This window comes from Rhyacophila brunnea, unplaced genomic scaffold, assembly GCF_057557595.1.
Source record: "Rhyacophila brunnea isolate RB1 unplaced genomic scaffold, BYU_Rbru_1.0 scaffold_188, whole genome shotgun sequence".
NCBI classification, from domain to species: Eukaryota; Metazoa; Arthropoda; class Insecta; order Trichoptera; family Rhyacophilidae; genus Rhyacophila; species Rhyacophila brunnea.
Window position 1 is genome coordinate 153 of NW_028232846.1, and position 72089 is coordinate 72241.

General features: G+C 32.1%; 3 protein-coding genes and 5 pseudogenes across 3 annotated transcripts; 3 read left to right on the forward strand and 5 right to left on the reverse strand.

Annotated features, from left to right (window-relative positions):
- The first annotated feature begins 5110 nt into the window (after positions 1-5110).
- On the forward strand, positions 5111-5230 carry LOC147073002 (5S ribosomal RNA; annotated as a pseudogene).
- An 8088-nt stretch (positions 5231-13318) lies between these two features.
- LOC147073003 (5S ribosomal RNA) lies at positions 13319-13438 on the forward strand (annotated as a pseudogene).
- Positions 13439-17687: 4249 nt separating this feature from the next.
- LOC147073004 (uncharacterized) lies at positions 17688-18472 on the forward strand. The gene is made up of 2 exons (XM_085945676.1): positions 17688-17781; positions 17961-18472. Exons 1-2 carry the CDS (start codon positions 17688-17690, stop codon positions 18470-18472), a joined length of 606 nt encoding a protein of 201 aa, XP_085801802.1.
- Positions 18473-18779: 307 nt separating this feature from the next.
- LOC147073005 (S-adenosylmethionine synthase pseudogene) lies at positions 18780-19931 on the reverse strand (annotated as a pseudogene).
- A 10536-nt stretch (positions 19932-30467) lies between these two features.
- Positions 30468-32945, reverse strand: LOC147073006 (uncharacterized). Its single transcript, XM_085945677.1, has one exon. It carries the CDS (start codon positions 32943-32945, stop codon positions 30468-30470), a length of 2478 nt encoding a protein of 825 aa, XP_085801803.1.
- A 19232-nt stretch (positions 32946-52177) lies between these two features.
- LOC147073007 (uncharacterized) lies at positions 52178-52966 on the reverse strand. The gene has a single exon (XM_085945678.1). It carries the CDS (start codon positions 52964-52966, stop codon positions 52178-52180), a length of 789 nt encoding a protein of 262 aa, XP_085801804.1.
- A 512-nt stretch (positions 52967-53478) lies between these two features.
- LOC147073008 (uncharacterized) lies at positions 53479-54732 on the reverse strand (annotated as a pseudogene).
- A 6596-nt stretch (positions 54733-61328) lies between these two features.
- LOC147073009 (uncharacterized) lies at positions 61329-63011 on the reverse strand (annotated as a pseudogene).
- Positions 63012-72089: the final 9078 nt, after the last annotated feature.

Genomic DNA, 72089 nt, shown 5'->3' on the forward strand with positions numbered 1-72089 from the left:
CTTCTCCAACAAGTTTTTATCTTCATCATTACTAATTCAAGAACATCCATTTATAGATCTATACTATCCAATATTTCCTTAATACCTTTCCTCCCTCCTCATCAAATAAACCCCTAAGTATTTCTATTTGTTTCTCATTGTCCCCAACTCTTTCTTTTCCCACTATATGTTACACTATTTGTCATCTTATCTTCAATATTCTTCCAAATTGCTTTTTTAATAATTGAATTTCGACTGATGTCCCGCTACTAAAAATTGTATGAACGAGATATCCATCACATTTCATATCACTCCCAAATCATCAGAGGGATATTTTATCCATATAAGAAATTCTGTATAGGTACAGTCATAAGACTCCAATTTATTCCTCCATTATTCGAATAATATATAATCCAAAAATCATTTACCACATTGTAATATTTTATTCAACTCCATATTAACTCTCCATCAATGAGTACTATTATAAACTCCCTATCTTTCAATTTTGACACACACTTCCTTTCCCTTAAGTTGGCTTAACAACTCTCTACTATCTCTACCCATCAATTCAAAATCTCTGTATGAAATTATTAATTTCTTCAAACTAGAGAGTTTCAAAATCGATCTAATTATTATACTCCAATCTGAATTATTAAATCCTACTCGTTTTATATCCAAATGTACCAATGATCTAAGTCCAATTACAAACTCCTGAATCTTTTCTGTTCTTCTCCTATCTAAAACAGTTGATTCGTTCATATCTCTTCCCAACTGATTATCCGATAGATTTAAGTCCTCAATCAACTTGTTATTTTCAATAATTTCGGTTATTACTTCCAAATCATCCAATTTTAGCTTATTTCCCCCTAGATCTATATTCTTTAGACTTTTTATTCCATCTAAAATAGCTCTAATACTCTTTGAATCTAATTCACACCATCCAAGATTCAGAACTTTCAAATCTGGCATATTCTTCAATAATTTATTAATTTCTTGAATATCTCCACCATTAAATCCACACCTTGAGATTTCAAATGACTCTATTTTGAAATTACCTGCAATAACCTCACTATCATCGTGGTTAAAACTACAATCTCCGATGTTCACATCAACTACGTTTTCATACTTATGAATCATATTAAAGAACTCTGTAATTGTCTCCAATTTCATTTTATTTTTCTCCAAATTTATACCTTTCAAGTTGGGAAACCATTTTTGTATATCTCCAACTTCTTTAACAGATTTATAGGATAACTTATTGTCTCTCAGCCCTAAAAATTCTATTTTTTCCCAAGGCACGAGAGTACTGTGATCTCCTCCATCATCGTTGGCCTCTTCTGACGTCTGTTGATATATCTCAAATATGGATAGCACATCATTTTGATTTAGGCCATTTTCACCCAAATAGAGTGTCTTCAATTCCGGCATCTTTAATAATAATTCCGAAAAGACCAATGCTGCTCCATCTTCATTCAACTTATTTGAAGAATAATCTAAGCTTTCAATATTTAGTTTAGTTATTGATTTTGCAAATGTTTTGGTTCCTTCCAATTCAAGTCCATTCTCACTAATATTTAGTTTTTTCAGTGGTTCTATTTCCTCTATGGCTTTGAACAGTTGTGGCAGATAAGATGAATTATTAAACCTATTTCCAATCCTATTGCTACTAATATCAAATGATTCAAGATTTTGACAGTTTTTTAATTCCTGAGTGAATGGCAAGATCCATTTAGTATTATGAATATAAAACTTCAGCTTAATATGCCTCAATGCTTGAATGTTCTTCAACGATTCTACAACAAGATTCAGATCTTTATCATTTACATCTATATCCAATTCCAAATCTTTTAAATTCGTAGCTTTCTCAAACAACTCTACTATAAATGATACTTCTTTATCCTCTGTAATTGAAATCTTCAATACTTCCAATGTATTATATGGTATATATTCTAATATTTCCTCAAATATATTTCTATAATTATATAACTCTGTTATAACAATCAACTTAAGCTCGGATATCTCTTTCTTCCAATACTCTTTCAAACTACTGGATTTTAATTGGTATGCCTCCATAAACACATCAAATTCATTATATCCTATATATAATGAATTGAGCACAAATGGTGAGAACATTCTTTGTGTGGCTGGGTCTGTTAACTCTACTGTTTCCAATATTTGTTCTGTAATTTTCTTTGAGTATTCTCCAAATTCTTCATTATCCTTCTGTTCAAACAAATAAGTGAGTACTTCTATTTTGTCTTCATTGCTGTTGATCATTCTATTATACATATTTGTGAAAAAATCATTGGATGTGGCAAAGTTGAATTTCTTTTCACAGAGCATTAAGTACTTCATAGTCAATGAAATAGGAAATGGTCGTGTATTACCTTCATACCCACTAAAAGTAAGTGTATTAACAAATTGTGATAATTCATTTTCTTGAATTGTATCTGAGATAAAGTTCATTGAAGAGTGGTCCATAATATCATCAATTTCTAATTCCATTTTTATTTCACTTGAACTGGCTCCATTTACAAAAGTAAACATTATATTCCCACTAAAATCTGTTGTATTATTCCTTATAAACTCTCCGATTGACTTAAATTCACATTCAACTTTACAATTGGGATGTTTTAACTTATCAATCAATATCTCAAATTTCTCTTCTATATTCTCTTGGCTAATATCCTTCAAAAATTCTTCTGTATTTATTGAAGGTATTGCAATTATTATGGCTACATTCATCAAATTTATCATTCCTGATTTTACTTCGTTTCTCACTTTTTTTTTCATATATACAATCTTATTTATTGGATATTTACTTTCGTTAGTAAATGTAAAATCTTCCAAATCTTGTACTACTCGAGACCATTCTTTTCTGATCTCATTTGTGATTGTAAATTGTTGAAAATTAACTTTTTTGTAGAATTTCTTCAATGGTGAATCTTCACTTAATTCTAAATGTTCTAGTGAATAACACTTTCCTTCTATATCCCAGAACAAGCAGTTACAAAGATGAAGAAGTACTATTTCAGCACAATCTGAGAATGCTTTATTTTCATCAAAAGTATTCTCACTTCTTATATATATTGGAATTGAAGCATTCGAAACGGGTGTATTCACCCCAGAATATGGAAATGATGAATTAACACTCTTATAAAACTCACTAAATGTTCTTGTGAAATTATTACACATATTATACACATCTATTCTATATGATTTTTTTTTAATTTTCTCTATTATTGTGCTGAGATATAATTCTAGATCTTTTTCGGAATCCAATACTTTGATCATAAATCCATGAATCAAGAGAAGTTTAAGATCTTTGTCTTTGAATATCTTCGATTCCTTTATGGAATTGGTTTTGATTCGATTAACTGTAGATTTAATGTTCTGTTTTTTAGATAACTTGGCTGTATCTGTTTTATCTTCTGTCAAGATTTTGACAAATATATCTGCTATTATTTCTATACCCTCATGTTTAATTTTCTCATCAGTTTTAAAGAAATAATGATTTGCAAAATTACTTCTTATTCTTAGAAGTGGAGATAATATCCCATCTACTGAAGGAAACAAATCTATTATAAGACTTGTAAAAGCATCATCACTTATATCTTTTCCAAAATTTCTTTTACCATTATTCTCATATGTAATTCTTATTTCTGGATTATACCTTCGTAAGTTGGGAAGACAATTCATCAGATAAATATATCCAAATATTGGATTCACTATTGTTTTTTCAACATTTTTATATTCTGTTGTCTCAAATAATTCAGCTATCTGATCCATCGATATGTCTGCAAATACATGATGTAGAAACAATAAGTTGTATAATAGTTGATAATTATATTTCATGGGTATGATATTAATTTTCCATATATATACTTATCTACTCCTTTATTTGTGGTAATTAACTAAAAGAAGGGTCATAGATTCTAATTTATCATTTTATATTACATAGATTAAAATATTCAAAGATATTTATAAATTAGGAAGTGAATTGATGAATTTCTGAAATATGATACATTAATACTTTGTGATTTGACACATTATTTACATCTTGGAATACATCTTTATCCTATTAATAAATCCAATTCTCCATCCTTACTCTAATTATCACATAGAATAATTTATTCAATTAAATTATACTGCATCTTTCCATACTCAATCACCATAAGTATTCAATAATATGTTCATATCAATACCATATTTTAGTAAATTCTATCAATTAATTCTTTTGGGAAATATATATAATTTCAACACTTTATTGGGGTTAAAATGCTAACAGTTCCACTATTCTTAACTGCATTAGTATTTTGTGAAGAACCATCGATACCTCCTGTAGAATGTAGCATAGATCAATCTCCTTTATATCATAAGAATACGAGTGGTCCAGCACATAAAGAAAATGAAGTGAGTGGGATCAATAATAAGTATCAATCCAATGGAATGAATAATAGAACTCAACAATCAGCACTAATCATCAAAACATCCGACTCATCTCAGGACTATGATAATCCTGGTCTATTGTTTCTAGGTCTTGTTTTCTTTTGCCCATTTATTATACCAGCCATTATTGTGTATATGGTCGTCCCAAAACCTCAAGGAATTAATATGCTACGTAAGTTAGTTAATATTGGCATTATATCCACAATATGTATAGCATGCTTTGCTTTAGTTGGACTTTTTCCACTTGTACTATTAGTAATATTTATTCAAGCTGTTCTTAGTATCCTTGAGTTAGTTAAGGCATTAGTAACTCCTACATCAACAGTTGAAAATGGTACTATAAAACACATAAGTAGTGATGGAACAACTGTTATATACGTTTGACATTTTAATAAAGTTTTCATCTCCAAATATCATGGATTTATTTTTTGTAATTGACAGATACTCAATAAAGCAATTGCTTTTGAAAATAGTAGGGGATATAGTTATATTTCAATTATATATTCAATAGTTGACCACTGACTTCTTATCTAAATTTATAAGTCCTATCTCACTCCATGAAGTCTGAGTCATCTATATCATATTTATAATTTGTGTAGCAAAAATAATGGGAACTCATATCCCATTATTATTCTTATCCACTGTGGTATATGTGCACTTATCCTACTATGGTCTTAATTTTAACTACGGTCATATCTTCAGTAAAATACCCGATCCCTTCAGAACTCGGTAGTCAAGCCTGTGTGAGCCATTGTAAGTACTTAGTTGAGAGATCACTCGGGAACACATGGTACTGTAGTTTTTGTTCTTTACAATAAAAAAAGGTAAGTAGTTCATCACACTTTCCCAACATACTTTAGAAGGATCTTATGTTAGTTTACTCCAATCCTTGACATAAAATTCATAACCATGAAATTTATATCACAAGTCTGCAAGGTATGAATGGGACATGTAATAGATCGTCATAATAATATATTTGTAATCTGTTTTCACTATATTGATTCATGACTTCCACCATATGCTGTTAATTGAAAAATTAATTTGCTGTATAAAATATTTATAATGGATTCAAAATATCTTTTCTAAAATGGTTTGTTAATTCATTGATTTTCCATTTAAAGATATTGGATGTTCAGATACTTAAATAATTAAGAGAAACAGTACTCAATATTTTAGTATTTTTCATTGGTGTTGATTTTTGTTTGGAAATAATAACTATTACCCAATATGAATCGCTGGAAAAAATGAGCTGGAGGAACTTCGGAAATCAGCGGAAGGAATTGGGAAATTTCTGAAGGAAACTAGGAAACTAAACAAGCTGCACTGATCGATTTGCCAAAGAATTTAACACTTGAAAATTCATAAATTTAATAAATAGACTTCTATTTTTTTGATTCGTGATAGACACTATCACAACATGCTATATGAGTTAAATTAATTCTTTTATCGATTCTAATTACCTGAAAAATACTTTTTTATCAATATGTCTTGTAATTCCAGTAATTTCGTTTTAAAATTATTATGAAATCTCCCTTAATTTAATTACAATCCCTTACTGTAGTGTTGTATTCACTATGGTATATAAGTAGAATAAAAATCATAATATTATTTAGTATCTTTTCACAAAGAAGCAACAATCATCTAATTAAACACTGTCTCATGGTATGTCTGTTCATAATAGATTAGTTGTTAAGCATCTTAAAAAATTTAAAGTACGAAAATATTATCAATTTATTACAGGTAATTCATACAGTAGAATACTTGACTATGGTTATGGAGTTTGTTGAGTATGATTTACTGACGTACTTAAGCTCATTTGATGATCAAACATATTGCCTGATAAATCAGTTAATTAGTGGTGTTCATCATCTTCATATTAACAAAATTGTTCATAGAGATTTAAAACCTGGAAATATTCTTGTTACAAAAGATGGGGTATTGAAAATTGCAGATTTTGGATTGGCTCGAGTTATAATAAACTAGTTTACATATTTATTGTAAATAGCATATTGTATGATCAAAATCCTAAAAACGCTGGATACATATTGTACAATGGTACTGACTCTAATGTTGCATCAGTAATGTATAAAATTTGTTTTATTTTGAAATAGAACTATTACTTGATATCATTCAAACATTAACTACACTCAAAATTATTGCTATAATAATGTAAAATACATCTAAAGCCAACTAATTTTATACATAGATTATACTTATTTCTATTGTAATTAAAAAATGGTTGGAATGTAAAATTTACTTTTTTATCAACTAACTTAGTTTATAATTTATATAATTAGTGAAAATTATTTTTGTTTTGAGAAAATTGTCGCTAAAATCAATCTCCATGACCTTAAGTGCTACACAAAGTCCAAAATGGATATTATCAAATGGCAAATATCATATTGTTTATCTGGATAGTTGTCCATTTACACCAGGTACGACTATAATAGAGACAAAGAAAGATAAATGTGCAAGCATATTTCAATTGCCAATAGAAGACTATAACAAAATGTTCTTGGTGGCTAAAAAATGGGCAAAGCTACTATCTGAAAGGTTGCAAGTTGAAAGGTGTGCTATGATTACAGTACCAACAGACAACCATGCACAAATAAAATTGATGCCACTACATGGCTTGGGTACTGACTGGAAGCCAATTCTGGCTGAACATCTTGAATTTCACGAACAATACCCTGGGTATTGTACATCAAAAAATGGACCGAGGGCAACTGATAACAATCTTAAATTGATACAGGATCGAGTAAGAACTAAACTACAAACACAGGAGCAGAGTTTTGACTTCCATGGGGACCATAACGACAATAATTTATTTGCCAAAATAGTGACAGGGCAAATTGAACAGTGGCGAGTATGGGAAGATAACGAGCATGTTGCCTTTTTGACACCATTTCCAAATGTACCAGGGTTCACTGTGCTCGTGCCCAGAAAACATTTATCGAGCGATATATTTAGTTTGAAGCAAGGAGAGTACTTGAAAATTCTAAGAGCTAGCCACACGATCAATACCTTGCTCAAACAAGCTATGAATGCTGATGATTGTGCAATGGTTTTCGAAGGTTATGAGGTTGATTATGCACATACCAAGATCATTCCAGTAATAATGTCAAATGTTACTCCAAGAAATATAGATGCAACTGATTATTGTACAGAATATAAGGGTTATGTTACTTCTATGAATGGACCAAGAGCGAGTGATCAGGATTTGGACAAATTGTATAGCATTATAAAAGGTTAATTTGCCGTAATAAAAATACAAAATTTTGTATGCTTATTTTTTAAATATTTGTTTTAATACAGTATATGGTAAGATGTATAGCCATTATTAAATACAAGTGATACTTTAATGTCATTTACTTCATATTTGTCTTATTATAATTAATAGTTCTAGTATTATTGCCAATATATTCTAAAGAATACTACAGTATGTGTGGATACTAATAATGATGAAGTTATCGATCCATTGATGACATTCACAAATATTAAGTTACCAGATGATATGATGATTTCTCAATCAATCAAAATCTACTCACTAGTTTGACATTTAACACTAGTCTGCAGGATATCCTTATTGGATACAGGCAGATTATTAACGAATTATAAATTGCTCACAATAAATAATTAAATTTTAGTTGAATACAACATAAGGTCAAAACAAGGCATTTCTAAATAGAATTTGTTCCAAGCTTTTTAGTCCACATGGGGTTAAAAATATTCTGCTGGATATATAAGAAAGTTGGACTGAAAAAATCTTGTTCTGGAAATCAATTAATTAATTAAATATATTAATTTTATACAACATGGATTATAACTACTAGATACAGTATAAAATGGCTCAAGCAATAATCCCTTGATTAAGAAGCCTTAAATATTAATAAGACAAATGGTTAACTACTACTACAATACTCAAAAATATCTTCATTACAATCTAAATCTCCATTGGATTAGGAATTTACTTATGTTCATCCATCATCACTATCACTATCATCGTCATCATTATTGTTATTATCACTATCATCATCATACGATAGTGTAATATCGACACATACTCCTTCTTTGTCTTTATTGTCCTTAAGCTGTTTCAATACCTCTTTAGTATACCTGTCCATTGATTCAAAATCATCATAAGAAACTTTAAATTTCTTCAAATTAGGCACTTTTAAAATCGATCTAATAATTATACTCCAATCTGAACTATTAAACTCGGTATGTCCCATATCTAAATCCACTAAGCATTCTAATAATTCAAGTGCTGTTGCAAAGTTTTGAACCACTTCTGATCTCATTTCAGGTACCATGGTTGCTCCATTTTCATTTCCCAGTTCATTATTCGATAGATCTAATGTTTCAATTGACTTGTTATTTCCAATAATCTCTGTTACTGTTGGTAAATCATTCAATTTTAAACTGTTTCTTTTCAAGTTTATACTATTCAATTTCTTTAGACTTTCAATTCCATCCAAAATGTCCATAAGACTTTCTGAGTTTAATGTACAAAAAGTAAACTTCAGAATTTTCAATTCTGGCATATTTTTCAATGCTTTACCGATTAGCTGAGTATTTTCATCATGAAAGTAAATGTATGAGATATCAAGTGACTTTATTCTAAATTGTTCATCAATAAGTTTTCCATCCCCTATTTGGTTAAAACTCCACCCTCTGATTTTCACATCAACTATACTTTCACTATTATGGATCATATTAAAGAACTCTACAATATCCATAGAATAACATGTATTATTATTTAACTCCAAGCTTATTAACTTAGGAGGCCATTTTAACTTATCTTCAATCACTCTTATAGATTCATAAGATAACTTATTACATCCTAAACTTAAATGTTCCATATTTTTGTATGCTTTACTAGTTTCAGATGAGGAAGCCATATAATCTTTGGAATCAACATGACCCGTATGCTCTGATCCGCCAACTTGCTGTCTTTCCTTAAATATGGACAATATATGATCTTTGTCTAACCGATTATTCTCCAAGCGAAGTGTCTTTAACTTTGGCATCTTTGATAATAGTTCTGAAAAAAATGATGTTGCTTTTTTCTTATAAAGCTTATTTGAGGAATAGTCTAAACTCTCTATATTTAGTCCTGTTATTGAATCCACAAACATTCTAGTTCCTTCTAATCCAAGTTCATTCCCACTAATGTTTAGTTTTGTCAGTGATTTCATTTTCCCTATAGCTTCGAATAATTGTGAATAATAAGATAAAGTATCATGCTTATATCCAATATTATTGTTACTAATATCAAGTGATTCAAGATTATATCCAATATTATTGTTACTAATATCAAGTGATTCAAGATTTTGACAATTATTCAATGCTTGAGAGAGTGGTAAGATCCAACAACTTGTAGTAGGGAAATCAACCCATAATTTAAAATGTTTCAAAGTTGGAATATTTTTCAACGATTCTACAACAAGATTCAGATGTTTATGATTTATATGCAATTCCAAATCTTTTAAATTCGTAGCTTTCTCAAACAACTCTATTATAAATGATACTTCTTTATTATTAATAATTGAAATCTTCAATACTTCCAAATTATCATATGGCATATATTCTAATATTTCCTCAAATATGTTTCTATACTTATATGACTCTGTTATTAAGTCAATTAACTCAAGTTTAGACATCTCTTCTTTCCAATACTCTTTCAAGCTATTGCATTTTAATTGGCATGCTTCCATAAACACATCAAATGTATTATACCCTATATATAATGAATTGAGCACAAATGGTGAGAACATTCTTTGTGTGGCTGGGTCTGTTAACTCTACTGTTTCCAATATTTGTTCTGTAATTTTCTTTGAGTATTCTCCAAATTCTTCATTATCCTTCTGTTCAAACAAATAAGTGAGTACTTCTATTTTGTCTTCATTGTTGTTGATTATTCTATTATACACATTTGTGAAAAAATCATTGGGCATGGCAAAGTTGAATTTCTTTCCACAGAGCATCAAGTACTTCATGGTCAGTGAAATAGGAAATGGTCGTGTATTACCCTTATATCCACTGAAAGTAAGTGTGTTAACAAAATGTGATAATTTATCCTCTTTATTATCTGAGATAAAGTGCATTGCAGAATGTCCACTAGTAATTTCTAGTTTCATTTGTGTTTTACTTGAACTGGCTCTATTTCCAAAAGTAAACATTATATTACCACTAAAATCTGTTCTATTTTCATTTGTAAACTCTCCGATTGATTTAAATTCACATTCAACTTTACAATTAGATTGTTTTAACTTATCAATCAAATATGTAAATTTCTCTTTTACATTCTTTTGACCAATATCCTTCCAAAACTCTTTTATATTTATTGAAGGTATTGCAATTGTCATCAGTACATTCATCATATTTATCAATCCTGTATCTATTTCATTTCTCGCTTCTTTTACATATACAATCTTATTTATTGAATATTCACCTTCGTTAGTAAATTTAAAATCTTCCAAATCTTGTACTACTCGAGACCATTCTTTTCTGATCTCATTTGTGATTGTGAATTGTTGAAAATTAACTTTTTTGTAGAATTTCATCAATGGTGAATCTTCACTTAATTCTAAATGTTCTAGTAAATAACATTTTCTTTCTATGTCCCAGAACAAGCAGTTACAAACATGAAGAAGTGCCATTTCAACACAATCCGAGAATGTTTTAGTTTCATCAAATGTATTTTTACTTCTTATGTATATTGGAACTGAAGCATTCGAAACTGGTCTATTTACTCTGGAATATGGAAATGATGAATTAATACTCTTATAAAATTCACTAAATGTTCCTGTGAAATCATCACATATGTTATACTCATCTATTGTATATGATTTTTCTTTAATTTTCTTTAATATTGTGCTGAGATATAACTCTAGATCTTTTTTGGAATCCAATACTTTGATCATAAATCCATGGATCAAGAGGAGCTTAAGATCTTTGTCTTTGAATATCTTCGATTCCTTTATGGAATTGTCCATTATTCGATTAATAGTAGAATTGATTTTGTGTTGTCTAGATAACTTGGCTGTATCTGTTTTATCTTCTGTCAAGATTCTGGAAAATATATCTGCCATTACTTCTATACCCTTCTTCTTACGTTTAATTTTGTCATCTTTCTTGTCATTAGTTTTAAAAAAATGATAATATCCAAAATTACTTTCCATATTTCTAACTGGACACAATATACCAGTTGGAGATGGGAATAAATCTATTATAAGACTTGTAAAAGCATCATCACTTATATCTTTTCCAAAATTTCTTTTACCATTATTCTCATATGTAATTCCTATTTCTGGATTATACATTCGTAGGTTGGGAAGACAATTCATTAGATAAATATATCCAAATATTGGATTCACTATTGTTTTTTCAATATGTTTATATTCTGTTATATTAAATATATCAGCTATCGGATCTATTGATATTTCTGCAAATACATGATGTAGAAACAATAAGTTGTATAATAGTTGATAATTGTATTTCATGGGTATGATATGAATTTTCCATATATATACTTATCTACTCCTTAATTTGTGATTAATTAAAATATTAATTAATTATGTTTCATTTCTCCTTTAAATATTGATGAAATGGCACCCTTTACTGTATCGATTGGTATATTACTACCTCATACTTTTGATTCGATCCAAAATTAATTAAAAAAAGGGTCATATATCTTAATTTATCATCTTTATATTACATATATAAAAATACTAAAAAATATTTATGAACTACCAAATCAATTCTAAAGCATAGTATATTAATATTGTTAATTAAACTTTGTGATTTGACTGACCTATTATTTACATTCTTATCCTATTAATAAAATCCAATTCTCCATCCTTACTCTAATTATCACATGGAATAATTTATTCAATTAAATTATACTGCATCTTTCCATACTCACCCACCATAAGTGTTCAATAATATTTTTATATCAATACCATATTCTAGTAATTTCTATCAATTAATTACTTTGGAATATATATATAATATTCAACACTTCATTGGGGTTAAAATGCTAACAGTTCCACTATTCTTAACTGCATTAGTATTTTGTGAAGAACCATCGATACCTCCTGTAGAATGTAGCATAGATCAATCTCCTTTATATCATGGGAATATAAGTGGCCCAGCACATAAAAAAGTGGATGAAACAAATAATGAATATCCATCCAATCTATTTAACCAAATGAATGCTAATTATGCATCCAATCAAGTTAACAAAATGAATAGCACAGCCCAACAACAAGAAAAGTCTGATTCCTTTCAATCTTATGATGATCTTAGTGAAATTTTATTGGCTATATTTGTTTTGTTCGTTTATCCAATTGTAACACTGGCTATTTGCAAAGAATCAAATATTTAATTAAGAAAGCTATCCACTTTATCATATCTTTTACTTTAAAATATTTGTATTCTTGTTGGTGGGTATATACTACAACTTCCTCCTTCATTGAATTTAGTATTCATCACACAGAATTCTTTAGTATTGGTATTATGCTGCTTATATTACTATCTTTTTTCTAAAATATCTGCTGCATCAATGATATGAATGTTATATATATCTAATACTTTAATAAATTTTTCATCTTCAAAGATCATGGATTTATTTTTTGTAATTGACGGATACTCAATAAAGCAATTGCTTTTGAAAATAGTAGGAGATATAGTTATGTTTCAATTATATATTCAATAGTTGACTATTAATTTCTTATTTAGATTTATAAATCATATCCCACTCCATGAAGTCTGAGTCATCTATATCATATTTATAATTTGTGTAGCAAAAATAATGGGAACTCATATCCCATTATTATTCTTATCCACTGTGGTATATGTGCACTTATCCTACTATGGTCTTAATTTTAACTACGGTCATATCTTCAGTAAAATACCCGATCCCTTCAGAACTCGGTAGTCAAGCCTGTGTGAGCCATTGTAAGTACTTAGTTGAGAGATCACTCGGGAACACATGGTACTGTAGTTTTTGTTCTTTACAATAAAAAAAGGTAAGTAGTTCATCACACTTCCACAACATACTTTAGAAGGATCTTATGTTAGTTTACTCCAATCCTTGGCATAAAATTCATAACTATGAAATTTTATATCATAAGTCTGCAAATTATGAATGATACACATAATAAATCATCATAACAATGGACTTTTAATCCGTTTTTATTACTATAGTTATATTGGTTTATGAATATGAATTTCACCATATATAGTTAATTGAAAATCTAATTTGCTGTATAAGATATTTATAATTCCCTGATTCTTTTAATTGATTCAAAATATCATCACTAACAATTAGTGGTTCTAAACATATTTTCTAAATTTAATATACTTTGAAGAAAGTTTTCTATAGCTCAAGTTTTTTATGAAAATTTAATATCAGAATTTATGATTTTAATTTTTTAAGAGAAAAATCAACCTTAAGAACATGCTAGCAAAGTATCTGATTGTTATATGTAATTTTTGTTTTGCTGAAGATAATAGTGAAAGATTTCCATCTGATCACGTTTCATTCTTACAAGCTAAACATACTCCACAAATTAGTGCAGAAAGTAATACTTTCTCGATGTCTTTAGCTGAAAAATCTGCGCATTGTGAAAATATTGGGAAAGTAGACGGAGAAATTCAACTTGATTGTGAGATACTTTGTAAACACCATAACTATAATCATCTAAATATAAGTCCTAATGGCTATATTTCATCTACCTGGAAGATGCTATCCATCTGTTTAAAGGTGGAATGGACACTATATCATTGGATAGTTTTCTCAGCTATTGTTTTTTTAATTATCTTTTTAATTATCCGTTGTTACCTTTATTTCATCATAATTCCTCGTATTTTCCCTGCTTCAGTTCTTGCCATTTTACTATTGGTCCAATCCCCTGTTATATTACAATGTCTTGTTATATTATTTGATTGAATAATAAATTATTACTATTAATTTTTTAATTAAAAGATCTTCAATAGGATGTGAGTTAAATCTTTACAAAGAAATATTTCTTCTTCATCGATATAGCTTTCGTCATAGTTATTAACTTTTCATTATATATTTTTAATGTTGATCTATCAAAATATCAATTAATGAAATATATTCCATATTAATCAAGGACTTTAGAGTGATTATATTAATCTATAATTAAATACATTATTCTAACTTCTTTATGTTATCTAATACCAACTTTTATCTATTTTTTGAATTTTACATACAAATTTATCATTACTGTTATATTTGAAGTTTATAGAATTAATTCTTATCTGAACATCAAATGATATTATGATTTAACAATAATATATGGATAAATGTATATAGCATGAATCTAATACCAAGTGTCTGTTATAAAGAACTCATCCTCCATAGATTATAATGATATATTCATCATAATTGTAGGAAATTGTTTCATTAGCTCAAGAATATTTAAATCCATTATACAAATCCAAAATATTTTAAGCACATCCTTTTCATGAAAGACACAAGAATCCAAATAATGATGAACAGTTTACTTGGAAACAATGTGGATACTCACAATATAGTTATTGATAAATATGACAATAATATGCTGAACTTGGCTATCAAAAGTGAAATGGAAGTGAATATAGAGCAAACTACAAAATTAACTGATACAAAAGATGAACTGGATATTTTGACCCAACCACCATCAATATATGATGCTGACAATACATACAAATAAATTACCAATTGTCCTTCTATTCTAAAGAATATTACAGTATGTGTAGATACCAATGATGAAGTTATCGATCCATTGATGACATTCACAAATATTAAGTTACCAGATGACATGATGATTTCAATCAGTCAAACTCTACCCACTAGTTTGACATTTAACACCACTCTGCGGGATATATAAGAAAGTTTGGACTGAAAAAATCTTGTTCTGGAAATCAATTAATTTTATACAACATGGATTATAACTTGCTAGATACAGTATAAAATGAGCCACCCATAGTGATAATGCCTTGAATTGAGAAGCTTACAGACATTAGTAAGACAAATGGTTAATTACTATAGCAATATCCAAAAATATCTTCATTACAATTTAAATCACCATTGGCTTAAGAATTTACTTATGTTCATCATCCTGTAATATTGACAGATACTCCTTTATCTTTAAGTTTACTCAACAATTTTTTATTTCCTTTATTCATCAATTCACAATCTTTACTAGAAATTGTGAACTTCTTCAAATTAGGGAGCTTTACAATCGATCTAATAATTATGCTCCAATCCGAATTATCAAAAGGTTTTTTATTATTATAAAGACTATACCCCAAAATTAATGAATATTCTCTAACATGTGACTTACAAGAGGCAACATTCAGAGCTTTTAATTTTGTCATTTTTTTTAATACTCTACCAATTGTTTTAATACCGTTATTATTAAGTGAACATCCTGAGATATCCAATGACTCTATGTTGAATTCACTGGCTGGAAGTTTTTCAATTAAATCTTTATATCTTGGTTGGTCAATTCCACAGCCTCCAATGCTTAAATCAGTTATGCGGTCATGTGTATGAATCATATTAAAGAACTCTATAATTGTTGTTTTCATATTGTTTCCCTTTAAATTTAAACCTTTTAAATTCGGAAACAATTTCAGCATATTGTTTATTTGTTCTATAGACGGTTTCTTAGGTGGTGGCTTATTATTGGAATTATTATCAGCCAAACTTAAAAATTCCACATTTTCCCAGGGCCGGAAATCTCTATTAAGAATAGATTGTATATTCTTTCTAGTTAATAATCTATTGGTGTCCAAGCAAAGTATCTTTAACTTTGGCATCTTTGATAATAATTCTGAAAAAACGAAGTTTCCATCTCCATAAATATAATTACCAGAATAGTCTAAACTCTCAATATTTAGTTCTTCAGTTATTAATTCTGCAAATCTCTTAGCTCCTTTTAACCCAAGTTCATTTCCACGAATATTTAGTTTTTTCAGTGATTTCATTTTCTCTGGATCTTCGAAAAATTCTTCCAAACGTAACTTATTATGCTCTTTAAGTTTAGTATGCGACGCATAGGAACAAATATCAAGAATCAAATTAATATCAAGTGAGTTTTCCCCCTGCCAATACTTTTCCAAGGCAGTAGGCCCTGATCTATATGCCTCTATAAAAATATCAAATTCATTATGTTCATTGGATTTACAATTATTTTTTCAGAATCTTTATTATACTCTGCTGTTTCAAATATCTCAGATTTCTGATTTATTGATATGTCTGCAAATATATGATGTAGAAACAACAAGCTGTAGAATGGTAGAGAATTGTATTTCATGGGTATCTTATCAATTTCTCATATTTCTTACCTGCTCCTTTAGGTTAACTACAATATCAATCATTTTTAATACTACTTTCCAAAATATTGATGAGGTAAAAGGTATCAGATATAATAAAGATGAAGAATATAATGATTATATAAATACAACTATTATGTTCCTATTTAAGAGATATATGCCTCCTTTTCCCTTAAACCATACCAATAATTGTCGTATTAATTACTCCTAGATGTAGAATACGTGTGTGTTTATTGTATTATGAAAATAATCATAGGTATTCAATTATAATCCCTTGGTATTATACACTTCCCATTTGAAGGTTTTTTCCATAGCTTGACTGTTCAGATTACCATTTGAAATGTGATAAATCAATATTAAGAAGATCAAAAACATAAACCTATGAAAAGCAGCAATATCAAGAGATTTAAGACACTTATGGCTAGTTAATTTTATTCATTTAATTATTGGTAATTATGATAGAAACTAATATACTACAACCATATGTATTCCATAAATATACACAGAGAATATTTAAATATTCTAATTTGTATAATCTGACAAGAATTATACACCTGTTCATAATGTTCTAATTGATGACTACAAGGGAAATACCCTTTAATATAGAAGAAAACATTCATCCAATATGAGAATAGCTTGGAAAGAATTTTTATAAAACTTGGACATATTTACCCTTCATTATGAATGTATCATTGTCTTCATCAAAGAGAGGCTATGGGTTGTCACAACTTCTTTCCCCATCCCATTCAGAATACTGGTCAACAGATGGTCCCTTGCCACATGCAATTAAAGTTGAGTTTTTGTACAGAACATATGTGTATTCAATAAGGTTATATTTAGATTTTGATAGAGATGATTCGTACACTCCACAACGACTGCGTATTGTCTGTAATTCCACTTCAAAAGAGATGACTCTAAATGAGCCAGTGGGTGAAGTTGAAATGATAGTCGATGAGTTGGTTCTATGCATTCATGTTATAATTCTTTCAAATCATTCTGAGGGTAAGGATTCACATGTACATGGATTGAAAATATACAAATCAACAACAGAAGAAATATTGTTTTAACAAGTATATTAACTATATGGATGTTCACACTGAACTCTGATCTAGTAAATAAGTGAAATAAGCGTATAAACATCTTTGTGTTTTCATCCCTTTTTATGTATTATGAATTTTCAGACCATATCGATGGCTTAACAGTAACAATCTATAAGAAACCAAAGGAAGAAAGAGTGTATAAAGTAAAAGTTGAGAAAGAACAAGTATTGGTTACTCTTGTTAATGAATGTGAACGAAAGAAGTGTCTTGAGAAGGAAAGTGGTGAATTTGTTATAAATCTTCCTGGAGAGGTTGAATTTGGCAAAATGACAAGTGATAAGTATAAAATCCAGGTTGAACTTGTTAAGAAGATCAAAGGGAGATGGGGTAATATAAATGAGTTGTATAAAAAGGCTGCTTCTGGTGAAACTATTGAAAAATCTGCCACATATTCTAATACCAAAAACTCTTGTGCAAGCGATCATGATGATTCACAAAACCCAGATGACCTATTCGCTCTTTTACAGAACATTTATTCACAAGGAGATGAAAGCATCAGAAAGGCCATGAATAAGAGTTTAAGAGAGAGTAATGGAACAGTTTTATCGACAGATTGGGAATCCATCAAGAACAATAAACCACAAAATGAATAGCTAAATATAGGATGGCCTTGTTGTATATTTATATAAAGTGTATATAACAACCCACTACTATTTTTTCATTTCACCATGATAATAAACTATATTTTGGCAAGCAGTGATTCATTTAATACAGCGTTTGTAGGTGGGGAAATATATAGGTTTTGATATATATTAAAATGCAGTCTGCTTACTTACACAGTTTACTTGGGAAGATGAAATATAGAAAAAAGAATTAATAACATACCAGATTCGTGCTATAATGCACTTAAGCATATAAAAAATGCAAATTCAATAAAAATTTTGAGAAGAAATAATAAATTTAATTTTCAAAAATTAAAGATTTTGGTTGTTCCCATGAGAATTCTTCTCTTCCGAAATGTCCAAATACAGCAGTTGGCTCGAAAATGGGTTTATCCAATCCCAACTCTGAAACTATAGCTCCAGGCCTCAGGTCAAAATTTTTTTCAATGATATCTATAATTTGTGAATCATTGAACCTACTAGTTCCGTATGTGTCCACAAAGATAGAGAGTGGTTTAGAGATACCTATGGCATATGATATCTGAACTAAAACTCTTCTACAAATTTTAGCGTGAATAAGTGATTTTGCAATCCATCGTGCAGCATAAGCCCCACTTCTATCTACTTTTGACCAATCCTTACCACTAAAGCATCCTCCACCGTTACAACCAAATCCACCATACGAATCGACTATAATTTTTCGACCAGTCAATCCTGCATCTGCTGCAGGTCCACCTAAAACAAACCTTCCACTGGGTTGGATATAGTAAATAGTATTTTTAAGAAGATCGTTGGGAATTATAGGCTTAATTAAGTTGTCCATTAAATATGATCGCAAATTTTCTGTCGAAATATCTTCGGAGTGCTGAGTTGAAATAACAATAGTGTGAATTCTCAACGGTGTTAGAACCCCATTTTCCTCCTTATATTCTACTGTAACCTGTGATTTACAATCCGGTCTCAGAAATACTGCTGTTTTTCTTAAAAGACTTAATCTTCTTACCAATTTGTGAGCCCAGAGCAAACTTGCTGGAATACCTTCCTTATTTTCGTCTGTTGCATATCCAAACATTATACCCTGATCTCCTGCACCAGTCTCAAGAGTAGTTTTGCTGATCACAGCCTGAGAAATGTCTGAGCTCTGCTCCTTTAAGCAAACCATCACATTTACTGTTTTATAGTCCATTCCCTTCTGACAACAATCGTATCCAACATCCTTCAGAACTCTTCGTACGATATTTTGATAGTTTACTGCTGCCTTGGAAGCGACCTCCCCACACAATAAAATCATACCGATACTTGCCACAGTCTCCACAGCTACTTTAGCAGATGGATCTTGAGACAAATGAGCATCCAAAATTGCATCGCTAATTCTATCACATACTTTATCTGGATGTCCTTCGCCAACTGATTCAGAAGTGAATAAAAAAGTTTTAGCAGATTCATCCATTTTGGGGAAGTTTTTGAAAATTTTTAGAAAATTGAGTTGATTAAAATTAATTATAATTGATTTGCAGTCTAAATATTCAGCATGTAGGTTAAGAAGGTTATATATTTCCAATGATCTGCTACAGTCTAGCCAACTAGAGGAATTATAAATATCGAATCGTTAATAACTAAATACAAGCCTTATAATCCAGTGGCCAACTCATAATTATCTTTCATACAGTTGGGTTTACATAAAAAGTATTTACAAGAAGTCATTTAATATTATTGGTAACTTGGTCATCTTAAGTGTATTTGTACTTTTACAATCTTGCTTTTGGCTTTTTAATCACATCTTCTTCGTCAATTTCGTTAAATTTCAGTTCGAATTTTGGATGCCCAAATTTACAATCACTTCCATTAATGCAGAATCCTCCAAAATAATCCCAGCACAAGTTCTTTCTAATATGCTTATTTTTACAGCCCGAACCATTCTTGCAGAATCCTCGCTTATACCATATACATTCTCTAGCAGCAGAGTCTGGCTTGACATGGAGAAACAGGCAATCATTATTGTTGCAGACTCCATACACATTAAAAAAGAAGCATTCTGGCATCTTTTTCAGATTGTACTCATGTAAGAAATCACATTTTTCGTTCTTCTTACAGAGGCCGCGCAGCCAATGCTTACAGACAACAGCTGTGGCTAGTTTGATGTGAATCAGATTGCAATTCCCCTTGCACTGGGATTTTTGATAGAGAGGACAATAAATTGGGTCTGACTCACTCAGTTTAAGATCTTGTTTTATAAACTTTTCAAAGCTAAAATGAATATCCCTTTGTGAAATACTTTTCATAAAAGATGGGCCATGTAAGAGCATTTTTATAAGTAATATTCCATAAAATTTACCCAATCGACAATCCTCTGTAATTACAAAAGAATTAAAAGTATATGTTAGTAGAGCATATAAATCCTACACTCATCACCTTAGTAGTGATCATACTTAATAAAAATAAAATGGCTTTCAATGTGGAACAATTTCATTTTTTACAGGACAAACTGCATAAGTATATTTACAGGTTATTAATTACTTGGTCTAAAAGTCTATATCGGTATATTTTCAAGTTGGGTTGTTAAAAATAATTGGAAAAAGCAATTTTGTTATAATTTCTTTTATTACCAAAATCAGCTGTAAATCTATTATTTCAAACATTTTCGCTTATTATGTGTCTTAGAAACAAAAAATTCGTTTAAATCTCATTTTGACTTTTTTTGTCGTCTCTCTGCATTCGTCTCTCTCTTTGGAGGCTATTATTTGCCTTATTTCATCCTCTACCTCAGTTTCGCCTTCAAAACTTACATTATGATGCAGGGTATTCAAAATCAATTGCTCGCCAAATGTCAACTCCCTATTGTTTAAGAACGTAAGTTGCTCCCAACTATCATTTGTATATGCTATGTCTTCGTGGTATTTACATGCAATTATTAAGCAGCATATCAAAATTAAATATTCATTATTTACAGTTTTGTAAACCATTTTCCTTTCCTGTAATTCTTGCTCATCATTAAAACTCTTAATGTTATCGTAAATATCATGCATTTTAGTTGGATTTTGTTTCCTGTCTGTCTGTTCAAAATTATAATCTTTTACAGTATTTTTAAAGGTTGAGAGATGCTTTATGGAATTCGTTTTGATAAAATTATCCATTCCATGGGGTGGTATCGACTCGTTTATAAATGATGCTGAATCTTTTTGATGTTCTGGCTCTGAAGTTTTTATTTCTGTAACAATTACTCCATCACGTGGATATCTCAATGGAGTTGTCCCAAATGAAAATAAGAATCCATCTATTAAAGTCAAGTATCGTTTGTATAGCTTTAGAGAAGTTAAAATCGTTGAGTATTTTATACTTGCTTGGATGAGCACTCGTTTTGTATGAAATATGGTTGAGTCTTCCTTGCAGAATGTCATCAAGTAGTGATCCAAATATCTTTGAAGTTTCTGCATACTTAGTGGCTTCATCTCAACCCATAGAAGTAAATTTTCTATAATCATTTAAAGGAGACTGGTTTGAAAAGACATATTATTTTTTTTCTTCTCCTTTTTAAGATCACTTTGACTAAAACTAATTTTTAATTTTTTAATTTGTATCAAAGATATAAAGGTGCTAATTCAAGAAAGTAGTAAAGATTTTATGGAGCCATATGAGAGTACTTTATTTTTAATATATCTTACAAAATAGTTAGATGGAAATATCAAAAGTTTTAATGTAAAACAAATTGCAACCATCATCTGTGATATCTCAGACAAATCAAATCGATTTATTGATTAGTTAGACTTGGAATGAAAATAAAATCCCATAAGCTATATTCCAACAACTTTTGGTTATCACTAATATTTGTTAATTTTAACTTTGCAACCATAAAATTGGAAGAATCAAGTAGAGTTTTATCAGGGAATGAGTAATGATGCAAAAAAACAGATTTTTGGATTTACGAACAAGACCTCTACAATACTAAAAGTTTTAGTTTATTAGAGATGTCCAATATAATATTATAGTTTATCTAAAACTACTGTTAATATATTTCTTCTATCGAAAAAAGCATCTATACAAAATTATTTTATGAATATTGTAATGGAAAAGTTCATAGTTTTATACTTGATCCATACTAGTCCTAATACTCAGTATAAAAACCTTAACTTCAAACTATAAAATGATAAATATAAATTATCAAAATTAATGTATATATTTAGTTATTCTCGTGGGCTCTTCTCTTCTTTTCGATTCCCTTGCTCTTCTGTATATCAATATTCCTTGCTCTTTCAATTAATTTACTCTTCATTTCTTTTAAGCCAATATCATCTCTTTTCAAGTTTTTAACCCCTTTCTTTTTAGAATATCTTCTTCCTTCAATTTTCGGCCTGTTTTCCCTATCTTCTAGCTCACTAGTCTTCTCTTTTTTTATTTCTTGAATTTCAATGCATTTTTTAATTTCTTTTTCAGATCGTAGAAGCTCCATTCCAGTAAAATCACCCTTTTTCAAATCAATAGTTTTTAAGTAGGCTTTTGCAGTTTTTATAAATGTATCTTCATCAAATTTAGAAATGCTGTCCATGGGAAATAAGGGCTCAAAATAGTGGTAAACTAAATTATGACTTGTGCCTGATGCGAAAGGAGAGTAGTTAAAGTCATATCCCAACTGTTTGTAGATGTTATTCCAATTACTCTACTGTTCATATATGTAAAGTTATCAATATTAACCTCAGATTGGAGGACTGACCTTGTTTTCTCCAATGCATATAAAGGCTTACACTACGTTATCAAAATAGAAGATGAAAACCAGAATGGAAAGCAAAAATCATTTTATTCAAAGTATATGATAGTAAACTAAGCACATCTTATCCTTGGAGAAACAGAGTATTTGATAAAGAAGTGGAATTAATCTCTCAAAAATCTTGTAGATTTTAAGCTGTTGAAGCATACTGTATAAGCTATATTGTTAATTTTAATATGTATTTGTCGCTATATATTGTCACTTTTAATAATGAATTGGCCATTTTTTCAATGTATAACTCACTCCTTATTTTTTCTCCGTCTTTTGAAAAGTTATGAACCAAACAACAAGAACAGTTAAAATAATTCTGTAACGCTACATTTTTCCTTTCAAATTTACTGTATTATTTCCCTCCATTTTTCCTTTTGGCCATTCTTGTAAAAGTTCCCTTAAAATGAGTAGATCTACGCATTCTGCTCGAAAAAGTGCCAGTACATCAACGAAATCGGGAAAAAATACTTTGGAGAAGGAACTAAAACGAATTAAACAGCATACTGCGAGAAAGCTAGCAAAAGTTGTTGAAAGCCAAGAGGATTTAGAAGGGAGCAAAAGTGAATCATCATCGAAGATCAATGAGTTGGAGAATAAAAAAGCCAAGCTTGAAAAGACAAAGACTGGCAAGGTTTTCAAGGGTACTTCTGAAAGTACTCATGATTCTACAGAGACAGAATCTTTTTCCGAAGAAGAAGAAATTCAATCAAAGAAAGGCTATAAAATCGATCAAAGTAAATTTTCTGATGGAATATTTCAAAAAAAAAAGAGGAGAGAAAAAAAAGAAAGCATAAGTAGCCTGTCATTTGGAAAAACTAGACCAAAATCCAAGAAATCGATTTCATCAACCTCTTCTAGCTCTGGGAAGATGAGAGTAAAAAAACCCACAATTAGTCAGATTCCAATTTCCACAAAAACAAGGCATAACTCAACAGTTTTGAAAGAAATTAAATTTTACCAAAATACTTTAACTTTTATGATTAACAGAACTGGATTGATAAGGATTGTCCGTGGAATCATAAGGAATCTTGATTCAACCCCCTTTAGGTTTACAGAGACATCTTTCGATGTTTTACATGAAGCATTGGAGCATCATTTGGTTTCGATATTGGAATTATCTTATATGGCTTCTAGACACGCGAAGAGGGTTACATTGTATCCTTCGGACATACAACTTGTATCAAAAATTAGAAAGTATAATTAGGAATAAAGAAAGAATTGATTGGAAAGGTATTTTTATGACTTATGAGGTTCTTTGGAGAATATATCTTCCTGTTTATCAAATTTTATAAGATACTACTCTGTAATAGTCTACTTACCTGTATAAAAAAAACTTCATAGTTTCTAGGACAATGCGAACATAAAAGTTTGCCATTGCAACAATTTATATCCAAAGGTTTGCTTGATTCGCATATCGAGCATAAACCATTGTTGCAATTATCGTTATGATTATTATACAGACTTTCACCCTGTGGTTTGTTTCCAAATTTTTCATTAATGATTGCAATAATCAATATTTTATTGTTACTATTGCAAATTCTCTGCAGTGCTATTAACTGCTTGTAGTCCATATCTGTCAGCAGAACATATATTCCATACTTTGAATGTACTTTCTCCACATCATCAGTGTATACCAGAAAGTCCAGTCCATATTTTATTCCATCATTCACCTGGAACTTGGATCCTAATAAGGATGATTTTACAATTGAGAGAAAGAATTCCCTAGAACCAACCGAATGGGTTAAAGATATATGTGATTTCAGAAATTTATCTATGGGAGAGCTGTCATGGAAAAATGGCTCCATTTAAAAGGGTTGTTCGAGAAAAATAATTTGTCGTCCATTTTTTGAAAATAAGAGTAACAAAGAATAAATTGGCTTCTGCTGTGGAAAATAGGTTCAAGAAGAAGTGAAATGTTAAATCTTCTTTTATAAAAATGAAGAACAATCTCTATAAAGGGATGTTCAAATGATATTTATTCTTCTATAAATATTGGAAATTCCAAGTAATTTTTTGATAGACTCTTAATTATACTTTTTCAAGCTCTTCTTTGATTTCTTCTTTAAGTTCTTCCTTAATCTCTTTGCTCTCCAACTTCTCAGGTTCTTGTGCCCTATTTGAAAATATTACAATACCTAGTGTTGCTGTATAGATGAGTAGAATCATAATCTTTGGTAAGAGCCCAAACTTGCTACCACTATAAATTGGCTTGAGAAATATTCCGGCAATACAATCAACCCCGATAATAAGTGAAAACCCAGAAACGATACTCCTCAGAAGTATTTTGTATACAGGGTAAGACACCTTGTGTAGAACAAATTCTACAAGTGTAAAGAATGAAATATATGCAAACACCTTTATACTGCTTGAGGTCGAAAGCATGAGCATAATTGTATATCCTGCCGGATATCCAAAGCTAATACCTCCAAATATCCCTTCGAACTCCTTGTGCATAAAGAGCAAGAATGCAACAGCCGAAACCACAGCTATATTCAAGTAAAATGCCGGAATAAATATCTCTACAAACTGAATCAACATCTGATTAGAAAATAGATAAATGCCCAAGATAGTAGCAACTTTCAGTTGAGTACTTAAAAGCTTGGAAGTTGGTGCCAGAAGTAATGCTGAAAGTATGATGAAAGTAACCCCATATATTACTCTTGTGAAGTAAAAGTTTTCCAGAACGAAAGACGGCTCGTTAAAAGCCAATTTGTTTGTATTTTCTGTTACAATTCTTTGAAGCAATAAGAGCAAAAACATGTAAAGGAGATGATGAGAAAAATTTATATCAAAATTTTAAGGGGGTAGGTTGTATTAAACAAATGATCGATTAAGGAGCAATACATAAAAATGAGATAAGAAGATGCTTTTAATCATATCAAAACCTGATAACTAAACAATCCTTATTGCCTAGAGAATTATGAGTAAGAACTTAGATTATTTTAGTTTAGAATTAATAATGATGGTGTATCTTTTCTGTCCATTAGAGCCATTATCATACCAGATGTATTCAATTTAGTGTTTATAAAGAATTTTCTTTTTTGGGACAACAATTGTGATGAGATTATGGGCTATTTGTCGTAGCGTTTTTGTCAGATGCAAATTTGTGTTCAGGCTTCTTTTTATTATATGATGATATCATCCAATTGAATAAAACAGGGATTATAATAGAAATACAAAGCATAATACATCCTTGATATTTTGTCATAGCATCACCTCCAGACAATAAGATCCAGAAGAACTTAATAGCGACCATTATAAGTGTACTAGCATTGAAAGCAACTAATGACATCTCGCAAGTTTTTTTAGTGATCGTGATAAATGATGATAGGACAAATGTTAAAAACACTGTGGATGCTACAATAATAGTAACAGGCAATCCTGGGATAGCAGTTAAAATGATCACTCCGACAGATGAACCAAAGCATACAGATTCATAAATCCATAATAAGTTGGGAAATATGAATAAAATACTCATCACCATTATGAATGAAATGAAACTAACAATATTAATAATAGATACACTGAATAAATTTCCAAAAAACGCAAAAGCTAAGTTATTGCAGACAAAAAGTATACTGCCTAATATAATGATGTTCACCTTAATATAAAAGAGATATGGTAACATGAAAAATATTGAGATACCCAATAAAGACACGTAATACAGTATATCCACATAAGTATAAGTATTAGACTTGGTTAAACTATCTGAAACTGCAAGAATATTCTGAAGTAATAAAATCATTTTTGAGGGAAGAAGAATGATTTTATTATAAGAATACGGGGTAATGAATATTTAAGGGGGTATTGCAAGAAATGATTTGTCATAAAAAAGTGATTCTTGTTGAGAACAGTATTTATGCTTAGATTGTCAATTAAAATCATAGTTCTGGAATTAATAGAAACTATAACGGTATTTTTTAGTACAAGAGAGGAAATTATTAATTCTAATATCTGCAGAACTATAGAAATCATATTTTTTAGATAATTTTTTCAACCCCGATGAAAGTTATCAATCATGCAATTAAGAACAACATGACTGAAAATGGCTCTATTTTAGCTCAATCGACTGTTGATAATATGAGTATTGTAAGAAAGAATCTTTGTTTGAAAAATCTCAACACAGTCTACTTCGGCACTAATCCCACATACTTCTATGGACATATTTACAAGAACAAATTTATGACACCATATAAAGGATATTCGATTGTAGAAGAGCTACATGATAGTAGCAATGAAATTGCATCTGGTAGTGCCTCATATTATTCGTTATTTAAACTGAAGTATAACTGCGCTTTGGGCAAATTAGTAAATGGAGAAATATCTCTATTTTTTTCAGGAAGCATCTTTAATACGTTTGTTATTTCGGTAGAAGAGGCAGTTTCTACGTTATTTTCATGTGATGGGAAGTTGACAGTAATTAAGAAATTGCTTGAAATAGGAAGAATTTATGTTGTAAGGACTGTGAAGGAAAATGAAAAGAGAAGAGAGGTTAAATTGGCAGATGTGTATACTAATTGCAGCAGTGTTGGCCATAGTGCTGCCAATGGCATTTACCCAGGATTAGTTTTAATAGGGACTGTAGAATTTATTTCAAATAAGCCATTCGTCACAACGCCTGTTGGAAATGGCCCAATAATATTGCAGAATAATGAAATACCCAGTCAAGTGAAATGTGTACTATATAGTGTTGGTAATACTTTACAATTTGCACAAATTGGGAATCCCATTTCAAATGCTACTGTAAAAAGTATTACCTCCTTGAATTCTATAAAAGTTGTCGAGGATGGAAATATCAGGGGAATATTGCTAAATCCAAGCTATAATTCTAATGTATATGACGTAGTGGTTGAGAAAATCTTGATTGGGAGTTATATATTTGTTGAAGGAATTAGAAAAACCAGTGCTATAGTTAAGTTGATTAAAAAAGTAGAAGGAGATAGTACTTGTCATGATGATAGCTGCGGTAGGTCTGGTGTTAATGAACTCATTGGTCCATTTTGGGAGGTTTCTTACAGAATTGGAAATAAAGAATATCTAGGAATTTGTAGGGACAAGAAAGTAGGGAAGAAAATGAAAGGTAGAATAATAAGACAGCTTAACATAGGTGATTATAGGTATGAATTTACACAAAGTGAAAATGATATACCTGCAATAAGTACCAACAATGGGGCAGATAATGCAACTAATACTACAACAGATGCAACAGCAACCAATGATTCACATACTAATGATGGTAACTTCATTACCGTAGACCAATTAATTGACCAAATCAGCACCCTCACAACCTACCAACAAATCCTTAAATTACTAAACACTTATATTTTAATTGTGGATAACCCTGATGAGTTGTGTATAATTTATCTGAAAAAGCTAGAAGAAATGGGAGAAATCAACAATCAGGAAATTAATAAAATTTTAAGAATCATTTCAAAAAAAGGAAATAAGATATCAAGCGACACGGATAAGACGATCGACAGTATGAGTGTAGGTGGCCATACTAAGGCTTCTGAAGATGATATCAGTCTACAAAATTCTAAAAAATTGACTTATACCCAATTTATTGATAGATTAATCGATGAGCTGGAAAATGTAGAGGTATTAAAGTATTTATATGAAAAGAGATCAAGTAAGCAAGGCTTCAAAAGAATATTAAAGAAGTTAGGTGATGATCATAGAACTACGCTCACGGATAAATTGAGTTTTAATCAAATTGATTTTATCATGCAAAATACCAATTGTTTTAATTTTGCAATTGAGTTTATTTATGAAAGCATCAGGAGCCCAACAGATGCTATACAGAAAATTATGGGATTGAATCGAAAATGGGTTGACTATTCTTCACATCTAGATGATGGTATTAAAGCAAATGCTCACCATAGACTGGATTCATTTAAAAACTGGCAGGCCTTATTAAAACACGAAAAGGATAAGTCAGATCTTTTTGAAGCTGCCTTGGGAAAAGGCTATTCTAAAATCGAAATGAAACAAATATTTTCTAAATGGTACGACTTTGAAAATAGTAGAAATGGTAATGTCGAGAAGGTAAAAGAGTTGGCCAGGAAATACAAAGAGAAGTGTACCCAATAATAAATTAAGTTATTAAACCATTTGTGGGCTTGCAATGATGGCTAATTTTTTGTGTAACTGAGGAAATATTGTCAAATGTGTTATAAATACATCTTTGAACTCATAAAATGGCTATCTATCTGTCGTAAACTAGTTCTCAATCCCAACCTACTATTGTTGAAATTTTCATTCCTTTTTAAACCCTCTATGAAAATCGATTTTCATGAAATTACTTCTACAAATGTTAAATTCACGCTCCATTCAAATGTTTCATTTGCTAATTCTCTTAGGCGTATTCTTCTTGGCGAGCTGGGGTGCACTGCTATCGACTTTATAGAAATTTCAGAAAACCGCTCAGTTCTTGCTGATGAAATGCTAGCTAATCGCCTCGGCTTAATTCCAGTTCGGCACAGTCATGCCTTACTCGACAAGATAGACTGTAGTTGTGATAATACTTGTGGCAAATGTGCCATAATCTTTGATCTTAATAAAACCAACGATTCAAATGAGATCATTTCTGTGACTGGCCATGATTTGAGCTATACTGGTCCACATGTAGTTGAAATTCATAATACACTTATCGTGAAACTGGCACCAAGACAATCTTTAAATATTCGCTGTGTGGCTCGTCGTGGGTCCCCTAAGACCCATGTAAAGTATTGTCCCGTGACTGCAGTTTCTTTTACTTATGACGAACGAAATTCTAAGAGACATGCCAAACTGTGGAATACTACAGAAGATTCTACTAATATTTCTTCTGAATGGCCAATGATAAATCAAACAGTTGATGTTGACTGGAATCCTGTGGATAAAGTTGAAATGAATGTAGAGACTGTTGAAGGGGGTGATAAGCCCATTGATATTTTGTTTGCCGCCTTAGAACTATTTAAAAGTAAAATGCAGAATATTTATGAAGAGATTTAATAAATTGTTTGTGATGAAGTACATACCCTACAGTATCAGATAAAGAATAGTTATATTTTTAACAATAATAACGGAAATGTTAATCCCTTCTTCATAGGAAAATCGGCAGGATCAAATATTGTGATGCATGAGTGCAATATGTACGCTCATCTGTAAGAAATAGTCGAGGTCACATAAAAAATAACTTAACTATCTTTAAAAATGTGGAATGAATTTGAAACTTCTCTTATAATACTTTATTTATAGATAATAAAGTGATTCTGTCATCTCAGGGAATGCTTCTCTTAATACAACTTTGTCTGACTCATCTCTCTCAAGATAAGCCTTGCCACGAGCAGCAGCAAGATGGGCGTAGTAAATTGGCGGAACTACAGAGACCGACTTGGTTGCTCTAGCATAAGTATGACACAAGTTGTAAACATTCTCATATAATTGCTCTCTTGACAAGTCTGACTCATTAAGAACAACCTTATATCTAGTAGGTCTAGCAGTACCCTGAAGAGCATGAGACGAAACAAGAAAGAAATCAAATAAATTAGAGCTATCCTTCTGACAAATCTCATCAATAAATGTTCCGGGAACAAGATTCTGACCATCCACAGCAAACCTGACCGAATGTCTCTTTTGAGCAATAATGAAATTGAGCTCTGGATTGTAGTTTTTTTCAATAGACGAGAATGCCTCCTTAAAATACTCAATTTCCTGATTAAAAACAGCTGCAAATACAGAGTCACCAACACCATCTCTGAAGACAATAATTCTTTCTGGCTTGTTACCTGTCTCTGAGAAATGTGCTCTGAGCAAATTGATGACAATAGACTTCAAATCATTAATAATCTCTGAACGAGCCTCCTGGGACACAATCTGGGTTTTGTAATTGACGAAGTCGTAGTCTAAGGACCCTACAACAGAAACAATGGTGGGATTATCAACTTCTGTCGCATCAGGATGAGTAACATCAATTCCAACAAGAAGAGTCTTCTTATCGCTGAAAATCGATGTGGCTGATGCAAAGTTTTGGCCACCCAGCTTGGCATTAATCTTAAGAAGAAGATTTCCAACGAATGCGGGGTTTCCTAATTTAACAATATTTGAGCTCAAAAGACATTGTGTGTAGTTACCGGTGTATGTCTCAGCAACTCTTTTAATATCATCATACCTTAGAGAAGATCTATCTGGAAGAATCACCAGATTAAACTTTGACTTTGGTGCATTATAGAATTGTTCAACAGTACTCACAACAACCTGCTCAGGAGGGCTTTTTGGGAACGAGATATTATATCTTGATGCCATACTGACAAAGGAATCTACCAAATCAGAACGCACTTTATCTCTACTTCTAAAAACAAAAATTTTCCAATCCACAACTGAAGAATTCTTAAGCGCTTGAACATCTCTTAAATTCCATGAACCATTATTGACCTCAACAGTTTTTTGATCAAACTGAATCTTGGGAGCTGGCAAAATCAATCCTTTACAATTCAGCATAGCATTGTCAAACACAATCCCAAACTTCTCAAGCTCTGGATTGCTAAGAGCCTTTAATTCTTGGATTTTCTCCTCAATCATTCTAAATCTGTCTGTTGGTCTCCTTGCTGCAATTCTAATCACGGAAGTTGTCATACTATCACTAAGTCTGGGAGAGTACTTTTGCATAGGAACAATTTCTAGCACCTCAATTGGCATGTAAATCTCCTGTTTATCACGAACTCTGAATATAACTAATGGAAGCTTGGGATGCTTAAGAGGGGAATAATTCTTTTGGAAATATTCAGAAACTGACATTGTGGATTTGTCTTCAAATTCAATAATTTTTTCTTCTGCATTTTCATCAGCCAGGCCAAATGCTGCAAATGTTTTGTTCTTTTCCCCACGATGAATGGTCTTAAGCTTGAGTTTCTTGATAAATTTATCAAGATGATTACGCAGTTCTGGAGTCAAAGCATCACTGCTTGAATATCGCTGATTTGACCTTTGAAACTCAGAAATCAACTCCAGGAGTAGCTGGGGCTTGTGGAATACACAGAAGACTGGATCAAGATTCATAAAAAACCCATCGTTGTTGTATCTAAAAGATGCACTCAACCCTGGAATAATTTCTAACCCCATTCCAAGATCAAATGGTTTAGAAGTTGGCTTTATCATCTTTTTCTTATCAACGAAAAATTGGGATTTCTGGAAATTTCTTGCAATAATATCCATACATTGGGTAAGTCCAACAGTATTTTCATCATTAATATCCTCTCCTTTCAGATCACTCATTTTGTAGCAATTCTTAAATTCAATCTTCATGACCATTTCACCCTCATGCATAGGAATGGCAAGAGAAAGATCCTCAAACTTCCTGTCCGAAACTAAAGTGTTGTACCCATCAAAAGCAACAGGTTCATCGAAACTATTGGCCTCACAAATTTTAACAAACTTGCTGTATAGGTATTGTCTCTTCACCTCAGGTGTAATCGTCACATTATACTGATACAGACACAAGTCCTTACCTACATACTTGTACATATTTGTTGTAATGTTAATGGATGTTGGTTCAGTAACTCGTGGAGGACGAGGTCCACGATCAGGCCCTCTCCTATCCCCACCTCTCCTGTCACTACCTTGACGATCATCTCTACCATAGAGGTCTTTATTTCTGTCATAACGATCTCCGAAGTCTTCTCTGTTGCCACCTGAACTATAGTCCCTATTGTTTCCGTAATACTCAGTCATAAGGGCAAAAAAAATTATAAAAATTTGTAAAAATAAATCACAATTCGTGTTGTTTTCGTGATACTCCCATAAGGGCAAAACAATTATAAAAGGAATTGAGAATCACAAGATTATATTTGCTGGTTTATATAAGAATTGTCCAATTTGTCATATATTATCCAAAATGCCTTCTAATACAGTTATTTTTCATTTTTGCAGTTCAGAATTGTTTTGCCAACTTTACAACTGCTCTCCCAATGCAAACTGAGATGCTATATATAAAACCTCTTTATTCTGTATTTGTGTTATGTGGTTAGGCTGATCGCAAATCATTAAAACCCTTTGTCAATAAACTGGATATAATATATGTTTCAAAAATTTATCTTTATCTGACATTTATTATTCGTAATACCTGAAGATGTGGGAGTTACTTTTTGTGTAACCTATATTAATGTACAAAAAATTACTTATAATTATTTGATTCCCTTATTTATGACAAAGACTACTGGAAAAATAAATATATATTGTCAAAGCCATTCATTCCATCAGTATTAATTTATTGTTAAAATAAGCTATAGCTGGTTGCTCTATTTAACTTTACAGCTCCCTCTCTTCTAAAGCCTTTATTCCCTACTGGGCTGTCCTTGCATACATCTTCTGTTTCACACTCTGAATCTGATGAATCATCAATACGTGCAGTATCTATAAAACTAAATGGCAGGCTATCCACTTGTAAGTATTCATCCGAGCAATTTCCCGAGCCGTCTTGGTATGAATCATATAAATAAGATGGCAATTTCGGAAAAATACCTTTATCAGCTATAGGCTTTGTGTAGTTGCTGTGTTCATCATACCCATTGCCATCATAACAATTGTTCATATTGTCATATGAATCACCATCATGATATCTATCTACTGTGCTACATGAACTGTCATCTGAATATTCATCATTTCTGTCATTCTCACAATTCTTATCATAATACTCGAAGATCTGTCTAACTTCTCCAAACTTACATTTTTCAAATTTCACTCTTTTTTCAGTTTTATTGTAGTAAGCACACTGATCCTTAAATACAATCAATCTTAAACTATTCTCACCGACCAGCTCGAGGATGAATAGTTGATTAATATTCCTATGGGTTGGATATTTTGTAAGTGCTTTTGATTGGTAGTTATAATCCAGTGCTTTGGATGGATCATCGACAACCTGTACAATGGACGGATTTTTGCTGTTTGGCAAATCTATTTTTGAAAATTGGCTAGCACCTCCAGGAGAAACACCAGTAATAAATTTGGAATTGTCAAAACCAAAATATTCTCCCGTCTGAGGTATTTTGATTATAAATTCCTTGGGCAGGGGATCGTAGAGGTTTTCCGGTATATTTCTGTCAATTCTCCAAAGCTGATCCGAATCATTGTTACATTCTTTAAAAATAATTCTGGCTGAACTATTATCAAACACCAAACATTTTTCGTTGTAGACGATTCTATATTGCGATCTTCCAGTAGGCTCAAAAACTAGCCTTTGGTTTTCCCCGCCATGGCGAGCATATTTTATTAAGACACCTGATGCTACATCTAGAACCATGTCAGTACTTGGAATAGAAATTATATGGGATTTGTGCTCTGTGTGGAAATCAGATTTCTTAAACTTGATTGCAGAAAATGCACTTCCCAGTGTTGCATATCTGTCAAAGAAGTTGATGTATGAGTGATTAATGGCACTTCTAATATAGAATTCATCGGGTAGATATGAAGAACCATACGATGGCTTCAGTGATGAATCAAACTCTCTGTCATTTCCTACCATCCGGAATAGTTGATTGGGCGAGCTTATGCAAACTTCCAAATTGAATATGTTTCTGGTAATGTCATGGGTGATGCATTTATTTTCATAGTACACTTTTATCATATCTCCGTTATTATAAGGCTCGACTGTAAACTTATTGTGGTTTTTATTTGTACCCTTGATAAATCTGTTTTTAGAAACATCAAAATTCAGGTATTTTTCAGTACCTATCAGTTTTATTGAAGAATACATAGATTTCATATCAGTGAGTTGGAGTTTCAAGGCATAAAATGCACTGGTAAAGCGGGCTTCGCTGGATGGAAATCCGAAATACATATCATTATTTGAATTTTTCAAATAAAATTCAGTGGGTAGAACTGATTTATCAATGTCTGTAATCAATTCAAACCTCTGATTTGAAGAGTTGTTACACTTTTCAATGTCGAATCTGCGCAGGCCAGAATTGTATGTTGCACACATGCCCTTTGACTGTATTGACATATCAGAACCATTTTCGGAAATTATGTAGAATCGTTGATTTTCACCTCCATGGCGTGGATGAATGACCAGTTTCTTTCTTGCAAAGAGTGCAAAGTCTAATACCTTGTTGGTTCCCTCTATTTGAATAATACGTGTGTTGTCTGATGATCTGAAATCAATTGCATTGAACTTAGTAGCCCGGTAAGCAGAGGTAAGAGTGGCATAATCTCCTTCAACCCCAATATATTCATTGGTCTCAAGAAATTTAATATAGAAGGTGTTGGGAACGAATGTCGAGAATGACGGTTTAGTAGCAGAATTGCCTCCAGCAGTATCGGCTGAAGGAAAGTCAAACAGTTGTAAATTCGTCGAACTACACTGAAAAAATTTGATTTTCTGTCCTTCGATCTGCCCACATTTGCTATCTACCTTGATTTTAAATCCCCTTGGCTGATAAAGAATATGGATTTGTTGATTCCAATATCCATGGTAGCCATATCTACACAAGAAATTCTGGTTAAATGCAAAATCCAACACATACTTGGACCCGAGAACATCTATAGTGTTATCTGATCCATTCCTAAACTGGAATTTTTCAGAGTTTGACATTGGCCCAAAAATTCCATCATTTGAATTATCGAAACCTAGATAGTCATTTTGATCCTGCTTCTTTATACGAAAAGTCTTGGGGACACTTACGGGTAATGCAGAGTCATAACTTCGGCCAATAAAGTTGTCATATATATTTGTTGCCCAGGAAGACATGCTGGAATTAAAATCGATGTTAAAGGTTCCATTTCGACTATTTCCGGAATTATTGCTGGAATTCTCAACTATTTCAAAGACTTGATCCCTGGAATTGTCACACTTACCAAACTTTATCATTCTATTCTCATATCTTCCGCATTTATCCTTTACTCGTATTCTGAATCCTCCTTCTGTATTCACCAACTCTATCTGCTGATTCCAGTTTCCATTATAGTTAACAGCCATGAGGTAATCTCCACTCTGATTATACTCTAAAACTCTCCCTTCAGAAAGTTCTATAATATTGTATGTGTTTCTTCTAAAACTGAAGGGCTGAGCCTGAGATCTATTACCTCCAAGTCTGGCAATTCTGTCAGAACCAAATCCTACAATATACTCATTTGAATTTGATCTCCTTATATAGAACGAGTTGGAATCGTTTCTGGAAGAGTATCCTCTATCATTCTCAAAGGCTTCATTAGAATGATAGCCATATTCTCCTGAATCACTATCGTTATAAAAAGAAGATCTACCACCGTCTCGATCAAAACGTGCTACTGGTTTAATCTTAAATCTTTGCTCCCAGCTCGAATCACACTTTAAAAATTTGATTTTCAAATCACTGTTGGCTTGGCCACATTTATCACCTACCTGAATTTGATATTCACCCCCCAATCGAACAAGCTTCATCTGTTGGTTCCAATTTCCATGAAAGCCATACTTAATCAATAGATTTCTCGAATAATCCAAGTCCAGTACCTTTGATTCCTCATTTTCAATCTGAATAATGTCACGATTTCCAGATTTAAATTTCAATATCTTGGCATTCCCTCTATTTCCAAAAATGGCATCCTGGTTGATAAACCCAAGAAACTGATTGGACTGATTCACAATATAAAATTCATCAAAATCGATCCCATCACTACTCCCACTCTGTATAATAGCTCTAAATTGCTGCTTCGGCGTTTGTCTGCAGTTTTCAAACCCTAGCTGTCCATACTGGTTTGTCAAGCATTTGCCTTTTGCTTTTAGGTAAAATGTTTCATCAGAGCCTGGGGCTAACTCTACCAAGGTTGAGTTATTGGAATACATTTCCAGAATAATTTTTCTATCCCGTCGGACCACTGATGAATTCTTTGTCATTAGGATCCTGGTACCATCAGGATGGCTTTTCAAAACAAATGTTTCTGCATTTGAACTATTACCCATCTCACCTCTCCCATTTTGAAATCCTAGATGGCTATCGGTGAAGACTGAGGCAATTGTGAATGTTGCATTGGCTAGTGTCTCGAGATTCATTGTTTCATTAGTGAAATATCCAAAAATAATTTTTATGAAACTTTAGTTTGAAATTTTAATTCATATGTTGGTGAAATTTTAAATCCCTGGCCGACTCTAAGAGGTGTTTCAACTTGATATGTTTCATATCTAAGTCTCCACAGGCTATAGCTAACTAAGCATGGGTATTAGAGATAGGTGATTATATTAAACAATTTATCATAAAGGAGATTTATGAGTTGATGTTTATACTGAATATCCATAGCTACAGGAAATTCGCTAGTTTGATCAACTCATCATATTCTTCTATATACCTCCTTCACCTTTTGATCAGCAATATTGGTGATTAGTGTTACAAATTACGTCATTTGTTCTAAAATATTACTCATCGCGGTTATGTTTCAAAAGTATATTATAAAAAATTCAATATCAAAGTTGTTATGAATTTGTTGACCGTTTCTCACATGACCGTTTTTATATATAAACCCAGTACAAATCTCTATGTAGGATTTACCAAAACATTCAAAGAGGGGTTATACTACAATACACCAACACTCTCTGACAAGAATCAGGCTTCTGATTTTTCAATTCATGAGTCAGCTCTAAATAAAGTCAAAATCAATCCAAATGCATTTCCCAACCAATCTCTCGCAAACGATGAAGGTGTATTGATGAGCAATACAACAGGTAATTTTGCAGAGCAAGAATTTGAATTGGTTGAGAATGAAGAATTAGCTGGTCAAAATATAGTTTCGATAAGGAGTGGAGATTTTTGTTTGGAAGATGCAGGAATAGGATCAAAGATGATATTCAGAAGATGTAATGGCTCAGCTGGACAGCTATACGGTATGACTACAAAGGAACGGCTTGAAGAGCCAGCATTTCTATACGATGGATTAACCAAAAGGATAGTGATGGAAGCTTCAAACGGATTGAAAAGAATCCAAACAGTGAAGATTTCAAAAACAGGTACGGGTAAGTTTTTAAGCATCATCGATGGCAAAGTGATACTTCAAACTGCAGAATTTGCTGAATATTTTGTTTTTAAAAATATTTTAGATGATGATTCAAAATCGATAATTCAGATTGCAGGCCCATTAACCACAAATGAAATAAGTCCGAATATAGTACTTGAAGCGTCAGTTGTTGAACCATCGGTCTTTTCAACTGGTGAACTCACAAACAATTCTAGTCAGAGATTTTCAATTGAAAAGATTGGCAATAGTTTTAGAATTATCAACAGGAGTAGATGTGCGACATACAATGCTGATCAAAATATGATATTCTTTCTAGAATGTAAAGGTATTGCAGAAAATGTAGCTGATCAATTGTTTGATCTGGAGAAAGAAGTCGATTCTGTTCAACTTAAGCCTCAGCCCAGAAAGTTTTATATAGGCAATCCTGGCACTAATCAATTTTTGGGGTCTCCTGATGGATATCCAACTTGGACTACCCCAGAAAGGGCGGACCGATTTGTTTTTAATGATGCCCAGAATGGTAGAAAGGTTATCGATGTGCTTAATAAAGAACTTGTTTTGTCGTTGAATATCAGAGATTCAATCTTAGAGCAGGAAAAGCCATCAACGAATGATTATCAGGAGTTCATAGTGGATATTATAAAAGCTAACTCAGCTGAGGAGGTAAAACTATCAGAATATTTTGAAAGAAAAAACAAAGGAATAATGAGTAGTCCAAACGAAAAGCCCTACGATCCTAACGGCCTGTTTAGAGTGATGAGCAGTGGGAAGTGTATTCAGTATGACGAGACTATAAAGAAATTTATTCTTTCAAGATGTGAGGACAACAAATTGTTTGAGTTTAGGGATTCACTTGTGCCTTTGATTAAAAAGAATGACACACCCGGGTCTTTTATTAAAAATCCTCAACTTGATCAATTTTTGACCATTAGTGAGAATAATTTGATATGGGGATTGCCAGAGTCTGCAATACAATTTGAGCTACCACAAGAAAAACTCCATAGAAATATTTCCAATATATCTTCAAATATTCCTCCTGGCAAGGTTGTAAATAGTCACTCCATATTTGTTCCAGGAATGGAAAAGGTGCTTGAATACAATCAGGACCTTGCTGTAATTCAAGTTGCAAATCCTACTGGGGGAGAAAACCAAAAATTTAACATTGAAAGTGTGGATGATGTTTTCAGGATTAGAATGAGTGGTAGGTGTGTGACATACGATAAAGTTCTTTCGAAATTTATACTATCTTATTGTGTAAGCAATCTGTCTGATTATGATTCCAATAGAGCAAACTTCAGCAACCAGATATTCGTGTCTACTTCGAATTCAGCCTATAAAAAGCCTGTTACTATCAAGACAAGGGAAAGATTAGATTTGGAACAAAAAAATATGTCCAAGAAAGGTCGGAAATTTGTACTTCCCTCAGACAATCCAGCTTCTATCAGAAATAAAATGTTGTTAGATGATATGTTTGACGGAGTCAAGGATACTCCGAAGTCAAGTATTGGTGTAGTATACAGTCAACCAGAGTTTAATAATATGCGGGATTATTGCCTGAGTTATAATGATCCATCCAATAAGAGGAGTATAAGCCTTGCAGAAAAGCTTGAATTTGATCAAGGCTTTGACCAGGTTCTAAAAGGCAACAATTCAACTGATTTTCCCTCTAGTAGATGGCCTGATTTTAATAATTAATTAAATTAAACAGAATATCTTTGAGAAAACATTGTTATGACCTTACAAAAATAACTAAATGACACACATTTCTAAATTTTAAGACACTGATTCAAACTTTAAGCATAACCATAATAATTAGATCGCATTTAAAACATCAAAGAATAGAGTTTATTTCCAGAGTCTGTTCGAAAATATAATATCGTTAGCAAAGAAAAACCTAGTATCTGGAAAGACACGATAACAAAGAATCCATAGCCAACAAAATTCATGAAATGTAAAAGTAATAACAATAAAATACTAGTTTGTGAATGCAGAGCTAATTTATTACTTCTTTTAAACTATCAGTTCTATATTTTCTTCACCCCATGGAATCAGTCATAGTAATTCAGCAGAAGCTTCAAAATCTCTTTGATGCGCTTTCTGAGATAGTTCCACTAGAAAACATTCATGAACATCCTTTTGATCTTTTCCATGGCAGAATTCGTAAGATTGAAGAGGCCATAGAGCTCCAAATTGAAATAAGTAGAGATGATAGAAGACAGGTAGAGAAAGAGATAGAAGAAATAATGCTAAAAATAGCAGAAATACATAAAAATATAATGGGTGAAATGTTAGAAAAAGACGATAATTTTATAAGTGGTGCCATTACTACTGTTGTTAATGACAACAGCAGTCGTATACCAAATATGTTTAAATCAAGTGATTTGGGAAATAACATAGAACTCCTGGGTACTTTGTTTACTCTGAAGAAATCTAAGGACTTTAAAAATATTTTCATTTATAAAAATTATCTTTTGGAAAGACTTACCCAAATTAAAATTGAATATGATAGATTGAAAAATGAAATTGAGATGACAGTCCAGGGGATAAATGGATTGATAGGATTGTTATACGGAAGCTGTGGTATGAATAAAGAAAAACTAGCTATAGCCGTAAAAGATAAATGTGAGAATGACTTTAGTCAGAATTTAAGCCATATTACTGGTGGCACCATGGCAGATAGATCTGTTGTTGGAGATTTTCTCATTTCAGATAATATTTCCAGAAATAGATTGGCCCTACTGAGAAAATATCAGGATTTTCTTCAAACAGAGGTTAATAAAAAAGAATCCTTAAGACAAGACATCTATGACAAAATCAAAGCAATGAAACGAAAGTTGAAAATAAAAATAGAGTTTTCCAAGGATGAAACCATCTACGAGCTAGGTGAAATCTATCAAAATATTCTAAAAGAATACTTGAGAAATAAAAACCAGTACAAATCAATTTTGAAGTCCATCGCAGAAAAGGAGTGCATTCTGGAAGGGTTTGTGCAGAAAAAGGATTTTGAGAAGGAATATAGCACAAAGTATATCACATTAATGGAAGAGTATCTGGGATACTTGGACAACTTACATACAGAAAAGTTTGATGAAATCTATGAACAAATTGAAGGCAGATTGAAGGAGGTATTAGACACATTTAATATTACAGAGTTCAATGTTGATTTTGGAGATAAAAAAATCTTTGATCACCAAAGCACAGTCAACACCAGGTGTTGTTTTGGGAATGCAAACAAAACCATTCAGAAATTGGAAAATATGAGGCGAATGATCAATTACCTGGAGCCCAAGAAAAATATTTATTTGGAGATTTCAGACCAAATTCAAAGTCGCCATGAATTATTGGAGAAAATGATGGATTTTGAAAAAATAGCTTCCGATCCCAAAAGACTGTTTAAATCAAGCTTCCAACTTATTACAGAGGAAAAGTTTAGAAAGACAGCATATCCCTCTTTGTTGAAGATCGAATCCAAACTATTCGAGGACATTGAGCGATATGAACTGGAATTTAAGGAGGAATTCTTCTATAATGGACACATATTAAAAGTTCAGCTAAAGCGAGAAATCGAAAATCGAATTATAAACAAATCAGTATTCATTAATAGATGTGATACTCCAGTTAGAAAGAGATATAAGCAATAAAATTGCATGTTGAATACTATACTGTTACTATTTTGTTTAAATAACATGAAGAATCTTAACTTTTGAACATATAGCTCTGTGAATTGTTGTTATGATATTGAATACACAAGAGTTTACGTAACTAAGAGGTATGACCCTCAGAAGTTCGACATCTGAAAAAATAACTAGTGATTCCAACTTTTCTAGCACATTAAGTATTTTGAAATATAGTATATTCTGAAACCTTTCAATTATTGGCTTAAATCCAAACTTGTTTCAAAGACAAAATAAAAGAATTTTATCTCGAAAATCCATGCTATTCTTTGCAGCCGTATCAGCCTTCATGCTACGGCATCTCAGTTCAGAATATTACCTTGGAATGGTTCATGACCAAGTAATTATGACTTCAGATTTCAAAAGCGCCTTTGATATAAACATGCTAAAACCCAAGGACAGTTCTGCATTGAAAACCATCTTCAGCTTGGGTGTAAGTGCCTTATATATGAATGATAAGAATGAGCTAAAGATAAAAAATATTGATTTGAAGGATAGTAAGCAGTTCTTTGTAATAATTCTAGGTCCTGATGGTTCCTTCATTATTAAGCATGAAGACAAGTGCCTGGGAATAAAGCCAGGGAAGGAAACTCACAGTGTTATTGGCGTTGATTGTGAAGACAAAGATAAATTACTTAAATTGGCTAGAACGGACTATATGAAATACAATTTAGATAAGATAATACCCAGTTCATTTGAGGGTAGATTTAATGGAGAGCACACAAAGGAAATACATGTTAAGGTAAGGCAAGAACTTCCTCACAATGGATTTGTAGGAAATAATCCAACGCACGCAATTTAATAAAACTTTTGGCTAAAAAACTCCTTACTAAACTATGGTTTTATATTTTAATTAAGCCATTGAAAGCAATCATTGTTAATTAGGATAGCGAAGCTGATCATGTTTTAACTCTTTACACAAACTGATAAATTAATTTGCTAGGAATTAGCAGCTACCAACTTGTTTTGGAAAATAGTGAAACAAAAGTGTTTTGATCAATCTGATACAACCTGTCTCAGAAATATTACTTAACTACTTTGTTTGTGGAAATTAATGATTCTTTTAATTGGATTTATATTTGCAGATTATTTTAGATTGGAGGATACAACTCAATATTTGGGGGTTGTAGATGGCAAAGTAACAACAGTTCCCAAAGAGTCAGCCATTGCATTTAAAAGAATCAGGAATGGAGCCAATATTTCAGGAACCACTGCATTTACTTATGGAAATGGAGCACGGCTGATTTCTGTAAAAGATTCAATCCTTATTGAACAGCCAATCTCCAAAGCTACAGAAAATAATTTCCAAGTTCTGTTAACACCTGACGGATCCTTTAAAATTCAGCAGTCTGCAAAATGTGTTGTAGCATCAGCAAATGGTTTAAACATGGATGGATGTTCATCTGCTTCGAGCTTTAGACTGGAAACAGCAGAAGATTTCTCAGGAAGTCGTAAAAAGCCAGAGGTTGTCAAGTTTGGTAGGCATGAGGGTCCATACTTGGAAGACCCACTTTCTATACACCTTAACAAATCAATAAGTGCCAATGATCTTAAGTCAGTGCTATTACCTTTTGGACTCCGACTTGCAAATAGTAAGCCAATGGCAATTCTACCAAAAACCACTGAAAGATTTTTAGTAAAATTTAACAATTTTTAATAAACTACTTCACCTATTTTATCTAGTATGTCATATAGACTTGTATTAAAAAATATTATTCTGTATAACAACAATTTCATTATCTACTCATGCTTTAATCGGAGCCATGAAAAATCAACAAATAATCAGAACATTCTTCATCTATAAAACTAATTTATTGTTACAAATGGAATGATTTTAATTAATGGTTAAACCTAATATTCATCGCAAGAATCATCATCATATCCATAATTATTTCGTCCTCCTCTACCCGGATATCTCCCACTATATCTATCAGGTGAGTTAGTGTCATAGCCTCCTCTGCCACCACCACCAAATGGGTTATAGCCTCCTCTGTTATCAAATGAATTGAAGCCACCACCTCTACCGTTGTTATATCCATCATAGTCATCGGTATCACCACACAGCATATTGAAAATCATATCTATCTTTTGATTTACATTCATACAGGTAGATTTACTATCACAGAGTTGGAAAGCGGTGGGATGATTCTTGCAGCTGTCCTTCTTTAGCTCGTCTCCTTCAACAGTAAGACAATCATCATTTCTTTGGATATAGTATTTGTCTGAGCCTACATATACAATTTTGAAGCCAGCCCTTCCACGATCCTTACCAAAAATTTTCAACTTATTTCTAAACTTCCCAGCCATTGATATGGTATCACTAACCATTTTCAACTTCTTTCTAATTCTACCAGCCATCGATAGGGTCTTTCCTTCAAACCGTATTTCGTTGAGAAGTCCATCGGAGCTCATCGGGGCTATTTCAAAGTCCCTTGCCCTATCTGCATCTGTCATTACCATCTCTTTGTTTTCTTCATCCGTACTAAGATATCTTTCGGAGTCAAATATTTTGATATAAATGGAGGTTACAAGGCTATAGAATAGAAGTATATGAGACATAATGAATGACTACTAGATGTTCTTTTTGTTTTGAATTCTCTGAAACATTTGGAGCAAATCACTGGTTTGAAACAATAATCATAATTGGTTGTTGGAACACTGGAGAGTTATCTTTTACTATTATGGGTATTTTAACCTATAAATTGATATCCTGCCTCATCATTATTGTTATAGGCCGGTCGATTTACAAAACATTTTTGATGTATTGAGAATTTCATGCTTACAATCTTTTCAAGATATCAATTAAAGGGATTTATCTTATATCAATGTAGGCCATGAAGGTAGTTGGGTTTGAGACGTTTCATATTAAAACACAAAATAATATGGGCCTTAAGTTCCTTAATATGGAGCCTTTGATAGAAATACCCAAAGAAGTTTCGTGCCACTCATTTAAAAACATGATTATAGCATTCGATACAAATCAACGGGGAGCACTAGCTCAGTTGTATCTTTTTCCATTCTTTGAAAAGACAGATATTTGTGAATTCTTAGAAAAGATTGGAAACTGCACTCCAGATGATGATAGTGTTGTTGAATTGATTTTCCAGGTATATTTAAGAATGGTTGATGTTCACTCGATTATACAGAGCAAAATTACGGAATATGGATTTGACCAAAAATGTTTGAAGTTTCCAAAAACCTTCTATACAGAATATTTGGAATTTAATAGCTATCCTATAAAAAGCTTAGCAGGCAAGTACAATAATCGAGGAAGTGATAGAAACAGTATTATGGCTTATTTGATCATATCTCTGCTCCCCAAGGAATATGAAGATAATGCATTGGTTGAAAATGGTGGATTAATAGTAAATAGTTGCACAACCCAGCAAAATTACCTACAAGATATCAAGTCAGATGAAGAATCGACTCACTCCAGCAGATACCAGCTGCCGAAACTTGATCCAGGTCAAAATTTTGGAGCAGAGTTTATTTCTCACCGTGAGGAGATTTATCACACTATTGATTACTTGTTTGGAGATAGGGAAGCAGCTCTATTAAATTGGGCCAGGTGTCGAGTTCCATCAAAATTCTATCTTCAGGATACGAACATGCTATTTATCAATGAGGTTAAATATATGAGCAACTTTGGCCTTTTGTTAAACATATTGGAGCTGAGGAAATCATATGAGATGGTCCTCTTAAGAATTGAGTATATTTTAAAGAATCTTGAATCAAAAATTTCAGATTTACTGGTTGGTAGTTATTCAGAAAGTTGTACCGATTGTGAAATAGAGTGTTTGAATACGATTCTTAACTATATAGAAGATCCGAAGGTTTTGATTAGATTTGTATGCCAAACCGAATATTCAAATGCTAAAATTGCAGTACTATTCTTTGAAAGATGCCATGAAATAGACTGCTACTATGTAGAGGCTGTTGTAAATATGATTCCTTATCTTCATCATATCAGTACAGATGATCTAATAGCAGTTGTAAATTCAGAATTCTTTCAGCACATTATTTTATCTTACGAAAATTTCATCAAAGTCATTGATTTATTAATTTCTAGAAATATACAAATTCCCCTAAAGAAAATATTCATGCTAACCAAGAAAAAAAAAAGCCTGAACTTCTATAAACTAAATGTTGGATCGAGCAATTCCCTGAGAACAAACAAGATTTATACAGAGCTCGACAAATTCTACTATTTGATTAGTGTGAAGAGTGATATTGAGTTTTCATCAAAGTTATTCTTAGATTGCTTTCCGAAGGATATAGATGAAACGACAGCAAATATCATAGCAGATATATTTATTAAGACTAAAAAAACCAAATTAATGGCAACAGTTTATGACAAATGTGGTCAGATTCTGATTCGCAAATTGAGAATGTTGCAATCGTGTAGCTTTTTGATAGATTGTGTGAACTTTCTTATTCGAAAGGGCATCGACATTATTGGGTTTACGTTTGTGCAAGATCTTACACCCTTTGGCTTAGTCTGCAAGAGAAAAATTATTGGGTATGCGCCTCCAAAAAATATTATACTGTTGGATTCAATGAGTGAAGTGGCATTTGGCATGGAAGGTAGCTCAATGATCAAAGAGTCTATAGACTTGAAAGTGCAGGATGAGTCGCATATATCACTACAACCCTACCCTAATGGCCATCCTGAAATTAAGACAAAGTCGAATCTCACTCAAAAAAAGAACACTATACCAGATACCATTCAAAGAAGAGATATTTATAATTTGCCAAATATAAATATAAACTCTCAATTGTGTAATCAATCTAATCAGACCGTGTTAGTTAATGGCGATGACAAAATTATTGTGGATGAAAATGACCTAAATGAATCATTCAATAACAAAAACTGTGTTAAATCAATTCTGAGTATGCTACCGCTTAATTTACAAATTCAAAATGGCTTTTTGAACCTGGGAAAATTAGAAACAGGATTGTACTTCAGAAATAGTTTACTAAGCATTGCAAATAATAGCAGTAGATTCACTTTGGAGTTCCAGATTAATATCTTTGACCATCAAAAATTTACAATTTTGAGGCTAGATGATTATGAAATCATTTATAACTGTGTAAATCTAAAAAACGGTAATTCTGATCAATGTAGCCCAACGAAATATGAAGTCACTGCACTGCCATCTAAAAAGGCATCAGCTTCATCTAAAATGCTAGATAATGGTAAATCTGGCAAGTGTAACAGTGACATAAACGATGGCTATATTCATGACAATGAACTTCTAATCAACTCGGATGAGAAACATCTCGGCATTAGCTGCCAATATAAGAACAAAGTGCTTTTGATTTTTATTAACAATGACTGTTTCAAGATTCCAATTAATAAGATTCAACAAATATCATTGGGGGAAAAATTAACAGGTAGAGTGAATAATGTTATATTTTATGAATCATGCCAGAAGGTTCTTGTGGAGAAAATTTATGAAGAAATAGAGCCTGTGAATGTATCTCGTCGATTTTTTCAGTCATATATTGTTCCATTGCAGAAATTATTAACATGGAAGCAAAAATCTGGAGTTTTTATAGATTCACACATCTTCAATCTATTTTCCAGGGTACCCATCATAATGGATAATGTCATAAGCTATATTAAAGAGTAGTAGAAATACAAAGCTACACAGGAATACTATACTGCCCACAATTAATAAGGGATCAATTTATTGATTTTAATTAATAAAAAGGTTCATACTAATCTTTCAGTCGTTCCTTTACGCCCGATTTAATTCTCTCAAAAACATTTTCAATCTTCCCTTCACCATCAACTTCCAATAAAATCCCCTTCTCTTTACACTTATTTATTACTGGCATGGTCTTTGCCACAAATTCCTCTGTTCTGGTCGCGTAAGCTTCTCTGTTGTCATCAGCCCGGTTGGTTTTCTTCCCCCTCTCCAGTGCTCTTTTCTCCCCCTCTTTTTCTGAAATATTAAGATATATTGCAATATTTATTGGAAAGACTTCTAGTTGGGGAACTGACCTGGGAAACCCATCTAAAATATAATTGGTTTTTGGAACATTTCCCTTCATTAAATCTATAACATAATTGTCATCGAATAATTTGCCAGACTCCATCTTATCACTACCATCTACTGTCAATTGACTGTCAGGGCTACCATCACTGGCCTTAGTCCCTTCCATCCTTAATAAATCTCCAGAACTCACATGGGCTAGTTTAAACTCTTTCTTTAGCAATTTACACTGTGTCCCTTTGCCACATCCTGGCCTTCCAAAGATTGCCATCTGTAACATTAGAAGGGCTTTATAAAAATAAAATAATTATCTAAAGGGGATATATTAAAATGTAGGAGTAGATGTACCACCAGCCTGATATATTGTGATGAAAAGAAAAAGCTTATTGTTTTCGTAGAGATTATACTAATTTTCAGGTAGGAAGAATATTTTTAAAACTCATCTCAGAATATGAATGGAATGTTGAAAGGGGTCAATTTAAATGAAAGAACCTCCGAAAGCTCACATCTGGACGAAGCATATGCAATAACATTTCAACACTGGAGGCATAAACGAATTATTTATTATAAACATATTATTTCTAATTACTTCTGGTTTCATAAATTGATTGCATTACTTTGTAGAAGAATTGTGGAAATGCATCTTTCTTAAATTCTATTTCGTCGTAAAAGTACTCTGGAATTGAACAGTTTTCGACTGAAATCAGACGAAAATGAAAACCATCACCTACCTCACTGAGTGAAAATATGATATGCCTTGGGCCTGTGGAAGATGATCTGTGCAATCTAAAGGTAGCCTCGCCATCGAAGTAGTTAATGTCATTGGCACTAATACTATTGAAAATAGCATCATTGTTGGGACTACTAGCTTCAATCGTTATTCCCAGTAACTTCTGATACAGAATAACCTCTGATTTCAAGTTTCTTAGATATGCATTTTCCTTTTGTAGTTGAATTACTAATGAGTTTTCCAGCGATTTTAACTCATCCAATAAGTCTGCTTTGTTGTGTTTGGAATTACGCTTTGATTTGTTTTTAGGCTTATCTTTTATTTTCACACGGCTGGAATCGAATGTACTGTCTATATCATCGTAATAGCCATGTGAATCAACACTGTCTGCATCATTTTCTTCCACTCTCTTCTTTGCTATTCTTAATGGTGTTTTGACCGTCTTTTTGGGAGTTTTAAACATGACTAACTTTTTAGAAGCCATTTGAGAAATAAGGCAAGAAAAGGGAATAAATAATAAAAGAAAGGGATTAATGAAAACTTTGAAGGAGAAAGTAGATCAATAAGAACTGGGATTAATCATTCATATGGCTTACAAATGAAATCCTATCAATAGGAGATTCCCCAGAAATGCAAGGAAATGGCGTATGAATAAGCAACCCACATTCTCCAAACAATCCTCAATGCTTGGCAAGGTGTATTCTATTGCGGTAACTTAACATTCGTATCCTCAGTCATCAATTTATTCACTCACTTAACACTTCTTAGTTTAGTAATCCAGTAGTCTCTTTCCTCTTCATTATAAAATCCAAAGAAATTAACACAACTGTCATCTTGGAACAATTCAACCCTAAAAGGATAGTAGCTTCCCTCACTTTTTGTTGATTTCACCTCCATCTCCTTAATATCGTAATTTCCCTTGGCAAATTTGGATCCATCGCATTTGTGATAGAGTAAAACTCCAGAATTCAATAGAACAAAATACTTCTGATGCCAAAAACATCTAAAAATGACTCTTTTCTTATGCATGAAGCCTTCTGCCACTATCTGATTCAGTCTTCTGTATTCAAGTATTTTGGAGGTAGAGACTGGATTTGATAACACTGTGGGTTTAAAGGAAGAAATGCAGCATGGATCTTTAAAATTGACAATTTTAACATGTGGAGAAGACTTTGCATGTGGTGCCTCGTTCTTTTCGGCATGGCATGACCCATCACCTGATATCTCTGTCGAATCTTTTAAAATTGATGGCTTTGAATTTATATCATCCACATCTGGTTCATTTTTAGGCTTGACCTCTTTATTTCTGCTGTATGCTGGCCCCGCCACTCCATCTTTACTATTCTGATCATCTAATTCACTCTGTTTAAAATTAGTAGTCGTTTCTCCAATCAGAATAATACCCTCCACAGAATGATCAACCGTGTTTTTGGGTAATCCATCACTTAGAGTATTAGTAACTTCCTTGTTGCAGATTTTTTCAATATTCTTAGAAATACTTTCGGTTGTAGTATTGTTTATTTCATATTTCTTGTTATTGGAAATGCCATTTTCATCATCACCACCCCCAACTATAATTACACATCCACCAATATTCTTGCACTTGTCACATAGTTTACCCATTGCACTGCATTTGCAATCAACTGGAGTGGACTTATAGTTTTTGGGTGAGATTATCTGATTGGTCATAATTCTGCTGTCAGGAGACACAGCAATACTATCAGTTGATCTACTATCACTCATATCAGATGTTCCTTTATCACTATCCCCGATATTAGTATGCTTCTTAGACTCACTCTTCTCAACAACCAAAATACTTTTCTTAGACATTTTACGCTTAGACATTTATGGGTTGAATATTAAAGTTTTTTAAACTTAAGGGGTTGATTAAATTTAAGGGACGTGCAAATAAGTTAAAAGGAGACACCAGAAAAATATGCATGGAATGTGTATGGAATATATTATTGTAAAGCCCACTGTATTTTCCTAAAGATAGCCCAATGATACTCATTGATAATTTCTAGGAAAGCATTTATGGTAGTAGCGATAGGCCAAATACAATTGTTTGTTTTTAAAGGATATGGCTACATTTCTGCTTATTAAAATTATATGGCACTATCAAAAATAAGTCTAAGATTACTGATCAAAAACTATGAAAAGTCGATGGTGAGTGTGATATCAGACCACTGGTATTTGAAACTTTCAATGGATATGCAAATCTTGTGGTTTGATACTGTGTCAGACTGCTATTTAAGCCAAATTTACTCATTCATATGATTGATTAATCATCTAATTATTAGCTCATCTGCCAGATTGATATAATCTAAACAACCTCTATAAACAAACAACAGTATAATCATAGTGAAAGTCAAACTAACAACAGCAGCAACTACAAAAACACATTATGGCAGTTTGTTTCAATAAAACTTTAAACATCTATTTTCTTAGCCAGTAGTTATATTTTTCATTCTTCCCCCTGAAATGTTTTATAAAAATCCATCAGTTGTTTTCACAGAAACTCCCGCCTATAAGAAAATCAAGTCGTTTGTCGAAAGCATTAATTCAACAATATTGAATACAGTGACAGTATCAGACCAGTGTAGTACTTCACATCATACTGATATTACAGCATTTGACAGTACTTTAGAAAGACATGATGATGAAATCGCTGTATCTCCTAAACCAGATTATTCTAATTTTGTGAGGGATGATCTTATTCTTCCCGTTCTAAAGGATATTCGTTCAATGGTGGAGGATACACCAATTGGGTCTCCTGGTCGGTATGCCAATTTGGGAATGGTAAATGTCCTTGACAAAATTAAAACTAAATTTGGTGAAAGTAAAGAATTTCACGATCAGTCAAGTTCTACCCATCAAATATCAGACAATAGTTTACCGGGATACCCGACTCCTACAGAGGATAGACTACCAAATTTCAATTATTTAACTGAGTCATTTGGCAATAGAATCAGAATGGATTATGGCACAGGTCATGAGCTTAACTTTATCTGCTATCTGTATACCAAAATTCACGATACAGCAGAAACCATTGATGAGTCGAATATATCCAGCTCACAATTGCTATTTGTATTGGTAAACATTGATGAGTATTTGGAAATTATAAGGAGATTTATACAGAAATTCAATATTGAGCCGGCTGGAGCACGGGGATGCTGGGCTGTAAGCGACTACAGTTTAATTGGACACCTATTGGGATCGGCAGTAGATTATATCAAGGAAACAATACTTACATCACACATCCACAGTCGCAGTTTCAGAAATCAAAATTATGTTTTGGCAAGTCTGATAGTCGATACCTTTGGAAATATGCTAAAAGAGACTGTAGGACCTAATCCAAATGTAATGCTAATAAAAATTCTCAAATTACCCAGGGTTTTACAAAACAAGGGATTTAAAACAATGTATGATAAAGAAGTTTTTAGAAGAAATGTCGTTACCCAGCATTTTATCTACAGTGAGTACTTATCTGATTAAATTAATTATTGCAATATTTCCCAAAATATTTATTGATAAATTATATTCTATAAAAATTGATTTACTCGTCTTCACATCCATCAATCAGTAGTTTATTTCAATAGCCGTTTTTATTTTTAGTAGAATGTTAATATATTCCGAACAGAGAGTATCATGGGCAGAACGAATATTTGTCATTTTGAATTGCAGTTCCTGTATTTCTTTGTTGTTCTGTTTGATCTTCGCTTCCATCCGATTTCTTTCCTGAACTTCTAGGTCATGGTTCCTTTGAATAGTTGATATTTTCTTCTGTAATGCCTCGGAATTTCTTTGATCGGCCTGGGTTAAATTTAGTATTTTATTTTCTAGGTGCTCAATCTGTCTATTTGCGTGGTTTATTCTAATTTTTAAGGAATTGATTAAGGATTCTTTATTTTTCAGCTGGCTCTCCAGAATGTCCCTCTGCTGCTCCATATTCTCCAGTAAAGTGTTGGTTTCAGACAGCTCTAACACCTTAGAATGGATTCTATCCAGCATAGAATTTCCTGTTTTCACATTGGAAAGCTGGGCCATAATTTTCAATTTTTCTTCATTTTTCTTGGCCGTTGAGATCCTATCCTCATGAATCATCTGTTTCATTTCCTCAACCAACTCAACCAACTCTTCCGGATTATCCACAACCCTTGTCCTTAGCATTGTAATGTCTTCTTTCAAACTATGCTCCATCATCTCATAGGAACACAGCTTATCATTAAGGTTGTTTCTCTCCTTCTTCAGAACCGTAAGCTCCTCTACCTTTGTTTTCTGAATTTGATAGAGTGATTTCAACTCACTAGAAATTTCGGCAATTTCTTTGCTTAGACTGCTGAACTTCTCTCTGTTTTCTGCGCTCATCCTACTACTTTTCTCAATTTCCTTCAAAAGCTCGTCTCGAACTTGCTTATATTTGTTTTTGGCCAGATTATTTCGATCTGCAAGTTCTGAGGCCGAATTGTAGATATGTGCCTTAGAATCCCTAAACATGCTAAAGTTAACCAGATAGCTTAATATTGTAACAAATCTACGAGAGTCTGGAAGCAGGTCGCGTACTGTAAAGGTGATTCCCATGTGCTTTAATAAATTAGACATTCCTCTAATACACTTGAATATTGCCTCTGAATCATCATTTACAAAGTGCTCACCTGTGTAGAGGAGTAGGATATCGTTATAAAAACGATATACAGCTGGTGCAGACGGCTTTAGGATATCACTTGAGGTAATGGAAATTTCCAATTCGTTAAAGTAAGCAACCATGTCCTTGACAGGAAGAGTTGGAAGATTGTATGTCTGCATTTTAGAAGGGCTAAATAAATACATTTATTATTGAAGACAGATATTTGTAAAGCATTTATTCAATATTCTTTTATTTAAAAATCCTCATCTATTGTAAATGTAAATTCATTATCAATCCCTACATATCCTTTCTGATAATTGGCTTCTTTCTTATCAAAAAAGTTTGTCTTTCCCTTAAGCGATAGGTTGTCCATAAATGGGAATGGATTCTCCGTACAATATATCTTGCTCTCCCCCAATTCGTAGAGCAATCGGTCAGCAACAAACTCAATATATTCACCCATCAATTGGCAGTTCATTCCAATCAAATTCACAGGCAGACTTTCAGTAAGAAATTCCTTCTCTAATTCTACCGCCTCCATTACTATGTCCTTAATAACCTTACACTTGTTATTGATGTATTTGTGGATCAGACATGCAAAGTCACAGTGCAGTCCCTCGTCCCTGGAAATCAGTTCGTTAGAAAATGTCAACCCAGGCATCAGGCCTCTCTTCTTGATCCAGAAAATAGCTGCAAATGACCCCGAAAAGAATATCCCCTCAACACAAGCGAATGCTACACATCTAGTGTCAAAAGAAGAATCAGAGGATATCCACTTCTGAGCCCATCTCGCCTTCTTCCTTATGGTTGGGATATTTTCTATGGCATTGAACAGGAAATCCTGCTCCTTTGGATCACTTACTAGGGTCTCAATCAGTTTGCTGTACATTTCAGAATGAATGTTTTCGATTGCTATTTGGAAACCATAGAAGCACTTAACCTCCAAGCAACTGATATCGTGGGTAAATCTCTCTAGAAGGTTCTCATTTACTATTCCATCCGACGCTGCAAAGAAAGCTAGAACATGCTTTATAAAAAACTGCTCATTCTCATTGAGTGTCTTAAACTCAACAATATCTGTCGTTAAATCAACCTCTTCCACAGTCCAGAAGGTGGACTCGTGTTTCTTGTAGAAATTCCAAATCTCTGGAAATCGTATGGGGAATAAGACATATCTTTTTAATTGATCATCTAAAAGTGGTTCGTACGTAGAATCAGCATTGTCGCCCTTCATAACCTCTCCATCATCGGCACAGATACTTTTTATTTGTTTCACTTTCATATAAGGGTCTGTAGTTGTGTATGGACTCTCATAACTATCTATTATTTCCTCAACTACCAGTTCTTTATTCTTCAATCTCTCAACTGCATCGTTACCCCTGATGGTATTGCTTCCATTCTCATCTACAATAGACGGTTGTGAATGATTGTGCACATGGTATGTGTTTGACTCATTCAGAGTGGAATTGCTCCCATTTGCTTCGGCTTTATTTTTTTCTAAGTCCATCTTCTGATGAAAATTTCTCATATTTATACTTTTTTTGGAGGGAAAATGGGAGGGAAAATGGAACAAACAGAAAAGTGAATATTACTAATTTGGACATGCATGATAAACAAACAGTATTGTTCATGAAAAGTACAGATGGTAGAGTGCTTTAATTTAGAAAACATAAATATCAAATTCTCTCAGTGGAAAATTTATTTTTTCTTGACTATCTTCTTCATGAAGATGGTGGAGTCATCATTCGGATATACTTCATTTGTATCAGAAAATATCAAACCTCCATTGTTTTCATAATGGGCAAGGTGATTGGATCTTCGTCTGGGGAGTTTGGGAAAAATGTTTGATTCTGTTTTTAAACTGGTTAGTAGAGGCTTTGAGGATGCAGCTGTGAATATATTGGATTGAGGTATGCATGTGTATATATGCTGAGTGTTCATGGTAAAGATGTTGTCCCTGCCCTATCGTGAGTTTGTGCTGTTTAACTTTAAAAGGTGATGGATGATTGTGATAGTTGTAAATTAATGGACTGGGACAGCTGGATGATCTAAAGAAAGTATTCAAACTTCGGTTATAACCATCATTATATAGCTTATGATCATTACTGCAACTGTTATAGCCACATTTTAAACTCTATATATGTTTGTCCGAATATGCTGATAATCAATCAACCTTAATAAAGTCAAATATATTTCTAGTAATCCCTTCCTCCTTCAATCTCTTGGAATTATTCCTCACCTTCCCTTCTTGGTATGATCAGTCACATTTCTTTTAGTTTGTACATGAATGGACACCAATGCTTATGTTATCTGCCACTCAGTGATATTCAAAAGAAGAATAAATAGTTTGTAGGTTTCATAACAAATCAAAACAATAACTTGTTTTATCAAAAATTGATATGTTATTAAGAACCAAGAAACAGTAACAAAGCCCCTATATCGTGAAATATTTTATGTGCTAAACACCTATTTACAAATAAATTAATGTATATAAGATTGATTATTAAAAAGAGACTCATTTTCAATACATGGATACTTATTTATTATTTTCTAATTAATCACCGTTATCTCACTTAGAAGTGCAAGATTAATAAATCATCTCTCGACAACTAGTATAAGCATGTGTCAACCGCATTTAATATTTTCATGACTGGTTCTTGGTAATCAATAGTTGGTTGTAGTTAGATTACCAGCCAATAGTATCTTTCTCCATTTTAACATATTTAAAAAACATTTCCTATATTTTCAACCAATCAGCTTTTAATCAACTCTCCTCTGATACGTGTTTCAAGGGATACTTTGCAAAAAATTCAGTTGGAAATTACTGAAAATGCCAGCTACAAAATTCAGCGAAGATGAATCCAATACAACAGAAAATATACCCTCAAAGAAATCAATACTTGCCTACCAAATAATAACTAAAAAGTGGGGGAGTGGGAATAGCAAAGGACAGTGTAATGAAGAGTTACATGAAGCCGAAGATAATCTTCAGTACAATACCCAAAACGAAAGTGCTAAGGAAAATATCAATAAGATGACCCAAGAAATGGATTTCAAAAAGAATTTTTCAGACAATAGCCTGTCTGAAGTGGATAAGAACAACACACCTCAAGTATTTGTTTCCAAGCCAGGATATTTTATGGAGCTTGATGATAACTACGAAGATACCGATTCAATTGCAGTTGAGCAGGCTTCCTGCGGATTCTGCAATATAAAGCCAAAGTTCTCTCTTCTGAATGAAATTTACACAAAAAATACTGTAGAAAAATTGACGAAAGCAAAGATTACCATAGAACCTTCTCTATTTAGCACATATACTTATGTCCACTCAGACAATAGACAACTCTTATATGCCAAGCGTACAATTTGTGGATTCAATATTTATTCATTTGAGGATAGAACTTTTATTGCACATATGAAGTCAAATCTATTTGGAACAAAATACACTGTTGAGAAAAAATATCTTTTGGACAGTATTGAAAATAGAATACCAAGGAGTGAAGTCAGCAAAAATGTCAACTTTTACAACATTGGAGAGGATAGCAAGATAGATACGACTATTGATCGGAATTTTGAATCAAGTCCATCAACACATGCACATACGGCTATTCACCCGAACAGCTTTGGTAGTGGACAGATATTCTCTCCAAACCATCCCCATAGTATCTCACTTTACAATAATCCCGCAGATTTTTGTAACTTTGAAGTATTCTATGATGTCACATTTTTAAAAAGAGATAAGCCAAGGTCCTTTATCATTGATTACGACAAAATCAAGCTTACGAACAAAAGCCCGATCTACAACCCAGAAACCAACAGCTATTCACTTAATTTTAGTGGGAGAGTCACAACAGCCAGTGTAAAGAATTTTCAAATTATTCATCCATTGGATCCGACATATATTACTCTTACGTTTGGTAAGGAAAACAACAATGTATATATTCTGGACTACACTCATCCATGGAATATTTTTAGGGCATTTTGTGTAGGGTTGACCGCCCTGGACCACAAGCTCGGGTTTGATTAAATTTTGTTTTGTGTATTTGGTTTAGTAATTATGATTTTATCACATTTTCCATAAAGTTTTAAGATAAAGACAATATTTATTGTTAACTGAGAAATTGGGAATATTCCAGACGGTGTTGAAAGCCTTGTGCAGCTGAAATCCATATATTTGAATAAACTATATCTCTTCATTCATATGATTTCCATAATTCCATCCCCTTTTATAGATGATAATTCGTTGTTCAAGCCTTCTAAATTCATTTCACATTTCTGATGAATTCTACTTTGTGGTTTCATCGAAGTATATTTCTCAAATACCAACTTCGAACTATCCAAAAGAGGATGGCCAATATTCCCGGCTTAAACTTCTCCAACCTTCCAACGTTGGTACAGTTAACTTTCCATTGACAAATTTCCCCTTAAAGATAAGTTCTACGATTGTCTACAACAACAAACTGTATTTGATTACATTTGATAAAATCTATAGGTTTGAGGGAGAAATGACTACTAATATCGGCTATGCTGAAAATAATGGCCTGCATCTAACAAATAATTCCGGTTTAATTACATTTTATAAATCGATAACACCACTATCAACAATATTTATCCTAGGGAACTCTATATGCTCCATAAATACAAACTCATTAGATCTGATCAGTGAAGGTATATGCTGGAAGTTGCAATCAGGGAATTCGGACAAAAGCTCAGAACCTTTCCTTCAAGCAAATGGAATTGTTTCTGACATCTCAGTATTTAATGAAAACCTCTTCATAAGTTTCGAAAACGGTAAAGTTTTCTATATTGAAAATTGGGCAAATATGATTTCTAGTGATGGTATACTTGTCCTGACAGATGAAATGTGCAGTGAAGAGGAGTGGACCCGAGGAATTGGCAATAGTGAGACTGCTTCAATGGGGAAGCATTGCGCTAATAGTATAATACTTGTAAGGTGCATTGTTGATTTTAAAGAATCTATTATTTCTACCAGAATCTCCACAAACATGATAATTTCCAGAATTATTAATAATAAATTAATCAGGATAGAGTTTACAAAAAGAAGGGATATTAATCAGACGAAATGGGTTACTAATGCATCAAATACTACTTGTGGAACTAAAGACTTTACAGAGTCATTGCCCAGCAATAACTATTCAGCCTACGATATTCGCCATACATCAATCCCTTCAGATACCCTGGATTTTTTGATTATGGGAGATCAAGTAATTTTATATACAAAAAAGTCTGTAATATTTTTTGATACGAACTTGATGCTTTTAAGAATAGAAAAAACACAGATGGAGATTAAAGAAATACAGATTCGCAAAGGTGAAATGTTTATAGGATATAGAAATGGAATGATTGAAATCAAGTCGTTGAAACATCCATAACAGATCATTTTCGAGTGAAATATTCATAAATATTAATACCAATCAACAAATAAACATTGCCAGTACCTTCGTAGTTTCGATGAGCTACCCATAAAAATACAGATATCTATTCCGATAGCGTCTGGGAAATAGGTACAAACATCAGACAGTTGGTATTATCTCTGATTTATTTAATCATCCTTGTTTCTCTTGGCTGCTTTAGCCATATTTCTCTTGAGCGTACCAAAGATCTTGTATGACTTCTTTCGGGTATCTTTTCTTTGTCTTCTTGGAATAACAGTAGCTTCTTCACCAGTAACTCTCCTAATTACAAATGGTCTGGCAACAGCTCTAAAAAACTCTTCAGAATTATATAGGTGTGCCTTAACAACTGTTTCGTGAGAACCAAAGCCTGTTCTCAATGAATGGACAAATATTTGGGTCTTGGGAATAGAATAGTTCTTGGATAACTCTGAGGCAATCGTATCCTTGGTTGGAGTAGACTGTTTTGCATGAGTTGCAATCAATTCCATCTCCTTGCGATTTAGAAGTGCATTTGTAAATGATTTTGAGACACTAAGTGTGATTGGCATTAGAAGGGCACAAAAATTTGTTAAAAATTTTTGGAGCTTGGAATGCAAGACTTAATAGATGTGTGCTGATCGGATTTAAAATATCCAGCTATTCTTGAATATCAAACAAAAATTTGACTGAATAATTTTTAACTCACCAAGTATATTCCCATTTGTCTGAAGATAATAAAATAGTTCCAAAATGTGCTTGGAGAACTAAAGAAATACAACCAAAACATTGGAATAAAAGCTATTTATTAAGTCTGTTACAATAACTTGATTGATCCCTGATTTGTTCACAATTCACAACCAGTTGACCATCCAATACTTCTATTGTTGAATAGGATTTTATTCGTTGGTATACTGGTCGACTTCCATCCTTTTAATCTGATCAAATACCTCTTTCGTTCTCATCAATCCCTCTTTACTTTCAGACTCATCCTTATCATTCAATTTATTCAAGCAGAAATCGAGGGCATAATAAGCATACATTTTGGAGGCTTCCTGTTGCAATTTTTGAACTACAGATGTGTGAGTTGTAGGTGTGCAGTTTGGCGAGGGTTTGTCTATTTCGCTCTGGAGCTGATCGAGTATATCGTTGAGAGATTCCATAACTAAGGGGTTAATAGAACAAGGAAATAAGATAAGTAGCGTTATTTGTATTGCATTCACTTGAGAACATCATGAATTTATCGAACTAAATTAAACATATCTAATATTTTCAGCCCCTTCTTGAGATGCTTATACTTTCAATACTTTTAGTTATTATTTTACTGATTGGATATCTCAAAAGAAGTCTATTTTACAAAACATCACTAGAAAAAGTAATTTCTGGAACCAAAATCAGTAATGGCATCCCTGTTGGATCATCTTAGACACATTTGTTAAGACATCTGGCCCTTCCAAAGTCAATCCTATTCGTTTCCAAGGAAATACATTATTTTCCCATCCTGTTTCCAGCAGTCCATTTTAAGTGCGAGAGAACAGACTACGATTTAGTTATTTATATTGACAAAGAAAATAGATTAAACAAGGAGAACCTTAAGGATTCTAAATCAGCTGGCAACAAAATCAAAAGATCAAATTCCACGATCGTTGTATCCAATTGCAAAGTTTATTTAGAAAGCATTCAACATTCAGAGATATATTTTGAGCCAGGGAATGCAATTACAGAAGAAGTATTCCATAGGGGGCTGCTTTATTATAATGATAGGCTCAACGATAAACAGTGTCTAAATTGAGTATGTTTCGAAGAAGTTGGAACCTGATCTCAACAAATATAGAATAATTACCTGCAATTGAATAAAATTCCAATCAGTCTACAGGTATCTAATGGTTGAGATACAAAGTCATAATATAAATAAATAGTAAAATTATTTATTATTGATACAGACACAATAAAAATCTCCCGGAATAAAGAACACAACTTTTTGACTATAAAATACAAAAAAATATATGTTTAATCTGTGAGACATACTGCTAAGTCATTTATAAAGTTGGGAAACCTCACATATGTTTCTGAGATTAAGCTATCACCCTGTATTACAACTCCAGAACCCTGAGCATTATGATGGAGATTTAAGCTATCTTCATTCTCACAAGGCGTTCTTGGTATAAATTTATTTTTTTCAATCACCCTCGAGTATTAATGGTATTGAATAAATCTCTGGTTAAATTGTTTGAGGAAACAGAGCAGCTGAAAAAGCGTCTTAGATCCATGGACTTAAGAATATTTAAGGCAGAAACCAAATATCTGTATGAAAATATGGGCATGCCGATTACAAAGCAAGTTGAATATTACATAAATGGAAGAGGGGAGAAGAAAACATCTATAAAAGATTCGGACATAAAGGAGAGTGATCGACTCTTTGCAAGGAACTATCCATCCAATGAGTACTGTGGAGCTAGAAATTTGTAAATATGAAATAGAGATTAAATGAGCTCCGATAACTTGTTTTTATGCAGGAGATAATATTCTACACAAGTGCTATTTTATATACGATATGGAATATCAAAAAGCCATTGTCTCAAACATTTGTTTTAATTAAGTGATTTAATCATTAATTTAGAATAGTCATGTGATGAATGGTTGATTCATTTATATTGAAATCTGGTAAAACTTTGGTATTCTTCCACAGTATATTAATAAAATGATTTATTCAAACTTTCCTAATCAATGATCCCTCCTTTTCATCATCAATCTGATAGCCACAGTCTCTAACCTTATTTCTTACTGAATCACAAAGTTCAAAATATTTTTTGGAATCTACCTTGTTTTTGGCAGCCAATCTGACATTTGATCTAAAATCATTTAAAATATTGGCCATTGTGTCCAATGCTGCCTGAGAGTCTGGGTTATGGCTCTTCATGCCATAGTGCTCCAACAATCCAAATATTTTCAGAATGCGTTTGACGAAGTTATTGATGGTGGTCAGAATATCGGAGTGTAAGAGCCTTAGATTGATGTTGGCGGTTGTAATAAGACTAAGAATAGCATCCAAAGCCTTCGATGTGTTCAAGTTGCTACAAAACGACTCATCAACAGTAGTCTTGCAGCCTTTAAGGACATCATAGAGAGATTTGTCCAAATCATTAAGAGAAGATCTAATCAGGCACCTTTCACCGATCACCGTCGAAAGCTTATCAGAACTCATCTTCAAATCATTCATCTGATCTAGAATCCTACAAACCCCAATAGTTCCGGCCATATTATTTATGCGATCCTGAATTATTCCATCCACATTCGAAATGAAGTTGTACAGTTTCTTTTTTGTGGCCTCCGCTCTCTTGATTTGCTCTGGATCATAATTCATGGGACTATTCCATGAATGATGAATAAACATAATTCGGAGAGCTTCTGGAGAGCATTCCTTTAAAATATCTGAAATGGTCAAAAAATTTTTCAACGACTTACTCATTTTACGACCATCAATGTTTAGGTGGCCAGTGTGTAAAAAATACTTTACCCAACTGTCAGATGATGTGCTGAGATCTTTCTCGTCATCTGGCATAGTATTCTTCTCAAGCCCATTCACTTGTTCATTATTATCCCCATCAAAATAGGCATGACATTGAGCTATTTCGTTTTCATGATGTGGGAAACAAAGATCTATCCCTCCTGCATGAATATCTAACTTGCTCCCAAAGACTTCTGATGCCATAACTGAACACTCTATATGCCATCCAGGCCTTCCAAGACCCCACTTGGAACTGTAGGAAGGTTCATTCTCTTTTGAGGCCTTCCACAGAACAAAATCATCCTGGTTTTTCTTAATGTCTGAATTCAAGACTTCTCCTTCCATCACAGATGGTATTGGACTAGCCTCGGCATTCTCAGCTGCAGCTTTAATGGTTTCAGGTCTCAGCAAGTTATACCTGTGCGATTTTTTATACACCTCCAGATCGAAATAAACAGAGCCGTTGAGTTCGTATGCAAAGCCCTTGGACTCTAATCTTTCGATGAATTGGATGATTTCAGGAACATATTCGTTGACTCTTGTTATAAAGTTGGGTCTGATGACATTAAGATTCTCCATTTCCGCTAGGAATTCATGTTCAAATTTATCAGCCAGTTGCTTCCAGGGAATATTATTCTCATTGGATCTGTTGATGATCTTGTCATCTATGTTGGTGATGTTCATTACCAATGTAATATTATATTTGAAATACTCCTGCATTATTCTTCTCATAATATCAAATGAAATGTAAGTTCTAGCATGACCGATGTGAGGCAGGTCATACACAGTGGGTCCACATATGTACACCTTAATATCATTGGGATCCTTTGGTTGAAACTTTTCCAGCTTTTTAGAGAGCGAATTAAATAAAAACAAATCTCCCATTCTTTGGGGCAAGAAAGTGAAGTTATTAGCCAAATAATTGCACAGTTGTGGGTAAACTGCTGTATGCACTAGATGAATACTTTGGCTTTGTTGCTGGAAGATGCAAAACCACAGATACCGTTTTAGCATTGCTTTTGAGAAGAGTGTTATTTATGGATTTAAAGTAAACATAATTAAACCAACATCAAAATTTATATTCCTATGGATTGTTTTATTTATTTTTCCATAGAATTTCACAGATCCCTGCTCCTGAATCACTCTTTGGAATGTTCTTTTTAAAATCAATAACCAAAATATCCTCTAGGGCAGAATCCTCACTGTACAATCTGTTAAAGTCCACAATATCCAAATACTCCTTTTGGCCAACATCATACTTCATGATTTCGTCTATCTCTTCCCCAATCAGTGTGTCTACACAGGGCTCATCGATATATGGCTGGCATCCACCCATTATTTTGTAAATTTCCTTTAACACGCCTCTGCACAGCTTATGGTCCTTATTCAGATCAAAAATACAGAATAAAAAATTGATCCGCTCAGACTTTGGGGTTTTTCGATGAAAGATGGCCAGAAAGTCCAAGAAATATGCAAAGTTCATCTTTTCATACTCGTTTATCGTCTCCTCAATGTATGATAAAATAAGAGCTCTGAATGGATTTGAAAAAAATTCTGGTATCATTTGGAAATCGGTGAACGACAAATAGCCTGTATTTCTTTTATCCAAAAACATAAATCGTTCAAATAATCCATTTATTTCTTCAGAATCGAAAACAGTATTTTTCTCCAGGAACTGCAGCTCCTTATCTGAGAGGCATTCTGTAAGCAAGTTATACATTTTGGGGATGAAAATATCTCATTCTTTTGAGGTAGCCAGTAATGGAAAACTGCCTGACTGGGAATATAAAGCCATTATTTACATCAATTGATATTGTTGTGTCTAAATTATTGCAAACAAGATTATAATTTGATCCAAGCCTGGAGAATAGAGCGCTTGGGCTTCGAACAATTTACTGCATCCTGGATATTATCTGTACTAATAATATACCATATCCAAGGAGTGATTTCGTGTGCTATATAGTTGTTATATAATTATTTATTTCAAGCGATTGGAAACAATTTTAAAGTTTCTATATCTCACCTGCATATTTTCCACACTTTGAAGAAAAGAAACTGTACTGATACAATTATGATCCAAATAAATCTTTAACCAAATTTCAAATCAATGTATTTCTTAAGAAGCTTTGATTAGTTGCTTATAAACTTTATGGTATTAAAAATATAGTATAAAGGGATATAACACCACCAATTCCAAATTCAATTGATCTTAAAATTAAAAAATATCATCATTTATTTTTAACTATGGATTTAATTTTTTCAATAAAACCCCTACCACCTTCGAATCTGTCCAGAAATCCAGAAATAAATACATTCGACTTTTCTTCCCAATACTTAATAGCCATCTTTATTTCCGAAGCAATCCCCAATATCTCGGTATTGACTTTATCAGACAACTCCTTAATATCGTTATTTACCTTTTGGAATTCAGAGTTGATCTTGTTTTTTATCTTCACTCTACTCTCCTTCAGAAATGAAATATTAAGCTCCTTGCAGGAGATTCCTTTGAGAATCTGTCTACGCAAGAATATTTCATAATCTTTTATGATCCTCGTAATCAAGCCTGTTGTGGAAATTCCATCCGTTCTCATTGTTGGAATAAACATTCTTTTCTGCTTCAAACTTTGGTATATATCATCAGATGTTGCCGACTTGTAGGGAATATCATCGTGTGCCACAAAATCTATGCGGTTTTCAATCAAAAAATCGTCTGTAATGACCCAGGGACACCCCTCAATAACTTCATCAACATATCCACAATGACGGACACTTTCATACCTCTCCTTCTCATTCATTACTGTAACACCCTTTAGGCTTTGGGTGTCTTCGTCATTTGTTACTCCCACAAGTAGATGTACATTTCTAAATAGGTTCTTGGCCTGCTTTAGTTGTCGAGCATGGCCGTAATGAAACAAGTCATATACACCATCACAGTATATTCTCACAGGCCTGTTGCTGGGTATTTTGTATTTTTGATCGGCACGAGTAAAGGTATACTCAAAAGTGCCCCTTTCAGGATAAATTGGATACTCTTCAGTAAACATTTCATTGGCTTGTTTGGATGATACCTCCAACTCCTCTTTCAATAAAGCATCCTCGCAGGAGTCGGACTGGCTGGCTGCTTGGTTTGGAGTAGATAGGGCAGAATTGATGTTCTGCTTCTTCGATAATTTGTTTTGTTTTTTTCTAGCCATAGGGAGGTAAGAAAAGATAATTTTTGGAAATAGCAAGCCTGTTGTCCTAATGAGTGTAATTTGGAGATCCAACAACTTTTGGCTGGGGAGAAACACCAACAGGGAGTTATACAAAATCAGTTATGAAAAATATTACAATTTAAAATCAGAATGAGCCCCATTTGGGCATATAAAAGTATCTTTATGATGAAGAAACAGCTGTGCAATTGGAAATATAATTTATTCTCTAACTACGTTTTTATTTAGTCTAACCTTGCCCTTGGCCTCAAAGTAGCCCATCTCAGACCGTTTGGCAAACTTAACCCTTAACGCAGCCCTACCTGTCTTCTTTTTTGGCTTTTCCATTTTAGGTGTCTTGGGTGTTTGTGCTCTAACTTTACCAGCTCTGTTGATCGAAATAGCAGCCATGTTGGGGATGAAAATTTTTCAAAAAAGTTGTAAAATAATCAGTGAGACACGGAATGGCCCTGGATATAACATAGATTTCTGGCAGCTAATTTGCAATAGCAATGAATTGTTTATTAAACTAAGTTGAGTGGCCACGTCATCATGAAGTGGTTGATGAGTTTCAGAATGATATATTCCACCCATTCTGACAATCACCTTCAATTGGCTCTATACCATCTTTTTTAACGATACATTCAATCTTACCACAATATATCTCATTTACTCATCGCTATCCCTTGAAAATATATGAATACATTTTTGATTTTAACAATAAAATATCGGATTCATTGGCATATCAAATTTATTATTGAATATTTATTTCATATTTGTGCTAGAATGCACAATTAACAATCTAAAATGGGTGTATGCTAACAGGATGTTAATGCTTTGAAGATCATTTAGAATCTATAAAACTCTTGGAATCTGAATTTCCATATACGCAGTATCATAGTCTGCGAATAAAAACTTTATGGATAAAATATCCTGTGTAAAGGCAAATATAACAGTGGCTATACTTGTAACAATCCCATGAAGGTTGTTGGCCCAGCCATTGTTGCAATAAAATTCTAGTCGAGAATATGTTAGATATTCAACCGAAATCTCAGTTCTTTCTTCAATGTTGTTTGTAGTATTTTTGACAATCAACTTGTCTTCAGTAACAAAATGGACTAAACCTCCAGTAAGGTGCACTATTGCTGACTTCGGAAAAATGAACTTTACTAAAAACCTATGGATGTTCAGGATCTGAGGTTTTTGATCCAAATAAGAATACTTGTCAGAGGTGTAACCCATTAGAAATGGAATCTCAATATATGTTGGGAATAAAATAAGCTTCATATCTCCCGTAAATTCAAAAACATCATGCTTCTGGGATTTTTTAAAGTCACTTGTGCCCTGGATTTTCAGTTGCAAAAATAGCTCGATTTCAGTTGCTGTTTGAAAATTATCAAGATCAGAAAGTCGAAAAATTTTAAAGGAGCCATCCAAAATGAATGTATTTGTTTTGAGGAGTTTGATATTCCTTTGTAAATCTCCAGCATTAATAGCAAATGCTGTTAATCCATTGATACTGTAAACATTTTGTGGAATTGAAATGAATATTGGATACTGTGTTTTCGTAGTAATATTAAAATGATCAAATGCTATTTCGATATAGAGTAGGTCTTCTGGGTCAAAGACCGTAAGAAGCTTTGAGAAAAAATTCATGTCTTTCACAATAAGAATGATCATCTCAGGGTTGGAATTTGGAAATTTTGAGGAATACAGTTACGGAATACTTTTGAAATATGATCAAAGTAGATTAATCCACGGGATTCAAGATAATATTTTATGTGCTGGCTTGAATATCTAGAATAAATCAATATATTTATAATCTAAATTTTTTATGATACTAATTAATTAATAAAACATTTTGTACTAAGTTGGTTTGGACGAATTTTAAAGAGAAATTCTATGTACTATTTAACACATATAGAAACCTGTAAGTTCATTTATAAAATATAAAAATGCATTCGAGAGCCATTTTATTTAGATTGAGAGGATCATCTAGAAGATTAAAACTGTTGCATATTTACAATAAAAGTCTGAATCTTCAAAACATTCTTTAAACTTATGATTTCCCTTAAAATAAAAATAACTGGTAATTCCTTTTGTATATAGATTAATTGAATCTTATTATTTAAAGGTTGGTGTATTTACTTTTGTGACTTCTGCTTGCTATAAACATCCTCCTTTCTCCCATTACAATAAAAGTTGGGATCTACAATAAGTTGTTTAATCCCAAATATTCTACCTTATAGTTATTTTATGAATGTTAATTATACTGTTGAATAATAAATATATTATACATAGTCATTGTAATGAGGTTCCATTTCATAATTATCATCATATTATTGATCAGATATCCAATCCAACATAAAAGAGTTTTGCTCCAGGTTTTATTAGAGAACTATTTAATTTATCAACGATGGTAGTAATTTAATGGGTTTTATGATGGGTCAAAATATATTAGTTGATTTAAATTGAGTAGTATGTAACTATGGGGTTGAGTCATGATATTATATTGGTTAGACATATCATGACATTCAAATTCATGACTCTTATTGAGAAATAAACTTCAAATACTTATGATGCATGTATTGGTTAGCAGATATAATAATGAGCAGCTGTATTGTTTAGTTTAATATAATGAAACTATCTTATCAAATTTTAATTCATTATATTCCATATAGTGCAATGAGTATTATCTCTATTTTAGTCAACATTGATGAACTTGTCAACGCATTAACCATTCTAATGCAAGATCCTTTGCATATGAATTAACATTGTCTATTACCTAGATTTGCATTTTCATAAATATCGATACATTCAATCAGAAACGACACTTTGATAAATTCATGTCTGTTGACATGATATTAGTATTATAAACATATGTTCTATTGTCATTTGCATTATTTAAATATTATCACTCAATGGAATCAAGTAGTAATGAATTGATTGAGAATTGCAAATACTGGGATTGTTATATCTTTTTAGAAATGATATTTTATTATAAAAGCTTAATATATTGCAATTAACACACCTGGATTTAACCTTAGTGAAAATGGACAAAATCTAAATTCATTCGAAATATTTAATATTCCCTGAACGAATTTATAGATAGAATTTTATGTTTTTTAAAACCATTGGTCATGGATGCTATGGATAAATTGAGTAACTAAATAATATGCATAATTACTGTAGATGTTGATGATATTTAACTAATGTCGATATAACAATTAGTTATTTGGAAAAGCAAAATCAAATATATACAATCATAATAGTGAGAATGTAGTTGATTAGAAAATAACATATATGTCACAATTGAAAGTATTGAGTATTTTAAACAAAATTAATATAATTCATTAGTATTTAATTATATGGTTCTACAATTTGAATTTGTTGCTGAACTATATTATGTTATTCTGAACATCTCAAGCCATCTGTACTATTTGTGCTCATAGATTTATTTATATATTTAAATTAAAAACTTTAAACCTATAGATATTGTCAGGTTTAAATTATAATCAATACACATCTCATGTCCGGACATATTGAATCAACTAAACTATTGTATGGTTATAAATTTCCATAATACTTTTTGATTTCATTAATGATTCAACCTTAGAAATTCTGTGGTATTGAAATTTGCCAATCATTGTAGTTTCCAATTAACACTAAATTTTTACAAAAGATATCATATTATATTTTCCAACCTTAATCACTTTATAGTTTTAATTCTAAGGGAATGGTAGTATTTACATATATACTATTAAAAATATATTGCATGTATAAGTGTTTCTCTTATAATTTAATTATGGCATTAATTGTTCTATGCACCAAGAAAATTTCTGATGATATACAACTATAGCATACAAGATTTCAATCATTTGGCATACGTTGGAATATACCTTTTATAATAAATATTTTAGAAAGAAATATTGAATCTATCATGTATTAAGATATGATGTTTAAAATATTCCAGAAACAATAATACAATCATAGTAACAATACACAAATATTCAAAACCTAATTCTTCTAAAGACAGTATGGAAATTTAAGAACAGGAATATAGCATATTTATAGTCAATTCCTTTTGTTATGAAAGTCTAGTGGAAATCAAATAGTAGTTGATGAGCATATTACAATCCAAATTTTTACAGTTGGATTATAATATACTTGATCAGTATACTTTATTTACAATAAAAGATATGCTATGAATATTATACTCACTGTATAATGTAATGGATGAATTGCTCATAGTCAAAAAGTTAAGAGAAGTCCTTCAAGATATTCTTTTTAAATTATGGATACAGTATCTTAACAGTTTATATGTATCACTTAATCACTTGATTGCCAATGGCATATTGTTAGACTGTATGTGAAAACTCTTGTTTCAAATAATATATATCATGCCATAAAATGATATGTAGATAATGAATATTTAATTGTAATTTTGTTGATTATATAGTTCAACCAAAAATTTGTATTGTACATAGTATCTATATAATATTGTGTTGATATATTTGATATACTCTATTTGAATTAAAAACCGAAACTGTTGTTAAAATACATTATTTTCAGAAATATTCTTTAATGAACAGATTTAGAAGCATATTATAAATTTTGTGCAACTATATTATATATTCATTTTAAATATTAACGTTTTAATAATTTAAACAATTTTCAGCTTATTAAATATCAAAATCGTATATGCTTGGAATTGATTAAATGGTATGGCTTAAAACCAAAACAATACTTTAAAGTATATTACCTATTTAAGTGTGAATGACCTCGTAAGATCCATTAGTAAAAAAGTATTTGGATTATGATATGAAATGCCATAGACTAAATTAAATCTTGTTAAAAATATAGTTCATAATCAGCTAGGTGATATATACATCTATACACTCACGTTATTATATGGGCCATGTTTATATCTGTAGGTTCAAACAGTTTCTAATTACATTTACAAGGCCTCTCCCACAGTATTTAACTAGTTTGTTAAGACTCGATTCTGTGTTGGACTAAAACAAAAGGTTTATATAATATTTATTGAGATATCTGTATTGGTCAGTTCTTATACAAAAGACGACATTTTTCAGATCATTAATAGGCATATTCGTAGTTGTTGATAGTTTTAATATCATCAATTCAATATTAAAGTCATTGGCATAAATTAATAAAATTGATGGTTTGTATATTTGTAAAAAAAGAATAGTTGACCATATCTTTTTTACAATAAAAATTCGTGTCTAGACTTTTATTGGCAGATCAATCAGCGATAAACAAATTGTTTATGAGCCTAAAAACATATATTCATTTATATCAAGTGAAATTAAAATATAGACGAATTTCTTAATCAATAATGTTAGTGATTAATTTATGTTGACATTAGTCTTAAAAAAAGATTAATAATATATGTGTGTGTAAACTATAAGTACAATTTCATCAATGGCACTGTGAACTGCTTAATTGTTATCTATAGTATTATTGTTTTATGACTGCAAATTCACAATGGATAATATTACATCTATACTTGATAAATATTTATAACAACCAAACCATAGTATGATTTCATATTTGTGATAGAAAGGCTAGTTCCCAATAGACACTTTACTTCATATTGGAAAACCTAATCAAGTTATTTGAGATATTATGAATCATTCAATATTTTGATTTCCTCTAAGATCTAAATTCCATTGGGCTCAACATAGAAATAGTATGTGAATGATATTTCCACCATATATTTCGATTAAATGACTTGAATGCATTATGTACATAAACATTTATTACCACTTTCATGAATAAAAAATCTATATTCCATAAGAAACTACAAGTATCAAGCATTTTTGACAGTTATAAATATTTGATAGATTTTCAGGTAACGCACTAGACTTGTACAGTTTGCAACCAGTGTTGTTTATTCTAACTTTGCAGATATTTTATAATCAGTTTTGAAATATCTTGGAATATATAAATTAGGAATACATCGTTAAAAATTGTAGATGGAATGAATTATATACAAAAATACTTAACTTACAGGCTTTATTCTTATAATTTCTGGCAGCTATCAAGAGTGTATCGGATTACCCACTATGGATTTTCTAAAACAGCTTAGAATCAGATCTTAAGCATTCTTTGTCGTTGTAGCTTGCCATCGATGCGAATGCATCATCTTATTTACATAAGTTGTTTTTTCTAAATACTTTCATATGTTTTTATATATATCTGTGCATTAAACTCTTAAATCTCCTCATCTATATTACTAAATTGATTAGTATTTTTCAATTGAACAACTATCTCAGCGATTTTAATATCATCATCTCTTTCCAACGATATTCTTCCGGATATTACTTGATATGTGCTATTGAATATGTTGTTCCCATTGCATGATGTTCTGTTAATATATGACATTTACGTCTTATTTAATGCCTTTACTATTGATTTGATATGTGTATCTCTTTAAATATCACCAATTGATGCCGACGAGTATTGTTGTTAATACCTTCTGAATATCTGTCAAGTGTTATATTCTAGATTGTAGTTTGCAATAGATAGATATGGAGGTTAACCAAATATGCTTATATATTAGATAAATTTTGTGTAACAATACTAATGATTTTCTCCTTTCGTTTGAATTTTGTTTTTTTCTCCCTTATGTTCAACTATTTTGAGGAATATGAGCAGTCTAAAAATACAAATCAGTTTTGGACAATGAAGGCCGAGGCACTTACTTGGACGAAGAAGTTTACAACTGTCCACACCGGTGATTTTTCTTCAG

Coding starts and splice junctions, on each gene's coding strand:
- LOC147073004 (XM_085945676.1), top strand. CDS start 17,688: ATGACTCTAAATGAGCCAGTGGGTGAAGTTGAAATGATAGTCGATGAG. Junction 17,782..17,960: donor TCTTTCAAATCATTCTGAGG/GTAAGGATTCAC, acceptor ATGAATTTTCAG/ACCATATCGATGGCTTAACA.
- LOC147073006 (XM_085945677.1), bottom strand. CDS start 32,945: ATGACTGAGTATTACGGAAACAATAGGGACTATAGTTCAGGTGGCAAC.
- LOC147073007 (XM_085945678.1), bottom strand. CDS start 52,966: ATGAGCGCAGAAAACAGAGAGAAGTTCAGCAGTCTAAGCAAAGAAATT.